General features: G+C 45.3%; 2 protein-coding genes across 4 annotated transcripts; one reads left to right on the top strand and one right to left on the bottom strand.

The window, feature by feature from the left end:
- Positions 1–8,461: 8,461 nt before the first annotated feature.
- Positions 8,462–9,655, bottom strand: GJA8 (gap junction protein alpha 8). The gene has a single exon (XM_050332596.1). It carries the CDS (start codon positions 9,653–9,655, stop codon positions 8,462–8,464), a length of 1,194 nt encoding a protein of 397 aa, XP_050188553.1.
- A 34,991-nt stretch (positions 9,656–44,646) lies between these two features.
- Positions 44,647–63,412, top strand: GJA5 (gap junction protein alpha 5). 3 transcript variants are annotated; one of them, XM_050333808.1, is made up of 2 exons: positions 44,647–44,877; positions 60,560–63,412. In XM_050333808.1, the coding sequence occupies exon 2, from the start codon at positions 60,608–60,610 to the stop codon at positions 61,715–61,717; it is 1,110 nt and encodes a 369-aa protein (XP_050189765.1). In that variant the 5' UTR covers positions 44,647–44,877; positions 60,560–60,607; the 3' UTR covers positions 61,718–63,412. The 3 variants fall into 3 exon arrangements, with proteins under 3 accessions (XP_050189765.1, XP_050189766.1, XP_050189767.1); XM_050333809.1 differs by having other exon boundaries at positions 44,679–44,779; XM_050333810.1 differs by lacking the exon at positions 44,647–44,877 and adding an exon at positions 49,917–50,005.
- The last annotated feature ends 8,677 nt before the right edge of the window (positions 63,413–72,089 follow it).

Genomic DNA, 72,089 nt, shown 5'->3' with positions numbered 1-72,089 from the left:
TTGGAACAGGTTGCCAGGGAAGCTGTGGATACCCCATCCCTGGAGGTGTTCACAGCTGGGCTGGATGGAGCTCTGGTTCAGTGGATGGAAGGTGTTGCTGCCCGTGGCAGGGGCGTTGGAACAGGATGATCTTTAAGGTTTCTTCCAACCCAGCCCATTCTGTGGTTCTGTGAGTTGTCCTTTTCCCACGCTGTGACTCCTGTGCAGGAGTGGGGCAGCAGTGAACCACGGCACTCCACGGCTGCTCCACACCCATCTTCCCACCTAAGGGGAGATGGGGGCCCTCTCCATCCTCCTTCCACCCCAAGAGCAGGGCTGCGGATGCCTTTCAGGATTTGCAATCATAATATATCAAGGAAGAAGGGAAGTAAAAGTTCAGACAGGGAATTTCCTGATGCCTATCGGTGTGAGATCTAATCCTTCATGTCACAATCATGTCCCTGCTTGAACTTAAGGGCATCTGAATCTTTTTTTTTATTTATTCTTAAAAACACATCTTGAGGAAATAGCCTCAAGTTGCATCAGGGGAGATTTATATTAGATATCAGGAAACATTTTTTCGAGGAAAAGGTTGTAAAAGATTAGAACAGACTGCACAGGGAAGTGGTGGAGTCACGATCCCTGGAAGTGTTCCAAAAAAACTTGGAATTGGTGCTTGAGGACATGATTTAATGGTGAACGTGGTGGTACTGGGTTGATGGTTGGACTTGATGAACTCAGAGGTCTTTTCCAACCTTAACAATTCTGTGATTCCATGATTCTCACCATTGCCACTCAAAACAATCTGTATCTGGAACAGAAAACCGTACGGGAAGGGAAGAATCAAGTTGGGAGTTTAACAAAGCAAGGAGTCCCTGCTGATTGAAAATCAGGAACCTTTATTCATTACAACTCATTCCACTAGGAAAACAAATCTGTTTGGTTGTGCCAAGTCACTGGATTAGTCCCACAGTCTCTTTGATTGTTTGGCTTTCTGTCTTGCTCTCAGTCATCTTGGTTTGAAATTTGCCTCCTTGTCTACAGCATTGCAAAGAGGGAAAAACATCCAGCTTTCATGGAGAAATGAACTGAGGGAGGAGATTATCAGGGTATCTGATCTGAGGCCTTTTACTTTACAGCTTGTGGTATTGCTGCCCATCAGTGCAGAGCCGAGATCAGGCCTTCCCTGTTCTTCCTTTCTCTATCCACTACTTAGAAACTGCTCTTTCCTAAAGTGATGAGATTCCTGAGTTTGAAGGGATCTCTGGTTGTTTTGTTCTGCATTGGTAGTTTGTGGGGCAATGTTAGCTGTTGGTTCCTGTTTAAAGACAGAAGTTACCAGGAAATCCTTTAAAAAATAAATCATACAAAGCCAAATTCTGCTCTTGTTTACACCTTGGCAACTCCACTCACTTCAACACAAGGTTAAAAAAACAAGGCAGAGTCTGGTCATAGGTCTTAAACTTTGTTCTTTGCATGTGAGGAGAGGCAGTGCATGAGGAAGGAGGGCTGACTGGTACATCGACGGATTTCCGCTCAGTTCCATATTTTATTCTTCCATATGTAAAGTGAATGAGGCTGTTTTATGTTCAGTTTGTAGAGAGAACTAAAATCAAGTCTTCTAAGTAAAACGGAAAGGTGCAGCGTATTGAATTAAGTCATGGGTTTTGGCCAAGAGTATATTTAGAAATAGCACAGGTTTCCAGAAGGTGCTACAGGGCATATTTATGACAAATAAGGCTCAGCTGGCAGCCAGCCAGCCATTTTCTTTTCTCTTCTGTCCAGAGGTTTTCATAAAGAAGAACTCTGAAGCTGGAAGTATTCCCACATTGTTCTGATTTCTGCATTTCTTTGGAATTTATTTGTGATGAGTTCAGATGATGTTCACTGGCAGTAGATGGACTCCTTTACAGAGTTGTCTATGACTCTTCTTTGAACTAACATATATGTATTGAGTAACCTATTACCTAGGCATTTTTGTCCCAATAAATCTTTATATAGTTAAGTAGAAGGATTGAGGAAAAAAAAAAAAAAAGAGCGTTGCCTGTGATAGTTCTGGTTCCCCGCTATACCAGGTAAATAGAGGAGCCAGCACACAGAAGTTCAGTTTAAATACTTTACAGTTGCTGACCTTCTTAAAACCCAGAAATACTAGATTTGGTGGCAGGCTGGGTTTAATTCATGTATCAAGCTGGCCTGCCTTGTCCTTACAGGGAGGCACCCAGCTGATGAGCTCACAGGTCTCCTCACTTCAGCCTCTGCCTGCAGCCTGCCTGTCAGCCAGCATGCTGTGCCAGGAGCTGGAATTCCCTGCTGCCCTCCTGCACAGCCCCTGCCCTGCAGCTGCCTGTAAGCCAGGATTTTCTGGTATGCTCATCTGTAACGGGGTTTCCTTACCCCAGTCATCCTTCAATCCAGCTGTCCCCTGAGCTTCAGGGAAACACCATGGGAGCCAATTTTGCTGTTTAAAGTTTCATCATAAATTCTTTTCTACCTTGTCTTAGAAGATTTTTGATAGGATATTCCATGATTTTCCAAGCAAGGTAGCCTTTCCACCTTGGAAACCAATAAATGGCTGGTTTGCTTTTACTTTGCCAGGCTGGACCCAGCAAGGTGAAGGCCAGCAGTCTTTGTTTTTTTCAAAATGTTCTGTCAGTAGCTCTGTAATCACCATTTCTATTCAGTGCTGCTTCATCCCAGATCAGCAAGCTTTAAAACACACAGGGTTTTGTTGACAGAACGTTAAAATGCAGTCCTCTGCACTTTCAGATGTATTTAAAGGCACACTTGACACTGAAATTAAAGGGAGCTGGAAAGACCTAAGCCACTTATATTTCCATGATTTTATCTGTTGACAAGCATACTCTTTTTTCTTTTTTTCTCTCTTTTTTCTTTTTTTTTTTTTTTATTTGTAATGCTTTTTCAAACCAGTTACACAACACCATTCTGGCCTCAAGCAGCTTCTGTAGCTACCAAACATCAGTTCATAGAATCACAGGAATGGTTTGGGTTGGAAGGGATCCTTAAGGATCATCTCATTCCAACCCCCCTGCCATGGGCAAGCACACACTCCACTAGACCAGGTTGCTCAAAGCCCCTTCCAACCTGGCCTTGAACACTTGCAGTTTATTGTGTATGTGCAGTGCCTGGTTAGTTGGTGTGGGACAGTCTAAACCAGGTCTACCAGAACACCCTGGAGAGGCAGGAAGTGCCCTACACGTCATCCCACCATGCAGTGGCTGCATTGAGCTTTCAACTTGGGATATCCCACGGGACAGATAGTTCAGGCTGGAAGGGACCAGCTGGCCCAACCTTCAACTCAATGCAAAGTCAGACTAGGGTGCACCAGGCTTTTCCCAGTCAAGCTTCATCCCCCAAGGATGAAGATCCCACCCCACCTCTGGGCACCTGCTTTAGTGCTGAACCACTCTCCATTTGAACAATTTTTTCCCTTGTCAGAATTTTTTAGTCAAAATTTTCCTTCGCTGCTTGTTGTGATTGTTGCCTCTGATCTTTCACTGTGCACCTCTGTTGAGAGTCTGCCTCCATCTTCCCTGGAACTCCCCATTAGGTACCTGAGGACAGCAGTTAGGGCTCCCTATACCCTGATTCCCCTCCTCTCTAGGCTGCACAAACCTTCAATGTCTCTTTGTACATCAAGTTGCTGAGAGAAAAGCTTGCATTGTTGACAGATGCATGAGTCTTGCCTCTTCTGCTGAGCTAGGTGCATGCCAAGCTGGTTGCCAGGAAAGGATTGTGTGCCAGGCTATGCCTTGGCAAATCGACACACATTCGTTTGCCATGGTTACTACTCAGCTGTATGAGCACATTTGGTGTTGGCAAAAAGCCTTTCCTGAGCCATGTTAAAAGGTGTAGCATACACAGAGCCTAAAAAGTGGTGGTGTCATTCTTTTGGGGAAAAAATTTATTCCAGTACTTAGACAAGTCCCCTGATTTTGGTACGTTTATCCAACCCTGGCCCTCAGGAAATCTGGCACCATATACTGTTTTATCACAACTGCCTTGGGCTTACAGGAAGGCTTTAGTCTAGTTCTCATGGATGTTCCTGTCTTTACTAAACAAAACTATGCCTAGGCTAGGATTACTTTCAGTTGTCAGCCTGAAAAGCCATTTTCTATACAAAACAGCAAACTGCCCCCTTTTTTCATCATTGTGTGACACAGCCGCTCTTTAAATGTAAAACTGCACAGTCAGTGAGCTACTGAGTGGCAGGAGAGATGGGACTTCCCCCCTCAGTAAGTAGATTTCATGCCCACACAGACCTAGAGAGCAGAGATCCCCCCCCAAATCTCTTCCCTCCTACAGGAGGAGGAATCTGTACCTCGTTTTGTTTCAGATTGTTGGTGTCTATGACACTGAGTGGTTTAAAACAGAAGCCCAGCAATATACTGTGTGATACAACCCTCTCCCTTGCAAGGACTTTAAAACTGTCAGAGCTCCCCCCAACCCAAACCCCACACTCCAGGAGCTGCCTTATTTAAGCATAAATTCTACCCCAGAATGGATGCTGGGGATGAAGAGGGGTCCATGTAACCACACTGTCACCACAGCTTCTTATATGCCAAGGCCAAGGCTAAGGTGGGAGAGAAGGGTGAGGTAATCAATAAAGTCTTTTTTACCCATGGCAAATCCACATCTGTGTTAATGTTGTCAGTGCAGTGCAGCGTTCACATTTCCAAACTACTGCCCTTCTGGTCGAGGAGTCATAAATTAACTGAGTTATCAGTTCTGCCAGGAAATAACAAGGATACCATGCATTTCAGCAGTGCTTTTCATCAGATCATTCCTACTTACTTTACAAACAGAATTAAGGAAGCCTCACAACATCCCTGTGAGGTAGGTGGAAATTCTTACACCCATTTTACAGGTGGAGAAAACAGGCACTGAGAGGTAAAGTGATTATCACAGCAAGTCAGAAGCAGAGCTGGAAATAAATCTATTATTATCCTAGGTCCACTGCTCTAGACACTAGAGAACACCAACCCCCACATGCTATTGTAAGCTAAGAGACTACCTTTCTCTTCTACTATCACCTCCTTTGGTGATTTTGACACTTGCATCTTACGCCCCTTGCAGCGAGCCATGTGATCAGTTAGTAATTTATCTGCACAGGGAGCCAAGGGGGTAAACACACCTTTAAATGACCCAGGCATGGCTCTAATTGTCCAGTTACTTCCCCCTTCCAAAGGAGATAATTTTCACTGTTCTTCATATATATATATATATGTATGTTTTGCATAATTATTTTTAAGTGGAATCATACAGTGAATCCACAGCTCTGAGGCTGTTATGCACCTTTGCTAGGAATTTCTTGAATAAACATTTAAATTTGCCTCATTGAGAGGGAATAAAACACATTTATATGTTATCACATCCAGAAACAGCAATAATCCTTTGCTCATCTGTAGGGCCTTCCATCCAAGGACCTCCCTTTCCATTACCAACACAATATACCAAGCCTCACATCATCATTGTAAGGTAGAAAATTATTGCCAATTGCACAAGAAGGAAGAATGACCTGCTGACAGTCCCACAGTGATTTCATTGCAGAGATGAGGCCGAATGCCAGAAGACCGGACTATCCGTTCCCTGCCCACGTCCTGATGCCGTGGCCCGTCCTTGGTGGCTACAGATTCACCAGCAGCCTGGCAGGGTACTTAAAACTGGTGCTTTTTTTTTAAAAAAAAAAAAGTCCAGCAGGTGACTGGATGCAGGAAGAAAATGCTGGCTTGTCTCACGGCACAGTGGTGACCCGGAGGAAGAATCAAGCGTTCCTGCAGCGGCTGTGGAAGAACTACAGTGTCCATCGAGTGCATATAGTGCATTTTACAGTGAGAAAGAATGGCATACCCAACATGTGGTGATTAAAGACTGACCTGCCTGACAGCCCTGTTGTGAACCATACACTCCTGATGAATAAACACTCATCTTTAAGTAGCCCTGTGGTCTAACGAAGGTTTGAATGTCCAAGGTTGAGAGCAGGAGTGGAATGGTCAATTAGAAGGCAACAAGGGTGGGCATGATTCATCTAGTCCAGTACACTGTTACCTGGAAGGGTCAGATGCTCTGAAGAAGGCAGAAGACACCTCATACTAAACCTTTACAGGGTTTTGGGTTTTACCTACAGGAAAGAACGTTTCCAAGCTCCTTCAGCAAGTGGGCTGGCTTTCTGTGGGAAAAACAGAAAAGTAATAGATCCCATCTAGCATAAATGTGGTGATTTTGTGGTTCATCTAAATCTTTGCCCTTTCTTGAATTCAAGTATCTTGAATTAGGCACAGTGGACTCTTTTCCTTCTGAAAAACATTCTCTTTCCTCAGTTGCCTTTCATCTGTGATAACTGTTCTCCTGTTTCTTGTATTAGGAGCGTGGATAAATGGTAACCTACAGACACTCTCTCTGCACGTCCTTTTGCTTTGTCATATTCCTTCCCAAAACTGAGGAGGTACCTTCCAGTCTTCCTTCGCAAGAAAGGACAACCTAACAACCTCTGCAAACCTTAGGGAAAATGCACAGGCCCAAGAGGAGCAAAAGGATTAACAGTGTAAAAATTAATAAAATACGTGCTGAAGAACCCCAGTGTACCCTACAAACTTTCTACATATGTACAGCTTAACGTCACTCAGCAGTGAAGTCTGCGCTCTCCAAGGGCAGCTGCGTGACTCGGGCAGGGGAACTCCACCACACTGGGTTAGAGCAGCGAGTGACAGGACCGACTGTACGGGTGGCTGCCCGGGCTGGGACGTGGGGCAGCGGGACTGGAGGTGTGAGCCCGAGCCTACCCAGAGCTCTCGCAGACGCCCATTTGACTTCAGACCTGCGACAATGGGAGGCCGCGGGGGTCTTTTCTAGCTGATGGCGGGATGAGTTTTATGCATTGTGCCAGAGACCTTTTTTCCCTGACCTGGATTAAAGCCTGCCCTGGGAACAATGGGATAGGCTGCAGCCCAGCAGAAAGAATTTGCTGAGATGGCAGGGTCCGAGGTTTGCAGAGCAGAGCAGATGAGAGTGCATACCTGCACTTTTTTGGCATGAGGCTCAATTTTGGGGGGGACACAGCCGCTAACCTGAAGCTTTTGAACACATTGCTGCACTGTCCCAGCCAAAAAGGTGCTGCTGTACTCCTAAACTTAGAAATCTATATTAGACATCTAAACATTGCAAGCACATGATTTTCTGCCTTTCGTAAAAAATATTTTTCTGAGTCTCAGAGTTCTGTACAGACCTGTTGGCACAAAAGGTCTAAATCATCTTTTGAAAGGCCTTGTCTTACTTGAGTGAGACTTCGGCATTTAGTAGAGAAGTAGCCCACCGAATGGCTCCTGTCTGTCAAATTAAAAACAAAAGATGTCAAAAGACTATTACCACATCAGTCTTTTCAAACTTGACCAACCAGTTTTATATTTAGAGGTTTAAAAAGTCACACAGCTACCCAGACCCCTGGTATAGGTCCACAGGTGCCTTCAGGACTCTGTACCTGAGATTTGCTGAGTGCCTGGAAGCTCCAGGAACTGAACACATGTCAGGATCATACCATGAAGGCTTGTATTTGGTTTCATGCTCTGGGGGCTGTAGCTGTTCCCTCCTTTCTCAGAAGCCTTCCCACGCTTGTTTGGCTAAATCAGGTTTCAGATCTTTAAGTCACAAGGCTCAAGTAAAAAATATCACTTGAATTTATTCTTTCCAGTATACTGAAATAGTTTCAGGGCTGGGTGACCCTCTTGGGAACAAATAATCCATCTCTGGGCATCTCCTAAATCCTAGTAGAGATTACTGTTAACCTTGCCCACTGTCAGTGTCACTTGAAGGGAGAGCAGAAATATTTTTGACAAAGGGCAAATATTTTTACCTAACTCAGATATGCATTCACAGAGAAATTGGGAACATTTTTTGGATTTTATTTTCTGGATAGAGAAGGGAAGTTGGGCTTACTATTTTAGTGTGTTGATGCTAAGCACAGAATTCACTTTGTGAATTAAATTTAACTGCAATTCCATGCCAACATCAAAAGGGAGATCTGCTCAGTGAGCCATAGGTGGAAACAGAAAAAGAAGGACTAGATACAGTTGTTGATCAGTCTTCCCCCTTCCTGGCTGAAAGACAGATCCTCCCCACATTCCTAGAGAAATGTGGAATACAAGGCTTTCAGTAAATATGTTCACAGTGGCAACATTTGAGTATCACTGCCATGTTAGGTTTTAAAATACATGAGTTATGTGTACAGTGTAGATATTACTGGAAGGAGTGAGCTGGCATGTGGAAACAGGGAAATACAGGGACACACAGGGCAAATAAGGCACAGTTACCATGGTAGTACCTTTCCAGTTGGGAATTCATAAATATTCATAATATTCAAATGGCCATTTTTGCGCTTTGCTTAAAAATATCTTTTGATTCTTTCTCTACCTCTCCTTTTCTCTTCAACTTTTTCCTTTTCATGTGCTCCCTGTATCCTGCACCTTCATACAGTCAAATCATCTGACCTGGCCCGGCTGCTGGCTTTGCTTAGCCTGCTGAGGGGTCTCATATCGGTGGTGAGTTCAGCAGGTGCTGAAGGCCCTTCCACTTCATCGCTCACCACCTCCTCTTCTGCTTTCTTCACCCCTGGCTCCTCCCGAGGGTGCTCTTCTTGCTCCTCCTCCTCCTCCGCTCTTTCTTTCTCCTCTTCTGGTTCCTTCGCTTGTGCATACGATGGCAACCTCTCATCAAATGCCCTGGAGAGATCTTCCAATGGTCCCATTCCAATCTTCTCCTCAAACTCATTGTAGGCTGATGGAAGTGGGCTGGGCTCAACCCCTACTTCCGTGAGAGGGAAATAGTGGGACACTGGCTTCTCTTCTTCCAGCAGCTTGTAGCCTTTGGCCTTTGGGATGGAGGGGACCGTGATGGCAGGGAGAGGCTTCTCTGGGACCTCTGCAAGCTGTTCCTCTGCTGGTCTTCTCAGAGCCCTCCGGATTCTTTTCAGGATCAAGTGACTGATCTCCACCAGGTTGAGGAAGAGGGATACGGCAGCCACCACCAGCATGAACATAATAAAGATGGTCTTCTCCGTGGGCCTGGAGACAAAACAGTCCACAAGATTGGGACAGGGCCACCGCCCGCAGCGGTAAAGGGGGAGAATCCGGAAGCCATACAGGAAGTACTGACCTACTATGAATCCCACCTCAAAGAGGGTTTTGAAAATGATGTGGAAGATGTACGTTCTAAGGAGAGTACCTTCCAGGCGAAACTTCTTGGTTCCATCAGGGTTGTTGCCTTTGTTTTGGTTTGGAGCCAGGGGCAGCTTCTCTTCGTCCACCTCAGCCTGCTGACGCCGCTCAGCTTCCTCCCTCTCTTTCCTCTTCTCCTCCATGCGGACGTGGTGCACAGCGTGCCCAAAGTACATCAGTGAAGGCGTGGATACAAAAATGATCTGCAGGACCCAGAGCCGGATGTGGGAGATGGGGAAGGCCTCATCGTAGCAGACGTTCTCACAACCAGGTTGCTGGGTGTTGCACACAAAGTCTGACTGTTCATCTCCCCACACCAGCTCGGCAGCCGTTCCCAGGATCAGGATGCGGAAAATGAAGAGCACCGTGAGCCAAACTCTCCCGATGACAGTGGATTGCTCGTTCACCTGCTCTAAAATGTTCCCCAAGAAACTCCAGTCACCCATTTCTTACTGTCTAAGGGAAGAAAAAAAGAAAGAGAAAGACCACAAATTACGCCAAATTTAAAAGATTTCAGGTTTTCCCACTGATGTCTTTTGCTGCTTTCAATCAGAATTTCCCTAACATGCTTTGAGAACAGAAAGACGGTCGTTTGCTTACTTGCTGATTTGCCTGATCACAATGATTTATTAGCAGGAGAAGGGCTGGGAAGCCAGAGCAAGCTGCTTGCTAAATTCTTTCTTTCATGGCACTAAATGGGCAATTACTTTTCAGCCAGGGAGTATATTTATCTCCTTTTCCAGGTGAGAGTCTTCTGTGGTGCCTTGTAGGCTTGGTTGTGTGAGCCTGCTTAGATTTCGTACATGTACAAACACTCCCCAGCAGTACAGTGGAGCAGATTTATCAGCATGCAGCTGCAGTGGTTAGAAAAGACAGTGAGGCTTTCAAGCACCCAAGCTCTCCTGCACCAGAACACCACAGAGGGGTCAAATAGATCTCACATTTGCTACCATCTTGCACCTACATAAACATGGATTCTCTCTAGACTGTGTATATTACTTCTACATTAGCAACCACTCTGTTAGGTAAGAACAGCAATTACTACACCGTTACTATGTTAGTAATACTGCATAAGTCTCATAACTACTACACAGACTAGTTTTGCTACATAGAATACATTATATATATATGCTAAGAAAGTAGTCCATTTTCAAGTGATGCAAGTCAAATATTACATCTGTCATTATTTTTGCATGCTAAGAAATTATTCCTAGGTCAGGACTTCATCCTGCATATCCTGAACTTCCCACTATAGCATTTCACGCAAGGGAAAATCTGTGTGTGAGAGAAACAAAAAGGAAAGTTGTTTTGGATGTGTTGTTTTAACACACCACAGCAGTTTGAAGCCTCTGAGGAATGCAGAATATTAAGGTGGTCTAGAAGGACCAACTGGTGGACCATGACAAGTGAAGCAGGGAACATTATTCATAAAATAGCTGTTCACAGGGATCTAGAAGTTCATCTCTTAGATACTACCTCCATCTATAGTTTCCTAAATGCAGACACACATACACAAGCACTGGGAAAAAGTGCCAGAGCCAAGAGCATGGAAATCTGAGTATCTAAACTTCCCTCCTCCTTCAGATACCACCGGGATATATTTGTAATGCCATATGTTATGACACACCAACGCATACTAGTCTGCCTCAACTACTGTGTGTACGTATTCACACACAGACAAACATGCACAATATTGAGAGCTCTACGGCTCTGGGGAGTTTCACCAATTTTCAATCCAAAAAAAATGCTTATGATGGCATTTTGCTCAAACAGGATAGACTCACATTCCTTGCCTTCGAACCTCGTAACATTCTTTTAACCCCAGACACCCGTGTTAGAAAAGGAAAAACAGAACGCAGCCCTTCAGCTTGCACAAACACCTCGCAGGAGGAAGCAGCAAACATATAATTTAATCACCGAAGAAAATTGCCACTTTCTCAGTCATTAAAGTTGTGTAAAGGAGTGTGTTAATGTCAGCGCTTACATTAACAAGTCTAGCAGAAGATTATGCTGTTTACATACATTATCTAAACTGATTTAAACATTCTCTTTCTGCAAATTCATGGAGCAAAGTACACCCAACAGTTACCAATCATGTGCAACTCTGTAAAGAACATGACTACACACAGTATAAACTTCACTGTCCCCAAGGCACCTCAGTCAACTCCATCCCTCTCTTTCTTTGTGAGTCACGCTGGTAGCCACACTACCTTTCGAACATTAGCACTGCAGCACACAAGATATGTGATAAACCTTATCAGACAGAAAACTCACTGTACAGGAGAAGGAAAAACGTTCCCTGGCTAACTCCACCAATTGTCTTGCTCACAGCTTGCTCACATTTGGCTAAACTCTTCCTTAGACAACTTCCAAACCAGCCATGTTTTTTTAAAACTCTGCCATGACCACCCTCTCCGTTTTCTGCACGTGAAGTGGTTCGAGGCTGCTCAGTCTGCTCAACCGCAAGCAACAATATTGGGCGGACTGATGATGAGTGGCACGACCCGTTCAAATGTTTAGGATTCCACCTGCGGAGCAGCCAGCCCCCTCGAGTCTCAGAGAAAGCTGTAAGCGATGTATTTATGCAGTTCATCTTCTCCCTTTAAACTGCCTGTCGTGAGGAGAAAGCAGGACACCGCCTAAGCCCACCCAGAGTCAACAGACTCGTGTTCTTGACTCCCATGGGCTCGCTTGCAGACCCCCACCCTGCGCTTCTGGACGTCGCACCCTGAGCACGCCACCGGCAAAAAAGACTGTACAGGTTAAGGATGTTGAGCAAGCAACTTGCCGCTGTGAAAGGCTCCACCGAAGAAACGTGTCCCCCTCCTCTCTTGGCACTCTGCAGGGAAGAGTGAACTTTTGTCTCTCTTCTTCCCTACCCTAAAAGCCCCAATCTTGTCGCACGACTGAGCAGATATGACTGAATTGGCTCTGATGGTGGGTTTTAGTTGCCCTGCAATATTTAAGCTCCGAGCCAGACGGCTTTATGAAGTGAGTGACAGTTGGTGACGTGGGGAACAATAGGGAGAAAAAAATAGAGAGAGAGGCAGAGACACAGAGAGGAGAGTCCACTGAACATGAAAAAGCAGAGGGGGGAGAGGAACAGGCGACAGGCAGTGAAAACCTAATACATGCATAAATGGGAGTTTGCTCAGTTAAGCAGGGACCAAAGCATCTCTGCAATTCTGCTATGGTTCAGCACAGCTCTCTGTGTGTCCACACTCACCAGTCTTTAGGTGTTGCAGTGCGACAGGTGAAAAGGGAATGCCAATATCTCTGACAGTGCCAGAATTAATTGAATTAAATTGTTACCCTACACCCAACTCTGACAGACAAATTGCACTGCTGATTTCCAACACAGGCATTTACTGAGGTACTGGGTCTGTATTTGGCATTGTCAGATACTTTGGGCTGCTCTTTAACATCTTCTCCCCAGAAAAAGCAGCGGCATGAGAAAACAAGATTAACAGTCAATATTAACCAAAGCTGAGAAACACCAATTTTACAACCTCACCTTTCAGTGCCTTAGTTCTGCTTAGTTTTTCCTCCAAATGCATCTTACATGTGGCACATGCATTAAAAATGTCTAAACCAAACTGTTTTGTTAAGGAGCGTAGCTGAATTCCAGCAGCCCAGCAAACAGGAATGTTACCCCAGGCGCACTCGCCTACCCTCAGCCACCTGCAAAAATGCTGGGGAGCCCACAGAAGAGAAGAATCACAGGCTCAGTAATGCCTCTGCAAGTACCACTAATTGCCCTGGGAGTTTTAATTATAAGCCAAAGGTGATAACTTGATTCTAAGGTGTTGGTTTTGTAGTCTCTCTGTAGGAATTGCTCGGAGTGTGCTCTTGGTGCTCAGCTCTGAAGAAATAAAGGATTACTGGAAGCAAAATTTGCTAAGCAATGGTACAGATACCAGGCTCATAAAGTGATGAAGCAGCAAGTAGCTCTCATCTCTCTTTATGCAAACTCAACACTGAATTTAATTTCCCAGAATGGCACTGGGAGACATTCTGTCTAGAAAAGTTGTCATTTGAATGAGATATTATATATAATGCAAGTGCCACAAAATTTTGTACCTTCAAATCTATGGTTTCAGGCCTCTCTTCAGTGTTTCTGGGTATTTGTGCCCATGTAAGTTCAGAGCCTCATCTTAGCAGTTGTCTTCCCAAACAGCTTTTTTTACACAGCCCCGAAGTTCAAAGCACAATTGGAGGCTGAGATGATGTTTTCCAAAAACGATTTCGAAAGAGCTAAAGGATAAGTCAGAGATGGGGAAAAAAATTCGTATTTTGCAAGAGGAACCAGTTTGGAGACACAAAAGAAAAAAAATCAGCCTCAGTGGATGCAGTTGAAATGAAAGTCATATTCTGAACACCTTAATAAATCACTCTCTTAATAGAGAAGCTGTAGCAGAACATTGTTCAGCCTGGTGTGTGGGAAGACACAAGCCCCAAGAACATGAAATGAATAAGAAAAGGCACAGTTTGATCAACAATAGGAACAAGAACAGTAAGGAAGAGTGAGGAATACCTTTGTTGTTTTGTTTTGCTCTGTGCTACTGAGATAAACAAGGACTAACACATGAGTAACTGGTCATCATTGCCACCCTCAACCCCTCTCTGGGAAGTACTAAGAGAGGGAGGACTAAATGGTACCACCAGCACCTAACAGCTTTAAAGAGTGCCCGGAAGGTGGTGCATCACAGAGAGCAGGTGGTTCGGATGTTAAACTGCCTGTTCCTTTTCAGACTGAAACTGTCTTTTTGGAAAACTCAGCTCTGGTTGAATGTGTGTATCCCTTTCTGGGCCTTATCTTTCTAATATAAAGAGCCAAACCCCAAATCTGGTATGCAACTACATGGCTGTAGTCCATCTCTAAATTACATCCAGCAACTGTCAGAGATATTTCCCATTAACCTTTTATCTGCCTTTCACAAACACTATCTAAATATCAAACACTGTCTGGCAAGTTGCAGAACAGCTTGCAAGATGCAGCTGATGCAGAAATTATATTCAAGTCTTTGATCTTTTTGGGTAAATGTTACTTTTATGTGAATGATCAGGGTGACTTTCTTTGCTGTCATTAGGGTGCAGAGCCATTAGCATAGGGCACACTGATTTTAACAGGACATTTCTGGTTTGTGGAAAACCACACAGTCCCTTCATCTGGATGTCTTTTTAAAAGGCACCACTGAGCTCTGGGTGAGATTCTCCAGCTCACTGTGGCCTCCTCCCTCTGAAGAAAAGGGCCTGAATTAAGATGAAGATGGGCAGTGGGGAATTCCTCTTATACTGGCTTATTCAGGGAAGTGGTTGGTTAAGATGGGGATGAAGAGGAGAAGGCAGAGTATGAGAAAAGCAAGAAGAACACTTGATTCTCTTAGGCACATTAAAGCAGTGGCTGTGAAAGAAAGGGGTGGAGACCATGAAACCAAAGGTCTAGAAGACTGGGCCTCACATGCAAGATGTGATGTTCACTGAGCCTGAGAAAGAACTGCGAAGAACTGACAGAACCAGACTGATAATGGCCAACACTTCCAACCTGTGTACCTGGCCCAGCATTTATGCTCTCATTAGGCAACCTGTAGGTGTTCTGAGTACTTTTCAAAAACTGGTGCTAAAAAGAGTAGCAGCTAGTGAGAGTAGCACCGTTACTCATAGGGACCTTTCCTAGCCTTTGGGACTTTTCTTGCCTTCAAAGAACCATGGACATCTCCTGCACTTTTAAAATGTTATTTTCTTTGGAAAGAATTTTGCTTCACGGCTGACTTCTCATCCTTTAGCTGCTTTGAGGCTGGTGACTGAGCTCCTGTCTCTGGCACCACTGAGTCTGTGAAGTCTCTACTGCAACTCAGCCTTTTGCTCAGAGCCTACGAGGTCACTTGGGGAATGTGGGATTTTTCATTCCAAACGGATTTCCAACACAGACATGATGTCAGGACAAGGCAGGGCCATGCTATTGAACAGCTCTGTTCATGCATGATAGCAGATTGTGCAATTATATAGCGCACAACCCTGGATAACGATACCCCTCCCTCAAACAAAGTTATCTTCTCCCGATCTGCTTAGCTAGAAAGTGGCACATGCTTCCTGTTCTTCTGCTGAACACACAGACCTTTCGCTCCTGGCTGAGGCTGAGCACTGGACACATCCAGCCTCCCTACAAGAAGCTGGGAGTGTCACCCAACACTCTTTTTTGCCAGGCACTACCCAACTTAGCACACACCTGCTGTCCAGCAACAGGTGTCCTTGTCCATCCTAGAGCCAGAGGGATCTGTCAGTCTGATCACCAGGACCAGAGTGTCCCAGATTTCATCATCTCTCTGCCACCTACCGGTCTCAGACATCATTTAAATGTGGCCAGCCCAGGACAAATCTTTAGGCAGGCGTTACCAGGTCCCTGCAAGACTGGCAAGGGTCACTGCCCATATTTTAAGGGCAAGGCTCTTTCCAGGACTCTCTTCAGAACCCTCCAGGTACTGGGGGATATAAATTGCTGGGGAATATATTTTGCTAGGGAACCACAAACAAACCATAAAGATGGGGAGGAAGATATAAATCATCGAGGAGGAAGGGAACTGGGGAAGTGTGTAACAGGAGGGTCTGGGCAGCAACACAGAAGAGGTGGAGATAGGGCCAGATTGTGCTGAGCCTCAAGTGAAGGATGAATACTTATGGGAAACATGTTTTTAATTTAAGGGATGGAACAAAACTAGACAGTGAATAAAGATAAGCAGGGCAAAAGTGGAATGTCTTTCTATCGCTGTTTAACTTAAATGCAGTTCTTCTCTGCAAATTACTGTTCTAAGAGGGCCTGGGGAATTACAGGCCAGTCAGCCTAACCGTGATACCTAGAGAGATACTGGAACCAATTATGAAACAATCAATTTATAAGTAGCTAAAGGACAATAAGCTGATAAGAAACAACCAGCAGGGAATTTTGAAGAACAAATCCTGTCAAACCAAGCTAATTTCCTTCTTTGACTAACAGGCCTGGTAGATGAGGAGGAAATGGTTAGGTATCAAATACCTTGACTTTTGTGAGCCTTTGGAAAATACCCAGATCATAGGCTCCCAGCACAGCAAGAAATGTCACCACATAGAGGCTACACAGGTTGAAGTACTATAATCAAGGGTAATTATCAGGGCTTCACTTTTCCAGCTGGGAGATTCACATCCCTGAAGTTTTCCCTCCAGTATTTCCTTGAGTGTTTCGGACAACAGCCTAGAGGACAAAACCAAGAGGATGACAGTTGGTCTGGTGCAGCAGCAGTCCCTCCTGAAGATGGGGCTGGAGAAGTCAGAATTTGAGAGGAACATGAGACACTGGAGAGCTGTGCTCTGCCCTCTGCAGAGGTGACTGCACCAGTTCAGGAAAGGCGACTGCACTGACACCAAATGCGCTGGTCCAAACTAAACCGTAACCATTTTGGCAGCAGCGCAGTAAAGAAGAGCTGGGGTTTGACCCAGTATGAGCCTGTTAAGTGAGATTCCCACAGAAGAAGACAAATCTCATTCTGAGATGCTTTAATGGGAATTTTGTGTATAAGGCGAAGGAAGCAATTATTTTGTGCATTTACTTGATCCTGCTGAGCTCTCAGCAGGAACAGTGTGTCCGGTTCCAGGCTCTACTTTTTACAGGAGACGTAAACACATTGGAGAGAGTCCAAAAAAGAACAACAAAATGATAAGAGATGTGAAAAAAAACATGACTTATAAGGAATGGATAAAATAACTGAGTTTGTTTTCTCTAGGAAAAGAACAACAGGAGGGAAGGCGTGATAACAGTCTTCCAGCACATAAACGTTTGTTATAATGGGTGGAGAGACTAAGCAGTTGTCCCCTACATTCACCAAAAGTAGAAGAGGAAATAATCAGCTTAATTTGCAATAAAAATGATAGAGCTAAACATTAGAAAAACACTTTGCAATGGCAAGAATAGCAAAGCACTGCAGCACACTGCTTGGGGAGGCTGTAGAATCACAGGAGGTTTTTATGAAGAGGTAAACAAACATCTGTTAAGGATGAGCTTACCTTGTATGAAGAAAAACAATTGGGAGTAGAGGGAGGCTGAGGTCTTTGGTCTCTACAGTTTTGTATAGGGCTAAAGACTTAGAGAAATCTAAGGAAAATATTTTCAGTCGGGGGAAAAAGAAAAAATAAAAACTATCTATCTTGTCACCAGTCCTGAAAACTGAGCCTGGACATCACAGACCGTCTACACCACCCAGTGCAATGCTGAACTGGGGAGATACTAGCTCAGGTCTGGGAGCAAGTTGGCTGTGTCATTGAAGAATTCCACTTGAGTTAATTATCTCCTCTGGAGTGGGGCTAATTAGCTGGGGCAGTGTGGAGCACGGTGGTGCTGTACTGCTTCCAGTGCTGGTCCTAGCTCACCCCAGGTATCTCCAAGCCCTGCCAGGAGGGCTGTCCTCAGGGAACCTTCAGGAGGGTCACAGCTTCCTTCTGTGGCTCTGAACGTTCTGCAGCTTTAGAGGTGTTTGCTCACCATAACCACGTTTCAATCAATTTGTTCTCTTACTGTAGTAACCATAAGAGTGGATGTCATGGCTTATCCAGAGTGTTTCTTCTGACACTAAACACGACAAACAGCCTGCAGGCGACTCACGGCGCTGTCATTAGGAACCTCTTGTCTCGCTCAGCTCAGAGACGTCTTTCTCCAGAGAGGCTGATTTTATCCGAGGGCAGGAGGAAGGAGAGCCACCCACCTTGTCCCAGTACAATTGCTGGAGTGGCTGGAGCAGCAGCAGCTGCTCTGCTCAGTGGCCCGAGCCACTAGCGGGCGATGTTTTCTCATTCATGAGCCGACAGCACCGGGACACCGAGGTTCGCTGTGAATGAGAAAGGAGAAGGCGCAGTGTATCCATTACGCTGTATCTAAATCTGCCCCTTGTCTTCCCTCATCCCTCCTGTCTTAAACTTTTTCTGCAAACACGAAAATAAGGCAAAGCAAACACAGGAAACTCACGGTGATGCAGTTATACCTATTGTGACTGTGATTTTCTTTTTATGGTGCTTTTGCAACGGTTGAATAGATTGGAGTTAAACTGATGTGAGGATCGTTTTGATGTCTATGATTTAACCCGTAGAATCACTGTAAACTTTGTTGACAAAGCACTCCATTTACTAGTATAATCTATATTTTCATCTGAACCTGCATCCCTTTTCCAGCAAGCACTTCTCAAGTATACCAGCTGACTTGCATGATTTTTCCTTCAATAACATGGTTAATAATAAAAACTTCACCAAAGGTACAAAGAACACATAAGTCAAAGGAGATGAACTCATATGTCAAAGGTAGGTGCTATGCATAACTAGGGTTAGGGAGAGAAGCAAGAAGAGTACTCTCTTAAACAGATTTCATGGTTGAGCATGATTTCACTTAAAACTTGACCAGGTTATTTCTTTCCAACAGTGTCCTGCTTAGAAATTCTAAGTTCTTGTGCCAATGCAGGCGCTCTTTCTGAGGAACAGCACTGGGACAGGGCACAGAGTTTGTAGGCAAGGTGCTAAACATGCATTTTGGAGCCATCACATATAAAATGCCCTTCCTAGGTCCCCATATACCCTGCTCTTACCTGTCCCTTTCTCTACCCCCTGCCTAGAACCTACCACCTGGTCAGTCACAGAGGTGGGCACATCAGCTGGAGGATATCACCGAAGACATGAAATTGTAGTCATGCTACATACTTAAGTGGCCCATGGACTCAAATTTACCTCAGCATATATTCTAGGTTATGGGCCTTCCACCACTATTGAGATCCTCCTCAGAGAAACAGATGAACTGCTATCAGGAGTTGTGAGGTATCAGGCCAGTCAGGGAACACGTTGCTTACAGCCAATCTGGACTATGTGAAGTGGATCCAGGGAAAGCAGTGACAAGCACCTGATAATACTTCTGGTAATAATTAATTGCTGCAGGCCTGCCAGTAAAAGAGGAGCTAATAATATCTTCCAGCCTCTTGAGGGGATCTCCGTATGTTTGTTTTATCAAGACTTCTTGTACAATCTCTTAACATCCCCAGGCAACAAGGAGCTGGAAAGGACAAAGCTCCTGAAAGATCCAAACAAGTGGGTAGGTGTGGAAGCATCCCATGTTACCTCACTGTCTATGAGGTTTGTTGCCTTTCCCGCTTCTGATGGGGACTCATTCCCTACTCCTTTCTCCCTTCTTCTGGGCTCTTCTCACTCCCCCAAGGCCTGCCTTGCTGAGTGGTAGGCTCAGGGCTCTCAGGAGCGTTGTCACCACCCACTCTCCACCTTTATCTCCTTCATTTCCACACCGTGGAATGACACAGTGCAGGTGTGCTGTGCACACAAGGTGAGAAGGTGGCCCAGGAGAGCTCACAGGCAGGACAGGGGAGGGATGGGGAGGCAAAGCAGGCCATTATCTGTTCTTCCAGTCCCGAGAGACGCACGTACCTGCCATGCACTTTGGCTGACCTCAGCTTCCCATTTCCCACAGCAAAGCCTGTTCCCAGCTTCTCTGGGGAGGACATCTGTGGGGACGGTTCCTGTTTCCCTGCCCTTTCAGCCACTCGTCTTCCTGAGCCCGATATGATTGTTTCTTTGGGCACAGTGTAAAAGATGCCAGCAAGGAACGGAAGCCTCTCATGCCTCAGCAATTTATTAAGAAGAAAAGGAGGTTATTGAACTTGGAAGCTGTTGAGCCAGTCGTTCTCTTTTCCTGACCAAGAAGATAACCCGTCCACAGATAAATCATCCATCCAAAGGTCTTCAGCATTCCCTGAGACAACCTGGCCTCAGACTAGTAAACAGCTAGGTGAAGAGAGTCAGGGACTGTTTATGTACAGCCCTGCCAGAAAATATAGGTGATAGGGTGGAAGGGCTTATCCGGTTTGGAGAGGCCTGAGTTGGTTTTTTGTTCATTATTTCCAGCAAACTTCAATTCCCTGCAGTCCTCTTACTGTTCAGTGAATATGATATTCTTAAGAGCAATGCAGTTTAAAACATTTCAAGATCCTTTTAAAAAAAGCATTAAGAGTCTTTGGGAGTCCCCTGTTCTCTGTCAGACCTGGCAGAACTTTCAGCAGCTACTTCTGTGGCAAGTTCCACCTTGGTGTAGCAACTCATGAATAGTCTTCCCCTTGCCCTGGGCTACAAGGCCCCATTCTTGTCTGATGGTTAAATGGCATCAAAATGAATGCAGCTATTATTATAGGTAGTTTCTCAGAAAAATACAGGCCTCTATTTTGAAGGCCTGCATCTCTCTAGTCCCTGAAGCTCTGAAGTGAGGACACGAGATCTAAAACTTCTGTCATCCCCTCCCCGCTTTGGCCCAGCGTGCAGCAGGTTTGGTGGGTTCCTACTCCCCTGCCCTATGCAATTGTGGCATTCCTTTCCATTTTATATTCAACAAGGCTTTGCCTGCCCAGGGGACAACAGCTATAAGACACTGGAAAAGATGCTGGGATGGTTTGTACCAACTGAACGTTCAAATCAGTGGCTATAGCCCCAAGGGAGACTGAGAGGGCAGAAGTGGCATAGAAATAAGAAGTCTTACCTGCTAGGTTGTTTGTGACTTTGAATCATAATTTCCTGGTTATCAATATTCAATATTTGTGAGCCAGTGTTCCAGCAACTGGATTGATGATTTGGGCATGCAATGGATAACAAAGCAACACTGGAACATGGCAGCAGTGGTTATTTGAACACTCACCAAGGAAAAAATAAACACAAGTTATTGCTTAATTGCACAAGTTATTGCACAGTGTTGTTGCTGTCTCAAAAGCAGCTTTGGAGATTTTCAAGTGTCCTAAACAGCTTCTGCATTTTTCAAATCTTAAATCCAAAATGAACAAAACCTGTATTTTACTTTCTCTGGATGGGTAAAATGATGGCAGAAATGAGAGCTGGTAGCAGATTTACTGCTCCCCACCCAACCCCACTGTTGTATGAAAGCAGAAGAAGGTACAAACTGATAATGGTTTGAAAGGCATGATGCTTTAAAAAGTCTTGTTTCCCAGCCCTGGGTAGAATTCTGGGCTAAATCGACAGAAATAAAGGATTTAAAAAAGAAAAAATATAAATAATCATTGAGAAGTGCTTGAAAATTGTTTACTAGAAACCAAAAATACACAACTCCCCAGTAAAGAAACAATAGTGCAATTGAAAAAACATAATCAGATTAAAAATGGAAATGGGGGTGGCCTAAAGTAATTAAAACACATTTAACAATTAGTAAGAGAGAAGCTGAATATAAATTTGGAGATAGGAACTATAAGAAAGATATGATGGAAGTGAAAAGGATAAAAAAAATGACAAAGGTATTTTTTAAAAAGTTAATTGAAGACAAAATTAGTCCTAATGATGGTATTGATCTGTTTATAAGATAGAAATCTTATGCAATAATAATACAGACAACAAAAAAATAAATCAATAAATACTTTTGTCCTACTGTCTGGGAAAACAGGTTGATGAAGACTTTGTTAGTGACATGCCTGTTCTTATAGCATCTCAGAGGAGTTAAATACCACCTACTAAAATCAGGCATTTTAAATCAGCAGGACTGGATACCTTGCACTAAAACTTGGTTTATTAAATAAGCTGCAGATGATATGTCTGCACTATTTATGTTGAACTTCTGTACTTCTCGGTGTAATGAGTAAGTCCTGGAGGAGAAGAAGAAAACCCATAGTCCGGCCTTTTTTATAAAGACTACGTAAAAGGGCATAATTACTTTATAATTAGCTCCTAACTGTAATTACTCACACGTAACTACAGACCTGTGATAGGATCTCAGACCTGAACTAAATAATTAAGTGGCTATCACAGAACACAGGGAATAAAAGGAGGGAAATATAACTAGGGGCAATCAATGTGGGTTTATAGAAAATTCACCCCATTGAACCGTGTTAATTTCTCAGGAAATTGCACATACCACTTCAATAAAACAAAGCTGGTACAATAAATATACTGGAGATCCTGGAAGGTGGTTTCCCTTCTATCACATGGCATTATGATTAAAGAAGTTGCTTGACATAAAAATAAGATAGCAGCCATTAAACAGACTATAAATTACCCATCAGTCTGGTTCCAAAACACAATCAAGAACTAGAAGTGATTGGGGTTTTTTATAGCATGTTTGTACCAAGATCCTGGAGGATGTTTGCCATCTTAGGGTTTGCCATCTCAGTCCTACCTAGTTTATTCTCCAACTTTCATGAAAGCCCTCCTCCACCGTCAAAAGCTCCCTATTATGTGTTCTCCATGACCCCTAAATCATCAAATGAGAAGAAGAGTGCTTATTTTCTGGTTCAAAAGCCAGCTTACTTTAATGACTACCTGCCAGTTCAAATGAAGAAGGTAAGAAAGTACCCTCTCAGGACTGCCTTCTTACCTTGCACATATCATATGAGATCTACACATGGACTGCTAGCATGCAATTTGAAGGACTTAAATCTGCCCATTTCTAGTCCAGCAGCCAAAAATAGTTTATGATCTGTGAGGTGGCACCAGAAAGCAGTATCACGAGTGGCAATGTACTGCATCATCCTGAGGATTCTTGCTCATGCATTTCAAAAGCTGGTCCCACCCATAAGTAGTGTCTCATCTCTCAAGTTCTGGAAAGATAGTGCCTATCTTTGCTGTCCATACAAGGGAAGAGATTTGAAGGACACAGGCAAGACCATAAGAGGAACAAATTTGAAGTGAGAAGACTAGAATGAGACTAGAACAGAACATTCAGGAGAAAACAAAGGAATAAAGAAACTGCCAGAGTACAATCGACATGCCAAAGGACAGCCCACAGACAACTTGAACATAAATCCTGCCTCTTTCAAGCTTAACACAGATGGTGAAACTACACAGATTCATGAACAACCATCCACCAACCACGTACTTGAAAGAGACACCCAAAAATACAGAGACTCCTGAAAATTCTCCAGATGCTATTTGTTGCATACATGGTCAAGCCTGTCAAAAGCCATGCCACTGTCCTACAAGTAGATTTTAATTTGGCTGGAAATAGACACTTGCATGAACAGGTCTCCTTGATGCCAAAGACTTTAGCCCCTGGTGAATCTCAGACATGAAAGGTTGGAACAATTCCATTTCCTCCAAACAAGTTCAGTGCTGTTGCTGTACCTTTGAATGTATTGCCTGTCCTGCCAAAGCATGGAAAACCTGGAACTGCCTTAGAAACATCTGTCCTGGAAAAATGAAAGGCTGCCTAGGAATGAAGGAAAGGTTCTTTATTTCTTCCTTTCAAGAAAGGATGCCTGGGCTTGCCTGGGCAGAAAGGTCTTATTCATGAACAACAGAACAAAACAAATAATGTAGGTTTTCTGATAGTGCACAGAAGAGGACAGGCTCAGGCTGAGACTTCCAGAGGCAGCACTTAATCTGGATTGTGTACCTTAGAAAGAAGATAAGACTACCACAGGAGGAGATCTGAGAAACTGTCAAGAGCTTCTTATGATCCAGGCCCAACTATTCCTTTTAGATAAGGTATTCAGCAGTGACAAAAGTAAAGATGGTTGTAGGCAGACTGTGCATCCCTGACCCATGGAAAACACTTCTTGGGAATGATTTTTATCCAGGCAGCAAGGCCTTAATGCAGCAGGAACTGAGAGTTCTTTTTGACTCATTAACTCAGCTGTTTTGCACAGCAATAAACCCTAGATAAGGAAGTAGCCAAGAGCAGCACAGGTTGCCAGAGAGGGGTGGGGTAGAGCAGAGGTCACTGCTTCGGTTCCTGACAAAACCTTTCCCTTACTCCTCACAACTGGATACCCATCTCAGTGGCACAGGTCATCCACGAGCACAGGCAGTGCTGGTACCAGCAGAAACAAACCCAGGAATACGGTCATGGCATATTTCTGGTGAGAGCCATCAAAGCCAAGAGCTGTAAGGACTGGAAAGTCTCCTGGGGCCCGAGTGTGCGAGCATGGCCATCCCAACCATGTGCTGGCTTGCAGTGATAACATTGTGTGCTGAGGTTGGCACACAACCCAGGTGAAGTCACAAGAGGAAAAGCTTCCCACCCGGCACAGCCTCAGCTGCCACATCCACAGATCCTCGCCCGCTTACCCCCGCTCACCACGCTCCACCCAGCCAGCCCTCCTGGCCACAGGGGACACGCTGCCCTGCCTGGCTTTCTTCCACTGTGTTGGGATAGGGCTGGCTCACAAGTGGCTATTGTGTTTCCTAGGAAGTGCTGTTACAGCAAGTACCTGGTCACGCTGGCTGTGTGTGCAAAGGCTCAGAGCCTCTGCTGGCACCTCCTGATGTTGTCCCAACCTCCATTTGCACCAGCACTCAGCCTGCCAGCGCTGTCCTCAGGAGTTTCTAATGGTACGTTGCGCCTCAGACTCTTCCACATGCACAGTCTTGGCCTCTGTCAAACTTTAAGTCTGTGGGGAATAAGGTAAGAAATTAAGCAAAACCCTGGCATCAAGGGAATACAGGTTTTCCACAAAAAAAAAAAAAAAAAAAAAGGTGAGGTAGCAGAAGGAAAAACTCTTTCTAGTTTGGTTCAGAAACATAGAAGAGTAACTGTTCAAGGTTTAAAGTTTGAAATAGATGACAAAGCCATAGGTGATGGTATGGATAATGAATGTCTTGCCTTGGTCAGAGGAGAATTAAAGCAACACTGATAAATTATGATTTACCATCTCTTATCACTGAGCACCTCAGTGGACAACTGATAAAGCCTCATTTACTTTCAGATATCACTGCAGTATAATTAAAAAAAAAAAAAAAGTGAACCAAACATTCTGAACTCAGGCATGTAGCCCACACCTTCTTCTCACAGCAAAGATTGTGCCTGGTTGGTCTTGCAGGGAATCCTGACTTCTCCCACCCTCTACAGTTCTCAGCCTCACAACTACCAACAGCTATGACTCAACATTTGACTGTAACACCAGAAAGAATTGGCCTGATCATCTAGACCCACATCTTTGGAAACCTGAGTCAGAAGACTTGGCAGAAATCCTTCCCATCTCTACAAGGGTCCACTTTCTGACAAAGAATCCAGCCACAACTTGAAAGCCTCCTGTGGAGGATCCTGCAAAACCCTCACTGAGTTTTTCTAGTGGTTAGTTACAGGTGATGTTAAAAAAATAATGCTTTTCTTCATATAATTTTTTTAGGTTTTTTACCCAGTTTCACATTCCAGTTTTTGGATCTTAGTGCCCTCCAGCTAGACCACAGAGAGTTTGTTCCCTGTGTAAGTATACCTAGACACAGAAAAAAGTTAGCCTTCAGTTTTCCCTTTTCACTCTAGCTCTTCAGCCTCTGTCACTGGAAGGCACATTTCCAATTCTTTAATACCCTCGGGTATTTTTCCTGGAACCTCTTCCATCCAGGAATCACCAACAAAAGCACTAAATAGAGTACATGGGAAGTGACTGTGTTAGTGCTAAGTGACACACACACTCAGCCCTTCCCAGAGCTATTCAGTTTAAAGTTATTTACTGAAAGCTGCGTGAGTTCCCTCAGCTACAGCATCATCCTGCAATTTTGTATAGTCAGCCAGTGAGCTGTACCAGCCCCCACTTTTTCCCTTCACTTCTTCCTGAGAAAAAAATTTGCCAGCTGATAAGCACAGCCTGTATTCCTTATTCTTTGACATGTGCCTTAGAGCAGCTAATGTTATACTTGGCCCCATCTGTCTGAGTGATCCGGACTATTGCAGTAATGTGGGGGGGGTTTTTTGTTTGCTTTGGGTCTTTTGGTTTTGTTTTGGTTTTTTGGTTGGTTGGGGTTTTTTTGCAGCCCACTGATCTTTGAGTCACTCCTACTGTTCAGTTACTATTTTGCTGCCTTTCAGACCATTGATAGTGCAGTTCAATACTACACAGCCACGCATGACCAACCTTACAATGTTTCTTCCCCCTTACAGCTACACATCTCCATCCATTTGGAGGGCAGACACATTCCCTATAAAGTTCTATTGTCTGCATTGCAAGAAGCAGCAACAACAAAAATCTCTATAAGCACTGTACCAGCACCATGTACTCCTGGCTCAGTCTGCCTTGAATAATTTGATTGTAAGAGCTTTAAGTAAAGGTAACATTTGATACATGTTTCTGTGGGCCTTACCACAAGCAGGCCCCTAATTAAAAAACAGGATTCTTCCTCTCTGGCTGGGGCAAAGCCAAGCTTAAGCACACACTTAGCTTCATCCTGTGTTAGAAAAGCCAGTATCAATGCACACTAAAATACAGGCTTGTTGTTTCTGCAGGACTGGGCACCAGGAAGGTGAAGCAGGAGGACAGGCAGTCACAGCTTTTCTTTACACTCTTGTAAACTCAGACCTCTCCCCACATCTTCTTTTCAGTTGTTAAGTACACAAATATGGGATTGCATTCCCATGCCTGGTTGCCTCTGGGGCAGTATACAAATTACAAATAAGCAAATATATGAATTCCTTGGCTTTCAAGGGATTTTTGAAGATTAACTACTTAACCCCTAATTACATCAACACTGGCTGGCTAATGAATGAGGTGAGGCAACACCCTTGGCTGGTAAGATTCATGATGGGAAAAGAGGTGGTTATTTCATCCCAGGGAGGAAGAGGGTTCATGCATCTGTCATCTTACTGTGCAGATTTCCCATTTGGGACACAGTTCCATCGTCTGTATCTGAACTTTCACATTTTATTGCAGGATCACTGTATGAGAAGGTGTGAAGTCTCTGCTCAGTGCAAACAATGGGTCCAGGTGAAACAGAACCTTCCTGGACAGGCACTTTCCCCCACTGTCACGGCTGATGAATGTGAGAACAACCTACCTCCTAGAAGATTTCACTTTAACTGTGAGGGTTCCCTGCATCATCCACGCAGTTTGCCCATCCTTAACAGACCACACGCCAGGGAGGAAGGAGGTGGCACACTCCAGGCTGCTCAGGTTTGGTGTTTCTGATTGGAGGCAGAGATGTGGTTATAGGGTGAAGCAGTAGTCACTGCTGTTGGGAAACACCAGCCTTTGCAATGTACTGCTGGATGTGAAATTTTAGTACCTTTCACTTCAATCCCCTGTCTAGGACAGAGAAGTGTCTTACAAATACTTGCAAAACATCAACACCCAGCATGCTCTGCACCCCAAGGAATGGCTGTGGCCTGTGGTAAGAGATCCATTCAGATTTTTAGTGCAAAGAGTCTACATGCCAAGAACAGCTTCAGAGACACAAGCTGCTGTACTGTTGTGTTCAAGCTAGCAAGAGAGGAGAGGATAAACACAGCATCCATGACTACTGCATGTGGCACTTGTCCTGTGATCCACAAAGTAAAATAGCAAATACATTCCTTTGGTCATATCAACCCTCACATTACTTTTGGGAATACAGAATTACTCAGAAATCTGATACAGAGGAGCCAGACCATGCTAGAGCCACAGCACCTCCCCTTAGAATTCAGAATAGTTATATGGGTGATAAATTCTGCTCTCATTGACTTTGGAGAAGCAGCAGGACTTGAGGACCCACTATTTGTGTACTTGCCCCCACAGAGGCCCTTAGCCTGGCTCACTGAAAAAACAGTGTTTACGGAGTGTATTCAATGGTTGAGCCACTTCTCCATTGTACAAAACAATGCCAATTGTTCTTCCTTTCTTCCTTTTTCCTGATTTCTTTTTGTTTTGACTCCTTCCCCTTTCTGTCTCCCTCTGCTTCAGCTTGACAAGGTTTTCATTTCTTCACCCCATGACTGTCTTCAATACCATCTTCCTGAATGATCTATACCAGTAGCACTGGACACTTCTGTCCCCCCTGACTGATGGGCTTCATCCTCCTCACAAAAGCATATCCCAATAGTATTAGGCCTGCACAGAAAAGCAGACATCTCCTGATTACCATTAGATCCTTATGGTTCCATACAGGAAGAGCCTGTTTATAGCCTGGAGCTTGCAAAGACTTATGGAATTCCAAATGCCTTCTTACATTTTTGAGAGCAAGCAGCTGGAGAGACCAAGAATCCTGCCTCCCCTCACAAATATCTTGGCATTCCAGATACCAACCTTACCTTCAGATCCTGCAGCTCAGCAAATGTGCTATCATATATCCCAGAGTTTATCCAGCCTATGCAACCCGAGAGGCCACCTATATAGGGGATGGTGTGGGTGATTAACGTCTAGGAACGGAGGGGAGGGGACCTTCCACACAGTCGTGATATATTTTTGGAAGGGCCAGCCAAAGTCAGAAAGGCTTACTAAACTCTTTGATCCTTTAAGCTTCTGGTTACCAAATAACCACCAGTATCCTTTCCATAAAATAAACCCATTTATTCTTAGCTACATGAATTCCCATCCCCACTTCTGCAACACTAGCATCTACTCCCAAGCTGCATCTTTCCTCTCAGCATCATCCCTCAACAGTTCCAGTAACCATTCCCCAAATGCTCTCCTTTTCCTGATTGGGAATATAGCATGCATCTTGCTTGCTGCACCCTTCCCTCACCCTCCACAGCATTACAATCACTTGACATGAACAACCAATAGGCCACACTTTGAAAACTGCCACTTCTAAGCCCTCCACAAAAAAAACAACAATAAATAAAAAAGGTAATAGAATCTACTTAGTTCATGGATTTCTCATAGCTTCTCTCATTCCCCTGACAGCTGTACAGTTGTTACATTCACATCTGCTGCTGCTAACTAGCCTCATTTTTAGCAAAGCACAGCAGGCTCTGAAGAAATCTAACTCTGGTAACATCATAACACCAGAAGTGTTCCCTCACTTTCATTATTAACTCCATGCTCTGGTTTGTTTTATTTTCTCTGTTCATTTTTCCTTCTCCTCCTTTCTGTTTTGCTGGCATGGTGAACTGTTCCACTGGGTCAGCAGCAAACAGGAGCTGCTGGAGCAGCTCAGCCAGTAATTCACATCCCCTCACTGCTGCCCACTGGACAGAGAGTGGAGGTGGCTGGCACTGGGTGCCTCAGAAGAGCACCAGCAGCTACCAGCACCCTAAAGGGATGCCACATAGGATTGTCCATGGGAAAACAGTGGCCAAGGGCATGATTCCATAAGGTAGTGGATACTTCACACCAATCTGTACTAAGTGTATCCATCTGAAAATGAGACTTACCACCTTGCTGTCTTTCCTGATCTAATTACTATAGTGTAGGGGAGGGTTGTCATAAAGTGCTCCAGGAAAAGGAAAACAAACAAACAAACAAACGTCAAGATGGTGATGATGTGGCCCAGCAGGTCACTAATTAGGATATTTCACTAGAATGTGGGAAAAAATAAGAAAAATTCAAGTTCAACACTTTCTCTGTTAGAGCTCAAGTGTCTGGGGCAAATAGCTCTGCCCTTCAGGCTGGAGCACATTCTAGAATGGAATTCACTCAAATCTGACAAGGAAGCCCTTTAAGATTTCAAAGAACAACAACCAGACTGCTAGATAAAGCACAAATGTAAAGTGTTGGTCTTCCATGTGCAGATTACCAAAAGGACACAATGGAAGCACAGTCCCACTGTCTACCACCCCGACAGCTTAGCCTACCATTGCATACATTTTATTTCATATGCTCTGTGGATCCACAGAGCAAACTTCAATAGCACAGCTGCTGCCATCTCTACAAACAGTGCAATTCAGAGATGAGGGGCCTAGGTGCCGCTTCCCATGTTCCAAGAAAAGGAGGAAGTCAAATCTGGTCATTTACCTGGGGACTGCAAGCAGCACTGCAGTAACTGAGGACTACTGAGCTTTCCAAATAGACAGTGTAAGCAAAAAGTCAGGTTTTAGACGAAAAAATGGTGAGATTTTAGGGGTCCATATGCAAGACAGAGCCTGGATACAGCAAAATGTGAGGTGATCTGGGCGTCAGTGTCAGGGAGGACTGCGGAGGTGCTGGGGGTGAGGAAGAGGGGTGGTCTTGGGAAAAGGCCTGGGTTTCCCACACAGAGTTCCAGATGTTGGTAGGGGATGATGGAAGACTGGAGAAATGGGGAGACACTAAAACAAAGAGATGGTAGTACAAGATGCTGGACAGAAACAAAAGAAAGCAGAAGAGGAGAACAGTTCAAAAGCACTGGAAAGACCAAAGCTGGGAATAAAAAATAAGAGAGTCCTAAAGGTGGCTGAGGCAGCACTAGATATTCCTGTGAGAACGGCTTTGGGATTATGATATTGAAAATAAACTTTGAGGTATCCCAGTAAGTATTGGAGAGTAAGAACTTGGCAAAGATAATGTGATTCAGGGAGTGCAGAAGGAGTTTATTCCATTCTGCAAGTTTGCAGCATGTGGAAGTGATTACAGGGGTGATTACAAGACTGGTGTTATATAAGAGATACAGGATAATAACATTCAGTAAATAATATAGTACTGACTAGAGCTGTAGCCTAGGAAAAAAGAATATGCTGAGAGCTGCATAAGCCTATTTTCTGATTAAGATGTAAAAGGAAAACAGCAAGTCAAATTGAAACTTTTCCTCGATTTCACTGCAAGTTGCTGTTGTTAATTATAATTCCTTCCTCTAAAGAAGTCCTTTGTTTCACTTTTAGGACCAGTGAAGTTTCCCTTTTGGGCCAGTGAAGTCAAATCTTCAAAAAAAGTGAAGGACTTTGACCCCAGGTTCTTTGATCAAAAAAATCTAGAAGTTTTTCTCAAGCAAGGAATTTTAGCATCATCAATTTTCTCTCTAATTCAGGAAGATGGACACTAAGTCTAAGATCTTAAAAAAAAAAAAAATTCTTAAACATCAAAATTTCTCACTCAGAAGGAAAATTCTTCTTTCCAACCAATTCCATGTCAGGTTTCCTCAATCTCCTGTAATGGCAAGATACTGTGCACCAGTTTGGCACCAGCTACAGTTTCCAAGAATTACATACCTGCTCAGTTGTTGCTTATGGTTTTATATTCAGGGATCCTTAGGACTCTTTCAAGTGCATCTCTGCAAGCTGCTTGCCTATTAAAAAAAATAAATAAATAAAAATTAAAAACAGCTTTAAAAATTGCCATGGGCCTACAGGTAGATAGCAGTTATATGTTGAAAAATAACACCCTTTTTTAAAGAGATAATTAAAGTATGTACCAGAACTAATTAGGTGCTTAATGCACAAAGAGAGAGACATAAGTTAATACTTATGGAAAGAAAAGAAAGGCTACAAAAAAACCTGTGGATTCCTTCCCATTATCTTACCTCTACTGCTTATGGCTCTGGGAACTTAACATCCTGCAAGCACTCCACATGGCTTACATTCCCAACTCCGCTGGGCGCTGAAAAGTAACAGCCAGCCCAGCTTTTTTTCTGCAGAACCCTATCCCAACACAAAACTGACCTGCTGCCGTGCCCGTCACACCAGCACACCTGGTGTTCCACGCACCTCGGAGGTTATCCCGGGCTGGGGCTGTTCCTCTGGAGCGGAGTCCCAGGCTGGTCTCTCTCCCGCGGGAGGCTCAGCCCCCCATGCTCCGCAGCACTTTTCCGCAGGGAGATTAGGGCGGCGATGGCATTTTATCGGCGCGGCCGCGGGGTGAGCGCGGACACGATAAGGAAGCGCTAAAAGTCAACGAGGTGCGGCTGACGGGGGCTGCGGCGTCCCCACGGCCCGCGTGTGCCGTGACACTGAGCAGCCCTCGCACCTTCCCAGCAGCTGCTGCCCCGGGACGCAGCGCCTCTCACCCTCGCTTCGCAGCGCACAGCCCCCTGTCCGTGCAGCCCAGCTCATCTCCGCTGGAAGCTGTCGCAGCTTCGGGCCTGCGGGGAACAAATTCTTTTCTCCTGACACCCCACCCCCCCCCCCCACCCCGGGTTCCCTAGCGAGCACTAAAGACGTTTTTTGCTGCTCAAACTTGCTGGTGGAGGTGTACGCTGGTTGTTTCGTTCCTCCCCACCATTGCCTCCCAGAGAGGAAAGATCTGCTGCCTGAAGTGATGGCTTTTCCAGGCAAGCATCTGCACATACTGCCCGGGGCACAGCAGAGCCCCCGGCAGCATGCCAGGCATACATCCCACGGAGATTGGCCTCCTGCACAGGCAAGCCCCAAGGCTTGGGAAACCTGCTGTGACTAACAGCTTGATCAGGACTTCAGTCTTCTTTACCTTCATCAAGTTTTCAGAGGAAGGTGCAAGAAGCTGATAAGAAATTTGTTTCTTTTGTGCAACCACAGAAGGAGTGCAGCCTTAGCCACATCACAGGGCAGTACATGCTGTTAAAGCCAAAACATCACAGCTCCATCCTTGTCATGGCTATCATTAACTCCACGTGGCAACAGCAGAGATAGCCAAAGTGGCCACAGGCTCATTAGAGTGTTTCAAAACAACATGAAACTCAGGAACCTCCTTCACAACCTACATAACAAGGATCCACACACATACCAAGGATGCTCCTGCTGCCTGGGCTTCCGCAGTTGAGGCCTAATGGCACAAACAATGCTGCTCTGGAGAGCAATCAGCTCACCAGAGCACTAATAAGAGGCTCTGACACACAACATACCCACACAACCACTGTAGCAAGCTGAGGGACTCCTTTATATTCCCATGGGGCAGGTGTGGTTGTCTCAGTTGTGCCCTTTCCCAGCTGATGCCAATGAAGTCCTTACCAGCAGCCTCAGCACAGAAGCCCAGGTCTGAAAGAAATGCTCAGTTCACCTCCAGAGAGTCCCTCTCTGTGTGAGGTTGAGATGCACTAAGTGTCTAACCAGGCAAGGTGCATCTTGCCAGTCCTCTGGCACCCTGAATTTACACTCATAGGGAGAGTAGAGTCACTTCTTCTTGGTGTGTGCTTGCTGAAAAACACCTCCTGAGATACCCATGACTTCTGTTTCTGAGTCTTCCTAAAGACACCAGGGGCAAAAGGAGTCTGTCCCAGCTCCTTGAGATTCGATACAAAAACACAGCCCACCAATGCACCTTGCAAGCAGCAGGCAGCACAGGCAGAGCCTCCTGCTCACCCCTGGGAGAGCAGGCACGTAGGATTTAGGAGTGAGATCTTGGTGTTGGGGCCAGGCCAGCCCTCCCCAGGCCATGCCATGCTTGCTTTGGCAGGCACCACTTCCTGTGCCATTGCAAAACACATCTGAGGCTCCCAGGAGACTCAAACACTCAGGGATATCGTTAAAGGGAGACATTTCTTTCCCAGAAGAAACAGATTTCCAATACGGGAACTCTGTGTAAGGCCACTCAGATGTGATTGTTGCACTGTTTACACTCACACAGTGGGAAGAGGCTTTGACAGCGTGTGCTATATGCATTGCCATAGGGGTGTCTGAAAGCAACAGTCAGAGGCAATGTGGTGTAAAGGCCCTGCTCAAATATCTTTTATTTCATCTGAAATGACTTCTCCATTGTCTGTAATTTCTATTTCTCTCTCCACCCTCACCCCTCAGGACAAAGGCCTTGTCCGAAGACAGGAATGTGCCTCTGCCAAGTACCACGCTGGGGACCTTGGGGGCATGTCCTGCTTTGGATTCTTTTCTGTTATATTACTCTGTAAACACAACCCTTCCCCCGGTCAGGGGAAAAAAATGCAATCCCTGAACCAAAAGGTGCTGGAGAACAATGGGCAGGAGGCGCCCACAGAGATATATCTGGATCTATATCTTGAGGGTCTTCATGCCAGCACCTCCTTGGTGGCTCTGAACAGCCACAGATGCTCTAACCTACAAGAGAGGGCAGTTCAGCTGCCAGGTTACCCTGGTGCCCTCTCTGCAGGGCACACAACAGCTGGGCACTCCACCCTCGCTGACTCCAGGCGTGAGCAGGCCTGTAGGGGTGAGGGGAGCATCCTCCACCTGTGATCCTGCCACCAGCTGGCCTTCCTCCCTTGCCTGATGGCGCTCTACAGCCTGTGAAATGGGAGCTGTTGGCTAAGCAAATTTCTCCTTCTCTTTGCCACTAGAAATGCAGAATTCTTCCAGAACTTCAGTACTTCTGGAAAGGTAAAGACAAAAAAATCTCCTCTGCCACCTGACAGGCACCCCTGATTGCTGATTGCGCTGTGACACCAGTCCTCCAGCATTCTAGTCGAGAACCTGGCAAGTTCCTCAGGGACCTAGCAAGTATTCCATGGACAGTTGTTCAGTGTGTGCTCCCAGCCCCAGGCAAGAGCAGCATGCTCACCAGTCTGGCAGGCTTCCCCCCCCACCCCCAGCATTTTCACAAGCACTTGCCTACCTTGTTTGAGCTTCAGAGAGTTCAGTTTGGGGTGAAGGGTAGGTCAGCTCTTATCTCGTATCTGCACTCGCAAATGTAACCCTTACCAGTTCCCTTCCCAGCTCCAAGAGTTCCTGCCCGGTGGCACAGCAGGGACCGTGCTTTCCCCCTCTGCTGAGGCCTTTCAGCAGGAGACAAGCAGTGCCAAAGAGCCATAAAGATCTCCTAGGGACCCTGCAGCCTTGATGAAAATCCTGGGGACATCTCTGACCTTTCTTCTCTGCAGCCTTTGGTGCAGGGCTTACGGTTATGTGAAGGAGCAGAGCCACAGTTCCCCCATGCCTTGGTCCAGGCTGTTGAGAGGTGATGCTCAGGGATGACAGGAGCTGGATGAAACCCCCAAACAGCATCCTGCAAGGATCTCACAATCCCTGTGAAATTCAGAGATTTCAGAAAGCCTCCCTCTTCAGAAAGCCCCATCCTCCTTCTGGAAAATTTTTTTAGTGCAGCTGAGGTGGATTCAAGATCTTGAGCTACAGGATCTTACAGTTTGTTTAAGCAAATATCACTTTTGCCAATTTTCCAAATGTCTGTTCACACAGAGACTGTCTCAGCATCCTGCCAGGGCTTCAAACGTTCAGCTATGGAGAAATTTTTGGGAAACCTGTGCCTGCATCCCTCCCTTGCCTTCGGACCATTTTAAGACCAATCACATAAATATCAGCCCATGTGGAAATCTCGCTGTGAAAAGTTGCATTCTCTAAAGCTTTGCAGATATATGTGACTTAGGGAGCCCTGCTCAGACCACAGTCACCTTGTCCTAACCCCAGCACCTCACACTGGCCTCCAGGTCCAAACCAGCACATCGTATCTATATCCCTCACTGCTGGAGGCTGCCACGGGACAAAGACACCAAAGCTGAGTGGGGGTGGGTGACAAGGGAATGGTGGAGCAGGCAGAGACAGTTGGTCCCATGTGTTTTCTTTCCTTAAAGATAAAAACTTACCCCAGTCAAATGAAAAATCAGGAAAACAATGCAGGAATTTTAAAGAGCCACCTGACTCAGCGTCTAGGCAGGATATCGATGAGAGAGGCCATTCTTTATTCCTCTGCTATTGTTTGAGACCGGTCTCCCTCATGACAGCAACTGGCGTGGGAACACAGCAGCTTCGGTGTTAAAAAGTGCTTTTATCGCCGAGTGAAGCAGAGGGGTCTCTGGGAACCAGAGATGGTTGTGTCTGATAGTCAAGGGAACGCATTCAAACTGAGAACCTTATTCTGAGGTCTCTGAGGTCCTGCTAGCAACTCTGAAGCACATGCAGCACATGCCCAGTCCAGCACTTCTACTGAGCTGTATTTAAGTGAGTTCAGAGAGGTGCAGAAAGAAAACATCTCTGCCTGTTAAAAATTCTTGAACTTCTTGAGCTCCAGTAGCTGCTGTGATGGCTGTTCCAACAGACATACCCACCTTGGTTTTAAACAAGCCAGACCATGTTCTGCAAACCATGTGCCACAGCCCAGAGAACAGACTCACCACCCACATCCTTATCTCTCCTCTCGAGCAGGCTTTTTAGCCAGGCTGGGCTCCAGCCTGCAGTAGCTACCACAATGATGTCAGCAGGTGAGGGCATCTCCTTCTTATTCAACAGGACCAAACAACTGCAGGGTGTTAAACTTCATTGCCACGTGCCTGCAGCCGATCAACAAGCCAACACAAGTCTCTACCGAGAGAACTGACAGACAATCACACAGTTACCTGGAAGCTTCAGGCAGGAATAAAGAAAACCTTTGGTTTCTCGGTCACTCTCAGTGTATTAAAAACCAACACTCTTCAGTACCTGAACACTTCTCATTTGACTGAGCAGAGGGCAAACAGTGACCAAGAACCAGGTTTTCAGCCAGCCAAAATATTTCTGGCTGCCCTCAGGGCTGTACAGCAGGCTCCTGATTTTATATTCTCTGTAGATTTGCAACAAAATCTCATATGTAACCACCTTATATATCCATATGGCGCTATTTGTTTTCACCTGCCCTTAAGATAAAATTAAAAAAAAAGAAGTCCTTCAGGTGCTGACTGGACAAACATCAACACATAAATTCACTTCAAAGACACCCCAAATAAAGGAGCACAGTGCACTGGAGAGTGGCTCTCCAGACATGGGGCAGGCTCTCTGTCAACGCTAGATATTTATTCCAGCATCTAAAAATGCTTTGCAACACTACTTCACGTGTCTGTGTAAGAATACATAGTTTGGTAACAGTGGGACTGCACCAACTTTTTCTGCGGGCTTTCATGCTTCAGTTTCATTCTTGCCATGAATTTTTCACCTTCCCAAAGTTGAGAAGCAGTGAAGACTCAGCCAAGATTCTCCTCCTCCAAATGGAAAAGGGATGTAGGGGAGAGGAGGGGAGGGGAGTGGAGCCATGCACAGACTGGGAAGCTGAGTCCCAGAGCTTGGCTCACTCTGCCCACAGAGGCACCATAAACACAAGTTGGACTCAAACAAGTTGGAGTCCCTTGGCTCTGTGAAAACAACCCCTACTCCATGCTACTCCAGAGCTACACAAAGTAGTTACTGCATGAGCTCACAAGTTTAACAAAGATGTTGATTATGTCCTTATCCATGTATTTGGGGAGTCAGGACTTGAGGAATCCGTCACTTTATCCATTACTCCACAGTCCAAAAAAGCAATGCAATAAATGCAGCAGGTTGAGATTTGTGGGACAGCTCCTCTCTCCCTGAGACCAGTGGTGTGGTCACTGCTTATTTTATGACCTTCTTCCTCTTACAAACCTTGCTTGCTCTCAGACAGTGAAGGTCCATCTGTAACTCACAAATGAACAGGGCCAAGACACAGGTTCCAGCACTGTTCAATGGTCAGCATGCTCCCTGACAACTTATTCACAGGCCAGTGATGCTTTCCCAGGATGGTTCAGATGGGGGCCTGATGAATAACAGCTCCCACGAGGCAGCATGGACAAAAACAACCCTGTTTGGAGTCTGGGAGAGGGAAGGAGGGAGAGGAAATCCAAATGGACATAAGCTGTGCCATATTATTTGCTCTCAAGACCAGCAGAGCAGTCCCTCATCAATATTAAGACCCTGTCTTTTCACCCCAGAACCTCTGCCTTCAGCAATAAGCCCCATGTTTGGGCAATCATGCCTCTCTTGTCATGGAACTGGTCACAAGAATGCTTCCTACACCTTTTTTTATGAGGAGTTAAGGTTACTCAGGAGCCTGGAGTACTTAAAGATCATTCCACTTCCTGTGCCAATGCGGCGGCTCACACTCCTACCAGGAATTTCAGCTGCTACCACATTACTTCATCTCCTGGCCTTTTTAGATTACTCCATCACATGAGTCCAGGCTATAACACCCACAGGACTTGTGGCATGGTGTCTCACAGAGCAGGAGAGATGGCTCTTCAGGACTGCCTTAGAAATCCCCTGGCACATGAAAAGACAGATAGTCTATAAAGCACTTCAACAATTGTTCCCTAAATGGAATGGGAACTCAGAATAGTCTCTGTGAAATCTGGGGACAAAAGCCTCCTCTGCCAAAGGAGTCTCAATCACCTGCACCATGTTCCAGAGGGAGCAAGCAAATCCAGAATTCATGTACCCACTTGTCAGGACACTTTCTTTTTGAGAAAAGTCAGCCATGAGAAAAGTTGATACACTTATTTCTAACCAGGAAAACTCAAAGAACCAAAGCAAAAAAAAAAAATCTCCTCTGACAGATCTGCACCTAGAAAAGTAAACAACATGTATGTTAAAACACAGAAGAGACTTCCTTGGTGAGCAATCTGACCCCCCAAATTAGGAATGCCATGGGGCATATGGACCGATGTGTATTATTTACCAGACACATACATAGGTAGGTAGAAACACTTGTGCTAGTTATGAATTTGGTCATGTTCTTGTCCCTATCCAGGTCATTACAATATTTTTAAACAGTATCTGTGCTACAGTGTGCTTTGGGATAAGTTCTTTTTTTTTTTTTCTCTTTTTCTGTCTTAGCCGGGCAAACTACTTCATTGATTTCCTTCTTTTTAGTTATCCATGACCTATAACTAAGCTTTCTCCCCAAACCAAGGCCACTGGGCCTCCTTCATAGCTTCATCTGGGGAATTTTTTAAAAAATAACATAAATAATTTCTCCTTTTACTACTTTTCCTGACATGCTGAAGAAGTTCTGTACACTTGTATGATTTACCTGTACAGAAGCTGCTGCACTGACCTCAACCTGCTGCAGACCATCTGCTCACAACAATTTATAATCAATTCAGGTGGGAAGGGATGTCAAGAGGCTTGAACTTCTTGTTCTTTAATTTCATCAGCTGAGACCAGCCTTGCTTTTTGACACCATTTTCCCCAGCAGTCTATCTTTATTACTAGTACTAGACAGACTGGGAGTCTAGCCTAGATGGTGATGAAGTTAAGGAGGGGTATAGCTCAGAGGAAAGCTTATTATTAGATAGAGCAGCTTGGAGGCTGCCCTTTGAGAAGCCTCAAACAGTCCCAGAAATCTGAGAGACTTTAGATGGTTTAAGGTACAGAAGTGGTGGGTCTTCTCTGCTGTGTCTCTATTCTCCTTCACTGCATCTTACAGCCCAGTCCAGAATTAATTTCTCCATATTAACCACACTGACTGTGTCACCACCTGTTCCCACGGCTGGAAATGCTGCAGGACATTTCTGACCATCACCAGTTGAGTCTGGCAACTTGGACAGGAGGTCACAGCAGGAGACTGAGGGAAGCAGAAAGTTTTCATCTTTGGAGATCTCTGGCAATCACAAAGCAGGTCAGAAACCACTCCACAGGTCACCACTGACCTCTGCATGGATTCATGTAATGCTGCTCTATTTGCTTACACAGCTGCAGGCAGCTATTTCACATCCCTTTGGTAGCTGAAAGACAATCTTATGTCATTCCTGTGCTGAAGTTTCCACATGGGTCCACTTTTTGGGGTGAAAATAATGATTTTTTTTTTACTATATGAAGTGATTTATCAAGGTGTCTCTTCTAATGCAAGGACAAACAAAGTTCTGATCAGAGCAGGAAAAATGAAAAGGTTTGGGCAGGTGGAAGGAAAGTTGCGTGACCTGGATTGGAAAGAGTTTGACTGGAAGACTGGCTTGGATTTGTTCAGAGTTACCACATGGGAACAGGAGAAGAACTTCTCTCAAAGGTATTTGGGATAGGGCTGTAGGGAGTGCAAAAGAAAACACCTCATGTCACCAGCATGGGCAGACACAGGAACTTAAGGAGGAATGTTTAAGCCAGGGTTAGATTTACCCTACGTTGTGGCACTTGGGGAATCTTATGACATTAAAGCACCAGCAAATACTCTCAAGGCAGCTTTTCCCATGTTTTCCAAACAATCTGGGAACTGCACATCAGTGCAGATTTCTCAGCTCAGTAATCGTGATGTTGCCTCAGCATTTTTTCTATCAGCATTCTTCAAAGCCCTTTAGATTCTCTCCCCAAATGCAGCCATCCATCCTCTTCCAACAAATTTCAGACCCTACTGATTATTACCAATAAAATTATTGATGTTAGAAAAGCTGATACAGGAAGATGAGGCTGTTAAAGAACGTTTTACCAGATGTTGACCGAGCGATACTGCATCATTTCATGCAGCACATCACAAAACCTCTTTCTTCCCTGCTGTGTTAAATTGTTACTTTCCCTGAGGGGGAAATGTGCTTCTTCACAAAGCTGGCCTGAGAGGAAAGTGGGGAAAGAGTGTGGGAAAAGCAGACAACATCAAGGATTCCCATTTCCCTGTCCTCTGCTTCTTGTGAGCAATCTTGCATGGCTTTCAACCACTGTGGTTCGTGTTCTGAAGTGCTCTTTCAGTGGGCACGTCCTGTAGTGTCTCTGGTTCGGTGACAACACTCCTAAATACTGAGTTCATTGTCAAAAAGTCAGTCTTGGGTTCTTCTGGGTCTGAAACAACCAATTTACTGTTCCCCTTCAACAGGCATAGGGTAATTATAGGAAGCCCCCAGATCATACCACATGGGTATCACATGCAAAAACCATCTATTCTACTGATGTGCATTGCTGAGGCATCTCTGTGTCTCACTCACACAGAAAGCTGAAACCCATCACCCCCAACCAGGAAAAAAATTGCTTATTATGTAAATAGCTATTTCTTCATATCCCAGTTGGGGCGAGAAGTAGTTTTTAAGGAAACTAAATTTCATTTTTCTCACCAAGAAGCCAAACTCTGTATTTTGAGCACAGAACTGCAAGGTTCAATCCAAAACCAACGAATGTATGGCTTCTAATTTATATTTCAGCTTGCTTCAATCAAGTTTAAATCTCTCTTCCTTTTCCACCATTTTAAGGAAAACCATAAACATCAGCAAACAAACACAATGCTGTCTGACACCACGAAATTATCAGATTTTACCACCAGACTCCTGCATGAGCTAATAGAGAGCTTAACACATTGCAGGCCCACTTGATATCATCTGCCAATCACAAACCCCCAACCAATCACCAACCATCTGTCAATCATCGAACCTCTGTCGATCACATCTCAAAGAGACATGACAAAAACAGCAACCCACGAACGAAACATCTCGGTACAGGTAGCAATTCTGTGTGCCTCTCCCTAACATGGTCATGCTTCATCTTTGCCTCCACTTAGCATTAAAAATAAGAAGCTACAGCATGCAAAGGATGCAGTGAGGATGGAGTGCCTGGATTTATATGGAGCAGTCAGCAATCAGGAGCAGAGCAGAGTGCATTGCACTACATGTGAGCACCAAGGGGAGAGAATTTAAATTAAATTAAATGGGATGCTCAGTGGGGAAAGCTCTACGTTAGGCAGGACTTCAGTGCTCAGGGAATTTCCTAACCTCCTCCCCACTCCCTGTAGCTTTAAACATGAGCATTGCTTGTGGCCACCTGGAGAGCCAGCCTGGCTCACTGCTTGGCTGCACGGAGGAGGCAGGGCCCTCATTTCCTTGCCTTGTGGCTGTAGGTGACTAACACTCACACCTGTTTCCTCTGCAGCCTGTCACCTCTTCTGGGCAGTGGGGGCTGTTGAAAGCCAAACAGTGTTTTACCAGGAAACCCAGGTGTCCATAAAAACAATTAAGGAGAATAGAATTGACCAAATCCTTCGCCCTTTCAGAAAACAAAACTGGATACATTCCTCTTCCAAGCTTTCCTCTAGTAAACCCTCAGGACACCAGGCTGACAAGGATGGGTGCCTGATGCATCCCTGTGAGGTGAGGTGGTTTCCCATCATGCAGCCACACAAAAGGTGCAGCACGAGGGAGCAGGGCTGCCTGCTTCCCTCACACTGGTCACCTCATGGCACACTCTGGAAAGGGAAGCCGCTTCCAAGGTACCTTCCCTGCATGCTGTGCACCACAGCATTGCTGGCAGTTAAGCTAGTTTGTGAGCTCTTGTACACACATGGATATTTGGTCTTCTAAAACAAAATGCACCCTTCTAATCTGCTTGGGCCAGCAGTGTCCTCCTGCCCCCCTCCCTTTGCTGTAATTTTCTTACAGAAGGCTTCAGAATCCAGCCAGCACACATCACAAAATTGGTGGGGAGAACCATTACTCATAGATTTTTGCAACTAATCAAGTTCTTAATTTTACGCAGGAGGTCATGCTTTGAAATTCTTTCAGGCTATCACAAAAGAGAACAGGCTGGCTGGGAGCAATAAGCACCATCTGAGAATCCTCCCATAACTCAGGCTGTTTCCTTTTCAGTTTCACTCACCACCGTTCAGGCACATGTCTCTCTTTCCTCAAATCCTTTTAACTGTTCCTTCCTTCGAAGCTGACTTCCAGGGAAAGCTCTAGAGACCTTGGCCTTCAGGGTAGATTCAGGTCCTGATTTCTCTTCACCCTGCAGAGAATGTATAGAGCAGGCTTAGGTCCTTCTGCTCCTCAGCTTGCTTTATGAAGAGACATATATGCCTGTGATTCTTTCCACCCTGGCAATATTGTTTAAGCAGCCCTTTCCTAAAGCCTCAAGATTTAGAGCTGGGAGATCTTGCAACAGCACAGCTTCTTAAACCCCACACCCCAGGAACTCAGTGCCAACACTGGCACCACACAGTTACACGTCACAGCCTTCTGGGGTGAGAAGTCCCCCAGCATCCATGTGTCCAGTGGGCTAGTACCCTCTGTCATTCCAGAAGTTTCTGAGAAATCATATTGGCTCCTGGTAAGAAAAAAAAAAAAAAAAAAAAACCACAACAGGAGTTTCAGCAATCTACAACATTTTCCAGTCTATGACACTTGTAGACAGAAGGACTGTACGTACACGAGTGGCCCGAAGCCGTAACTAAATCGAGTTACTCACATGGCCAAGTCTTTGCAGGATCTCAGCCTCAGGCACTGCTGAGAGTCCAACAGTCCTGAGTGACTGACAAAAAGACTCTCACAGCACACATTCGGGGTTCAAACACTACTAACTAGATCAAAGCACGAATTAAGTGATACCAGTCCGGACGACACAGACCCCAAATAAGTGAAAATAAATTATTTTCTGTTGCCAGAAATCACCATCATGTGATTTGCACATGCCATCTCTTACAGCAGAGGCCACTGAGAAGTATATTGACTAGCTGCTGTCTGCCTTGGAATTCCCCCAGCAAAGCCACCTGGCAATGGAGGGTGCTTAACTTGCAGGCTATTAAATCCCACTGAAATCAGTGCAACTCAAGGATGTACTTAAAATTAAGTAAACACCTACCAACTGTAATGAACTAGGGATGCTGCACTGCTCAGTGCACTTCTTTGGCTGATTTGTTTACCAAGGCAATATCTCACAGGGACAGAAATTACAAAAACCCTCTAAAAGATGCAAGAATGCCTTAAATGAGCGGAAGACTGTTGCATTAACATTAAAATTACCAAGTTTAAGACCCAGTTTCTTAGGCCCTTGCAGAGATCATGCACTCACTTTGACTCTTTTATAAACATCTAACCCAGGTAAATTAAAAGGAACACATAAACCAAGATCATCTGTCACTTGCCAATACAAGATGTATTATTGCCTCCAGGCCTCAGAGAAAATAGCAGCTTTGCCTTCCCACTTTTAATTAAGCTAATGAGGAGAAGAAGGAAGAGAATTTTTGAGGTGGGCTCTTCTTCCTTTCATCTGAAAAGCAGTTACTGAGCTTTCAAAGCTTGTGTGCATAGCTCTTCTGGCTCAGTACCTCTCAGCACCTGACTTCCTAGAGACTTACTACTGCACCCTTGAAAGTAGAGGTGAGTTCCTCCTCTGTCCTCCCTGAAAGCAGGTTAAACACTCAGTCAGCACAGAGCCCTCTGAAAAATGGATATGGCTTTGCATTAAGCAGAGTTTGTAAGTGCTTCTTGGTTACCTGTTTTATTCTCTTCTTGTTTCCTTGCAAACGATGAATCTCCTTAGAAGGGCTTGGGCAGCACACACACTTTCTGCTCGTGAGTCTGATGGTTTGGCTGTCCATTCTTCTCATCAGCCACATGCCAGCATGTATTCAATGACTTAATGGTGCTGCTACTTCGGGGTGGCTGGATGGGGAAGCAGACTGCAGCTGCTTCTGAAGGATATAAATATTTGTTGCAGTCGGGGGGCTCCAGCAGTCCAACAGGATCAGGGACACCTGGGCTCTATTCCTGGCTCTTTTGCAGACCTGCCACATTGTGTTGCTCCTTTCAGTAGCTCTAAACCCAAAACCTTTTCCTGCCAAATTTGTTTTCTTAGGTGTGAGGCTTCCATCTGAAAATTTGAGCCATAGTAAGGAATTTGGGGTGATGGGACTGGCCTATGAACGCAAGCCCGGGCATTCAGTCGATAATATAATCCCACAAAAGCCACTGGCACTGGTGAACACCACCAGTGTCTCACAGGCCAACCTTATTCGCACCATTTACCAGTTAGCCATCTGCTCCCTTCAGATATTATTTTATGCCTTTCCTTTGTTTTAACCAAGGCCTAAACCGGAATGAAATTGTGAGTCTTGTCGCTGGCCCTTTTAAATAAATAGTCCCGCCATCGCTCTAATAAGTTTGACAAGTTGGTCCCAGGCCCTGAGCAGGAAGCTAATAAACTTCAAGTTGCTTTTCTATTGTTTTCCTAAAACAATTTGACTTCCTTTCTGATAGCCTCAAAATTCCTTCAATAAAAATAGAGTAGCTGGGAGCCAGAGGAAGAGCTGAACCTGAGCCAAGTTGTGCTTACAATGCCGCCTGCGTAAGGTCACATTTTTATCCTGATCCACGAAGACCCTTTAAAAGAGTAGCAGGCAGACAGCTGCCAGTGCATGTCAGGAACAGCTCAGGAGCTGGTCTCACCCAGCATCAGTCCTCCAGGCTCGAGGGGATCTCCAGCCAGTGAGCCAGTGTCAGACCACAGTAGGAGGCTGAACTCCTGGGAGCTGACTGGGGTTTGCTTGCCCTGTCCAGAGTGTCCTCCCTCAGCCACGGATCTCTTCTGGGAGCCCAACACTGACACAGAGGTGGGCTCTAGCAAGACCAAAGCGCTGTGCTAAAGCTGACCCTTCAGTCAGCTTTACCTGTTCCTCTCTCTCAACCTGTGCAGACTCAGCAAAAGGAGGTAAAGGTCTTACCTTTCTTGTCTTCTTACTTTGGGAAACATATGTATGTATATTTGTATAGACACATCTATTTTTGTAAAGCAGCAACTCATCTAGATGGAAGTTCACAGGACAAGACGAATGTCTGGTGAATAGGTAGATGAGGACTCCTTGCTTTAGAATGACTTGCTGATCCTTCAGGCAAATCCTTTACACTCTGCATGGTTTGGTTCCTCCACCTGTAAAGCAAGGAGAGTGTTTATAGGAGCTGTAATTACATTATTGTTTGCAAAGTGGAAGCAGTAGCTGTGAGGGTACCATGCTTTTTTTCCGGTAACACAAAGTTGACAACTAAGCATTTACTTCAGGATAGATGGTAATGTCTCCTCAGTGAGATTAAAACCTCTTCCAGTTTTTCTTGCTGAAAACTTTACTGGCAAATGAGACCAATACATAATGACATTTCAAGCCTTGCTATTCTTCTTTTCTCATTCTATGCTGGTATGGTACTCTGGGGTGGGAAGGGTAAAACATCCATCTATACTGGAATAATCTGGTATTTTTTACTAAATAAGGAACTGTGATTATGAAACTGTTCTCCTCATTTGGGGACCCTCCATTACATGCTACTCCTGTTCCCTTGGGCCCAGCCTGTCCTTGGGAATTTGCCTCCTGCTGGAGGATGCCTTCAAACTGTCTCCAGAGGTCTAATGTATGACAGAGAGCTTCCCTCTCCTGCCTTCTCTTTCAATCATACCCATGCATGGGGATTTTAGATAAATGTTTCACCAGGAAGGCACCATCACCATCCACTGGTGCTTTACAGGAGGTATTAGAGGTGCCTGTCCAGCATGGAACACTATGAAGGATCACAGTAAGTGCAGTGCTGTGGCCAGAGACAAACTCAACCACTGTTGGGTGGTGTTTTTTTCTGAAATTTCCCAGTGCGGTAAATTTGATATCCTCCCCAAGCACAGAGTCCTTGGTAATGGCAGGAATATACGATGCATTTTCCCTTCAGACAATCTCTTAAAGTTCTCACATCTCAGGAGAGCACATACCTGCATTTGAAACGGCCTTCCAGCAAAGCCAGGTGCTCTGAGAACATCTGTTTTATATGAAGAAGCTCTTTCATATGTGAGCTCTCATCTGTACTACTGCATATTTGCAGACCTTCTCCATGCATTGTCTTGGCTTGCTTTTTGTTTGTTTAAGTCTCTGACACAGAATGAATCCTCCTTCAATATCCATGGGATCAATGCCGAAAAACTCATCACATAAGCTCTGTTCAGGATTTACCTGGCTTTTGCATGCAAGGGTGCAGCTCTGATAAGGCAATAAGGCAAGTACAGGAAATAGAGTGAAAAAGGGACCTCTTGGCTTATCAGGTTCAATCCCTTTGAATAACAGGCAAATACAAAACAAATGGCCTTTTCTAAACTTACTAAGCTCTGTCCTAAATCTCATTAGGTTTCCACCCTAACTTGTGCTACTAGAATGCTGTTCCAGCACCTCCTTCCCTGCTCTGTTGCTTAGAAACCTTCTGATTTCCAACCTAAATTCATTCATGGCCAATTTATATCTATTTATTCTTGTGCCACATTGTCCTTTAGCTTATGCAGCTCTCCTCTCTCCCTAGCACTTACTTTCCCAACCCCCAATTCCTAGAAGTATTTATAGGCAGCAAATCTCTCCTCTCTTAACCTTTGTTCTGCCAGACTAAGTAACTAAGCTCCCTTATAGTATTCACCCTGCAGGCACATCACACCGTGGTTTAATTACTTTGTGTAGCTGCAGTAGCATGAAGTTCAGTGCAAAATAATTAATGCTGAAAAACTCAAACTGGTGCCACATCTATTTTCAAATCAGCTCGAATGTCTCTCTGCAGTCACTTCTGTGACTGATAAGTAAACACACTCTCAGACAAGAGACACCCTCGGTCCCCCTGATCACCTCACTGCCTTTCTTTGCACCTGCTCCAGGCTGAACATCCCTCTTGAGTGTGGGTGAGCAGAGAAGTCTCACACTCTCTTGGATGTAAAGCCCCTGGCATTAATCTCACTCGCTCCAACTGGAAATACTGCCACGTCCTCAAAGCTCACTTGCCTTTTTCACCCCCACGTAGCATCTCTGGTTCCTCCTCCTTTGTTGACCTTCACCCGAGACTTTCCCCATCTTGGGGAAGATCTCTCTGCTAAGAAACACTCCTGTTACTCTTCAAGCAACAAGTTCCTGGTGTGTGACTTTGCAGTCTCTCATTTAACCTCATCTCGATCATTCCAGTCACAAAGAGCTCTCCTAGTGCTGGAATCCACCTCTGCCCTGATGATACCTCCCAGCTTTGTTTCATCAGCAGATTTCATTCGCATTTCTGCTTTCTGTGCCAAGGTAATTAACAGAAATATTAAAAAAAGATCAGTCCTAAGAGCAATCTTTAAGCAGCCTCACAGATAATTTCCCTTCAACCTATGAGGGAAGTGGTGTCTCAATTCTGTCAGTCTCTTACCCACCTGAGGCTTTCTCTATTAATCCCTGTCTTCTACAGCTGGAGCTTCTCTGCTAATTTGCTTCTTCTGGGACACCATATCATATGGCTCACCAAACTCCAGCTAGATAAGGTCTGCTATGTTTCTTCTACCGAGATCAGGAATCTTAATCCAAGAAACCTCTTTACCTTTGATCAAAAGATGGTACACATCGTCATTTTTTCCCTTTACCTCCTGCTTTTATTTCTCCTTTCCTTCAAAACCCATTCCACAGCACCACAAACTGCTGAGATCCACAAGCTGCACATGGCAAGCTGTCAGCTGTTCTCCTCATTCCCACTGTCTGGGGGAGCATTCTCTTCCACTTGCTCTCCTTACTCAAGTCATGCAAGTTTTGCATAGCAGGCTCTTGGGGAGGGGAGGAAAAATCCTTCTTCCTGTCTTAACAGTGGGAAAAACAGCTATTTCTTCAGCTGAGGAGCCGGACATGACACCTCTATTTTCACTTGAAGAGAGTGCAGTAGAGAAGGGATGACACACTGAGGTATCCGTACAACATCACCTTCCTGGTTTTTGCCTTCTTCTATGCTGCATCAAAACCCAAGCAGTTACCAGCAGCACCAAAACAAAAAGAGCTCGTAAGAGCTACATGTGCATGGTGCATGTGTTGGATAGAAACCTTCTCCCTCCCTCATTCACTCAGCAGAACTAGACTGTGCCTGCTGGCTTCAGAGATTACCTCTGTGTGCCATTCAGGAACAGTACTGGGACAGGAAACACAAAGGAGTGAGCAGGGAGAATCAGACCTGATCACCCCCAGTGTACAGCGAAGTGTCAGCCACACAGGGAGGGAATGCATTTCAGACAGCTCTCTCACAGGACTTGTCTCTCTATAGCATGTGAGAAACACTTGACAAGCCTTATCCCTAGCTTATCCCAAAGCCATCTGTGAGCTAGACCTGTATTATTAACACCTTTTTTTGGACAAATCTATGATGAAGTCCTTGACAATTTCACTGGCATAAAATCAACATGACTTTACATAATAATGTTTCATGGAAATTACTCCAGAAAGAAAAAAGAATAAAGTGATATTCTCCTTCCCATGAAATTCCATCACAGATATAATACTGCTAGGCAGGAGAGGGAGAAACAGCTCCAGAAACATTTCCAGTTTCACAGAAGGCCTTTCAATAAAATTAGATATGTACCAGGAGGTTACTGAGCTGCTGTGGATATTTGCTGTGCACTGTATGTCCTGCATCCTGCACTAACCATCAGTGAGGATTAAGCCCTCTTGGAAAAGAGTTGCCCTCTTAACTTCAGATTGAGTGTCCACATAGGACATGCCTCCAGAGATAGCCTCTGCACAGCACTGTCCCTGGGTAGACTGGCTTTCAATCTTGTGACTAAAGGGGGAACTAAATCATTGGAAGAAAAAGTATTAGATTAGAAAGAGTTGCCAGCACTGTGTTTTAGTCCCTGGACTGCTATTGTGTAATGATCTGCATTCTCTAAGGCATAGGGACCACTGGGCAGTTACGTTCTGGGTGGGAGATACCCAGCCCAGGAAGGATTCCTGGAGGGATACCTGCCAAAGCTTGTTTGCAGCAAGCCAGGTCTCAGATTAGCAGAGTTTCTGTGCAAACCTCACTCTCCTGCCACTAGTTCTTTGAGACCAGCCTTTATCAAAGCCACAAGGCATCTCTGATTCTCCCTCCTCGCTGGGGCATTCCCGATCTGCAGGAATCAGATGTTCAGCTTCACATATACATGAAATACAAGACCTTCAGACACTTGATATGTCAAAAGCAGTTTTAAGAAAGGCCCAAATGCTTGTGCATCTGACTGTGTGTGTGCAGGGAGATGGTGGTGGGGTGGTGTTGCCAAAACACTCCGCTCTTGACAGGCAGGTTATTCTCTATTTATCAGTAAGGGGACATGTAAAACCCCCCTGGGGAGCATTTGGTGCCCTTTGGGACATGGCTGCAGCTGTGCTTGGCCCCTGGTCCGAGCCAGAAGAGCAAGTTCTGTGTTCTTTGAAGAGGTGGAAGACCCTGCTCTACACGAACTCTGCTTTTTTTCCAGATTAAGCTTTAACGAGCCAGAAAAATGTCCTTCGTCAATATATTGCATGGAAAAAGCTTTTCAGGGTCTGGCTGGTGTAACTGTGGGGCAACCCTGTCTCTTTTTGTTTAGGGAAGGCTTAGACCATAGTATGTTATCTGTGGGAGGATGTGTGAAGGACCAGTAGTAGCAGCAACTGGAAGGGACTGTGCGAAGCCGGCAGCAAATGCATCCTGTCGGCATGGGGAGGGTGGCACGGGGAGAGGCTGAGAATGGAGAGGGAGGAATGAGATCCATGGTCTTTAAAGGAAAAACAACAGGAAAGCAGGTTTGAAAATAGAAAGATTAAGCTGGAGGGGGTGGGAGAGACGAGAAAAGTAGGTGAAGAAAGAAGAGGGGGAAAGGCAGAGAGGCAGTGGGGAAGACAGAAAGTGACACAGAAAGGGGGTGGAGAAAAAGAGAGGAAGAGAGAGAGAGAACCACATTAAAGGAATAAAACGAAGCAACTGAGAAGAACAAGGAGCCCAACTTAACTACAAAAAGGAAAAGTGCTAAAGCAAGGAGAGGAGGCTGAAGACAAGATACTGGGAATCAGGTAAGTGACCAGGAGGGGGAAATAATAGAACTGCAGAAGTGTCCGTAGCACATAAAGTTATTAAATTCAAGGGGAAAACAGAATAAGAAATGGATTTGGAGAGGCAGGAAAAGAAGGATGGCCAAAAATAACTTAAGAAACTTATTTTTTCTTTAATTTTCTCTTCAAAACATTCCCACTAGTAGCTGGATTTGGGATATTTTAAAAATTAAGTGGTTTTTGCCAGAGGAAGCTACAGAAATGATGAGTAACTTCCCTCTGATGAACATGGATACCAGTAGATTTCAATGTATAGGAAAACAGGATAAGAGCCCCAAATACCCTCAGGTAAATTGAAGTTTCTGTCAATCCCATTTCAGCATGCTGTCAAGCTGCTCGGGGGACAGTGGTGAAGGGAACTCTTACCTAAGAGAGGCTCTCAGGGTATAAACACTTTATCAAGTGTCTGCGTGAACCGCCTGTATTCTGGAGAGCGCAGGATGGTGGCAAAATATTGCCGTTTCTTTTGCTTGAGAATGCTGTGTCCTGGCTGGTCTGTGACATGGAGTCTGGGAATGTAACTCAAATACAGAGAAGTGGCTTGCTCGTATCTCCCAGCCACCCGTACTGCGCGCGCCGCGAGGGAATGCCTTTCTTCTCCATCCCGACACTGCCCATGGCAGCCTCAGCAAAGAGGCATGCAGACCTAAAGGGACAAATGTCCTCTCCCACACTAGCAGCTGCTGCTTCTTTTTATTTGCCTTCCTAACTTTTTTCCCCCTTTTTGTACTTGGAGTAATTATTCAGTGACCTTTCCATGATTTAACACTGCTGGCGTTGCCACCGAAGATTTCAAAGAATAAGCCCAGCTTGAAAATATGGTACCCCCATACACCCACCTGGAAAGAAGCAACCTCATTTAGTGTAAAGGTTGCCTGCTAATTGCCACTTCTGGTTGTGGTGGCTCCTTTGATTTCCTAAAGGGTCGTTTGACTGCCCGTTTGTCATGTATAATGAGCTTTGTGGCACTCTGGTTTTAACACCTCAGGTAAACTGAGGCAGTGCCTCTGTCCCTGAAGTACTGTAAAAAATCTTTAGAGGACTATATAAGTAGCTTTTCTGGACAAACCCCAGCTAAAAAAGTCACAGGCTGCATGAGCCTTAAGCGTTGAACTCTTTTTCTGTGCTAATAAACCCATCAAAATTCCTTGGTGAAGCAGTGTGTGAGAGTTTTTCCCTGCTGCTGCCTATGTGATCCTCTGTTTAAAGAACTTAATGCATGTAACATATGTGTGCATATGTGTGTGCAGCTAGGAGTGGGTTAAACAGTTATTCAGAAGCCTCACAAGCTAAAAAATTCTGCGTTTCCTGGTATTTTTCAAAATCTACACTGAGAAGAGCACACATTTCTAACTTTGTTCCCCCTTTCCTTGGGAGTAGAACAGTAGTTTAGGAGAATTCTTGAGGCTTCAGGGTTTAAAATACTCATCAGGCTGCCGGTCGCTTGGGAACTATGTTAAGTATTCCTGTTACTATAACTATTTGGGGTTGTTGGTTTTTTTCCACTCAACAGCATATGGTATCAAAATATTTTAGTATCATGGGCATTAAAAATGTAAACCCTGACAGAAAATACAGGACTTCATACCTTAGCCCTTCTTCTCTTTTTGACCTTCAGACACATTTCACGCATTCCGAACATTTGCCCGTTTTCTGACTTATCTTTCAGCATTGAAAATAGACGAGAAGGAATGAGTAATTCAGCACTAGAGCTGGTCATTAGGGAGCACATTTCGGAGGCTGCTCCACACATCGGGTGCTGTCGCAGGAGGCACGAGCACAGAGGCTTAAAATTAGAAATAGTTCCCAGGAGGCATCAGAGGTTCTTCAGTCTTTGGGCTAAGAATTCATGAAGGGCGGGGGGGGATCAATTTTACAGCTATCGATAAGAAACTCAGAGATCTCCATGGACAATACTCAACTCTTCCCTGAAACAAAGAAATATTCATGCCACACAGCACATAATGAGCAGAGAGATCCATGCTTTTATGTCTCTCTAGTGTGTCTTCAAAGGGCGGTCAGGGGGTTTTAACGTAAGAACTAAGGGTTTTACACTTACATTTCCATCCTTCTTCATTTTCTATGTTACTATGGACATGCCCTGAGAATGGCTGAGAATTTCCACATGAAACTCCTCTCCCTTAGAAGCAGAAAAGCTGAGGGATGCTTTGGTCAAGGCAGAGGGGAGCTCAGAAAGCGAAGCAGGCTGGCAAGGGTGATTGCTGCAGAGTCCAGGGTCTCCAGATGCATTCAGATGTCTGCTGAAGAAGGGAGGGAATAGTGGGATGGGAGAAAAACTGTCTCCAGTTTATAATCAGATAAAGTTAACTCTGATAAATCAGATAAAGCTCCAAGAGGACTGGGGTTAATTCTTGTTTCTTACTCCAATTTCCTCTGTCACGATGGGTCAAATCACTTAAACTACACAAATGTGCCCTCAGTGGTTTCTCTTGTCTTCTGGATATCTGACTTCTAGATGTAGTGCAACTGGTGGAAGTGATAAACTCTCCCACTGCAGCATAAACCAGACAGAGCTCTGCTTTGAATACACATTATATAGTGCCAAGTACATTGGAAAGAAAAAACAGATTAGCAATATCACCAAACAGCTTCCAAAACTAATGAACAGTTTTTATCTTAATCTCTCACTGCCTTAGTTCCTCAGCTGTAAAGTAGATCTAATACCATCTCCTCACCTCTGGGTGGTAATGAAAATAAGTAGATTTATATTTGTGAAGCAATCAGATACTGTTGTGCTGAAAGCCATAGGAAAACCCATGAGGAAACTAATAATTCTGTCTTTAGAACTGGACTTGAATAATGTACAGTAAATGAGGCACAGGCCACCCACTGAACAATGAGGAGAAAACAAAACATTGAATAGCTGCTGTTCAAGAAAGCCCCAGTCAGGCTGGCACAGAACAAGACAAGCATCCTGTGCAAAGAATGAGGTGACAATGTGAGGATGTGGTTAAAGACTCGTAGCTAAGAGGCACAGGCACAAAGAGATTGAATTTAGATTACTGAGAACAGTAACCCTGCATTTCCTAACTCCCTACTGCTGGGCTTTGCCAATTTAATAGTAGTTAGTTTCAAAGGTTGTGTGTATTTGTGTGTGCATATATATATATGTGTATACACTGAGTACAAAAAATAATCCACTCTCAAGAGCGAGACTTCACCCTGAACGTGAAATTAAATACAGTAGTGAGGCCGGAGTGTGAAAAGAATCCTACAGATTTTTGGAAAGAAGGAAGAAATGAGATTTGACAAGGTAGTAATAAGTGGAAGATGGATAGTCACTGAAAATTTCCCCTTTCTAGGACTGAAAGGTTTGGCAACTTGGGTGCTGTAGAGAGTTAACTGGTCAAAACTGCCAAAAAGCTGGGGCAAGGCTCTCCGGGGGGGGAAGGAAGCTTGACTGTAGGAGAGCAATGGAGAACTGATAGACAGAGTCTCTCACTGGAGTGAGAGGAAGAAAGAAAGGATGGGAAAAGTCTGAATGAGAGCTCTCTCCTTCTCCCACTCCCTCTCCAGTCTGTTTTATTTCAACACTATAACAAGTTGTGTCTCACGCAGTCTCTGAACCAGCCTAAATTCACATGGGCAGGTTTCACTGCATGTCTCCTTGCATCCACTGACTAAACAGTGCTTGAGATCAGCTCCTCTCAGCAGAGCTCAGGAACAGCTTTACTACAGCAGCCCCCGAATTTCTGAGCATGTTTCTGTTCTCCAGAGCTCCCTATGCCCTGTTTGGCTGTCCCCTCACCTATATTTAGCCTGGTTTAGCCTGCCCAATTTAGCATGATCTGCAAATTCATATAGGTTTGCTTCTCTCTGCAAAGATAAAGACACTGGAAAGAGCACCAAGTTTGCAGCATTTACATCAGAGACAGAATTTATGAGGTATTTTTCTAGCAAAAAGCACATTCAGCTTGTCCCAAGTCCAGTTTTGTCATATTTGTTGGGGTCTCTAAGGACCCACATTTCTCTAAGGCAAAGAGAGAGAATCCCAAGAGAATCAGAAGGTGCTCTCTGCATGCTCAGTGTAAGCCTGGATACCACTATCATGTAACTGTTTGATGCAGGCTTTTCAAAGACAGTGGGATAGATTCATTTCTCAGCTTGACTCAACTGAGTTCAAGGTCTTTTCTGTTCTTGGTCTCCTGTGATTACATCAGGCAGAGCTTGGCCCTAATATTTGGATATATGAAAGCACAGGAGGGGAATAGCATTAGATGTCCTGGATAGACAACCAATAAAAATTCAACTGATTGCGAGCCTGCAGCTTCCACCACCACTTGAGATGAAAATATTCTACATATTATTACCATCTGTGTGTGTAACACATCCCTGATGTACACACGTGAAGGTGCTGAGTGACTTCCCTGTGTCTGTGCCCCTGTGTGCGTCAGGGTTGTGTGTGTGGAGGAGGTGACAGGTCATTCAACTCCCTTATCTTCTCACCCACTCTCTTTTTTGTGAACTCTGAGATTTTCCACATTTGGAGAGGAGGGGCAAAGCACACCTCGTCAGGGAGTAACAAGCTGTCTGCATGCAGCTACAAGTAGGGCCAGTGGTCTGGATACCAGTGTGACCCTCCCAGAAATTACAGCGAACTTGGGAGGAGCAGAAAGATAAGCAACACTGGATGTCTGTCTTCTAGGACAGGAGCTGTTAACATAGAGCTGTTCCTCTCCAGTGAGATTCAAACACTGGGGTCAAAGTCACTCTCCCTGATACTGGTTGAGCACAGGACTTTGAACCCAAGGAACTAGAAAGGAACCTATCCAGACGTGTTTGGGTTTCTTTTTCTTTAAAAAAAGCATAAATAGGTACAGAACTACTTAGTCCAGATTCATGTGCAGATCAAATTTGGCCAAAGAACTGGCCTATTTCAGGCAGACACTTGTGATAAGCACATGCATGAATATATGAAGCCAGAGGGATGGTACTTGGACAAAAATGCCTAATAAGTCATTGCTTGCCTACTGTACACCCGTATGAAGGAGCCAATGTCAGTAAACAGTGAACAAAAAGATACCTGTTCATGTGGGCTTTAGCATCAATTTGTGTTACAAAACTATGAAAAGCCTCTGGAATTCAAAGCATCACACCATACTGGACAGTGCATTTCTAACTTTATTCATATTTTAATGCTGTAAGCCACTTTGTCCCCCAAATGCTTCCTGACCAGGTCCTGGTAACGAAGGAACACTGTATACGTACATTGAAAAGGCTGCTACTTTGTTTTTGGGCACTGACCACGGCTGTGGGCTCTGCCAGTAATAACAAGATATTTGCCTATTCAAAAAGTACCAAAACCAACCCCCACAAAACCAGCAAACCAGAACAAAAAGCCCCTGGTTCTGCCTGGGGTGCCTGCTATAGAGGAGCAGCATGAGAGGGTTTTCTTTCAGGTAACCAAGACAGTGTTGTCCTGGGGCACAGGACAGGAGAGAAGGGCTGTGGTCTGTAGAAGCAGATGTGCTGTAGAAGCAGCATTGTGTTGTTGTCACGAGGTTTAAGAGGCAGTGCTGCACAGAAAAAAAGGTCACAATTTTGTAAGTGACAACTCCTGAGCTCTGTCCCCAGACTGTCTCTAACACAGTGACCTCAAAAAAGCAGTTTGTCTTTCTGTTGCAGTGATCACCATCTGCAAGATAGAGAGGACACCATCTTCACTGCATGGGGTGCTGTGAGGCTGGACTATTGCTGACAGGGGGCTGGAGATCCTTAACTGAAGTAGCATTAACCAACCTCCAGTTCAGAGCTGAAAGGGTCCTTCCTAAGTGCCTACAGGTGTGAGAGGACAGTTTTGTAGTGAGGGCTCCACTCATGTATGGCTTCAGCCTGACAGGTGAAGCGGATGTCCTCAGGGTGGACATCCATTGTGCCATGTGCTGGCCTGGACCTGCTAGGAGACAACATAGCTGGAGGAGGGAAAGCCACAAGCAGTTGGTAGGCACTGAGCATGCCACAGCTGGCCTGGATGCTCCACTGCAAAGGGCTGTCACTGCTCACATGCCCAGTACCCAAAGGGGACGGCTGCCTCCCCATTTGGCATCTTGGAGGGGATGCACTTGCTGCAGGGTCTCCACACACAGCTGCGTGTCCGGAGTGTGAGCCTCTTAAAATACCCAGGGCCCCAGCCCTCCAGAGTGTTGGGAAATCTCAGTACCCATCAGAGACATGCATTTGTATCCGACTGAGCAAATCACACAGAGAGATTGGGCAGAAATACAATGGCTTTGAATTCGATACTTGCCCCCTCCCTGGGAACTGTGCTTGCCTCACACAAAGGAGCCTTCCTCAGAGAGCCTCTCCACGTGCCCCTGGGACCTGCCAAGGGGAAGAGGTGAGCCCAGCGAGGCAGAGCAGAAATAGTGTTATAATCAGACTCTCCACTTTATTTTAGAAACATCCTGCAGAGATGGCGACCTCCTGTCACCTTCCTTGTGGGAAAAGCTAGCATGAAGTGTCAAGCTCAGCTATTTATATCACCACTGATAGTCTTGCCTGTCTTCTAAAGAGGAGGAAACTTTCTTCCTAACAACCCTTGGGGAAATAAACTCGTATAAAGATGATTGCACAGGGACAGCCCTCCTGGCTCTCTGGTGTGAATCTCCTAGCTTTTCATCCAGCCCTGGCTAGTTCCAACCAGAATAAGTGTGCTGGTTGGAGCAAGCAGCAGCGATGTGAAGTGCTTGCCTGTCCTTCAGAGCATGTGGCATCACCAAGAGAATGGGAAAAACTGCTTAGGGGGCAACGGACACTTCTCTTCCCACAGATAAACGTGGTGCAAAAAAGGAATGGCAGAGAGCAGCCAGTGGCTGGTGAGCCAGCCTGGCGTACCAGCAGGTGCTGTCCCCACTGGGGTATTTTTATCATGGAATTTGGCAATCACAAGGCAGCCCGGAGCTGAACAGACTTCAGGCTTGGCCTGTGGTGTGATACTCAGTTTTCCCCAGCTTTAATAGCATTCCAGGTGATGATTAAGCTGGCTTTGTGCCAAGCTGCACTGGTCTCTGTCACACACGCGTTTCCCATGCCAAGATCCCATGACTGAGACAGCTCCTGTGTTGATCCAGCAGGACGCTGTCAGCCAGAAGCATGGCAGGGCAGTGGCACAGCCCACAACTGTACATGAATATGCATGACCCTGCTGTCAAGACTCTCTTCTATTAGGTGCTGAGACCCCACAAAGATACCCAGAGGTATTTTTTGCCAAGTCACACCAGAGTGAGACCAGATTTGCCCAAACGAGCCCAAACTAGGAATATAAAAGGCTGCAGATGCTCAGACACCGAGAGGTCAAAGCATGTGAGGGCAACAGTAGTCTGGGAATGAGGAAAGAGAGCTATATGGAAAATTCCCAAGAATAGTAAAGCCCTGAGGAGAAAGGCTGGGTCAGGGGCAGCTCTGCACAGCCAGGAAAAGCTGTCAGGAGGGTGACAACAATCCTTCTTTTCTTGCTGGCAACAGAGAGATAGATGCTCTAGAATCCCCTTGGTCTGGCACTCCAAGAATAGCTCAGCAATAACTATCAAATATCTAAGCCAAAAACACAGCTCTAGGAAGAAACCTCCTTCTCTTGGTTTCCAAAACCCATTCTCCTGTGGCCACCTACCCCCTCGCAGCAGCCTCCTCAGCTCTCTGTGGGGCTGTAGCAGGATGATCAGGAGGCATCTTTGGGCAGCCCCTCCTTTAGACAGTCTGTGCAGGGGAGGACAGAGGAAATGTCCCTGTTGTCTAGCCTAAGCCTCATGACTGTCAGCCTTGGATCCTTCTGATTTACAGCCTCCTAAAAAATTCTGTGCATGCATGAGACAGGTGAACTACTGTTCTTCTGGCATTCATTAACAGTTTTTGTTTCTGGACTCCTCCTGCGCTTGCGTTTGCTTTACTTTGTGTTCTGCACATACTGATTTTTACAATTTGCAAGTGCCTAGGTATAGTGGCCTTCCCTGAGAAAAACAAGCCAGAGTAAAACCCCAAACAACCTGCACTCAGTAGAACTGATGGGAAGAGGGGCTTAGTTTGTGACTGTACATCCCTGTGGCAGGAAGGAAAACTCAGCCTTTGCAAAGCTGTTTTTTATTCATTTTTGTGCTAAAAACTGGGTTCGTTTCTGTGCAAAACAGCAAGGTGAAACAAGAAAAGGCAACTGTCAGCTAACAGCAGCAGGAGCAACAGGGGCACCTGCAAACAACATGAATTCACCTGGATAAATGAGGGCACTCACTGCTGTCCATGATGTCTTCTTAAGGAATATCTCACACATACAATTGTGTTACAGCATAAAGACATTGATTGGGCACACCTATATATTGAACTGTAGGTAGCTGGTTGTTGCCTTTTCTGCACTCTGGGGGAGGCGGAAACCAAACATACTGATTTCAGCACCACAGGCTGTAAATATTTCCCATCACTGATTTATCTGCCTGTATTGAATCCCCTGGTGCTCCTGGAATGGAGCCATATGCTAATTTCTCCAGAATGCAGTAACTGCACTAAAGCTATTTCAGAAGGTAAGACAGACCCACTCATTCACCAGTTTTCACCAGTGCAGACAAGAGGAGCCAGAAAGACCAGCTGATTTTCTGTGTTACTGCTCCTCCAGCTCTGGGCTGGCAGCTGATGAAACATTCTTCATATGCCAAGGAGCCACCAGGATCTGCATCAGCATGATTGCAGTGTGCCTGCCAGAGCAGGAAAGAGCCAAAGCCCATCCTTTGCTTTCTGGTATGTCCCTTCTCTCTCCTCACACAGCCTCTGCCAGGCGGTGGACCAGCAAGTGGCCACCTCCCTGTCTCCTTACCTGGGCAATCCTCCCCTTTCCACAGGGCAGCCCTGAGAAGCACCAGGAATTTAAGGATTCAGCTTTTGATCTTTGCCCCACCCGTCCTTGCAGATGGACACAGAACATGAACAAGCGGGGCATAAATCATCGTGTGCGCTGCTACATTAAATGATATCACGCACACAACCAGAGGAAGGGATGTTGCTCACCCAAGTCTATTCCTCTGTTCTTCAGCTTTTGCTCACAGGAAAATCTACACAATATTGCTGCAGTAAATTTTCAGCTTTTAACAGTGTCTACTCTCCACAGACATTCTTTGCACCATAAAAATAATTGGCTCTTAAAAACAGGACAAGGGACAATAAAGAAGGAGAGTTAACAATTTGGTCCCTATGGCTTTGGGTTTTACCTTGACTAGTGCTTTTAATATTTCATTATGATGATTATTTTTACATTTACTTATTAAAATTCTATTTTCCAAAAGAGTGACTGTGAGAGAACATTATCTCCAAGGTAGTACTGAACACTTTATAGCACCTAGCCCTTAATTCACACACAAGGGAGAGCTTTGCAGTGCCCTGGGAAGGTAAGTATGGGGAGTATAACTGGATCAAATGATTGCTCAAGCACTCCCACAGAGCCCCACAAAAGACGGATTAAACCCATTGCTACCTTTTTATGCATGAGGTTAAGTAACTTGTCCAGAAACAGTCTGTCAGTCAGAAACAAACCTGAAGCAGGCTCTCCTGCATCTTCACTTTGCAGTCTTACTGCCAGTCCACCAAACCTTTCCTCCCACCTACCAACAGCACTTCTCAGGACCTGCTGGTCCTCAGCAGGCACTTCAAAGGAGGCTTTTTTTCTTCTTCTGCATCAATTGAACTGTGAATTTTGTCTGAGAACTTCAGAAGAGAGGAAGGAGCAAGACCAACCATATAGGTTTTGCAGCAGTTCCCTCTCAGAGAGGCATAACAGGGTGGCAGATGATTATGTTTATGGGACTCACACAGCTCATCAAGGTCTTTACGCTCCCCAAAACATTTGCAAATTGTAAATTAAACACTTGCAGCTGGTGACACTGCAAAACCAAAGCAAAACCTATGGACGAGGGAGGGTGGGCAACAGAAAGGTTTTCTCTGCATTTCCCTCAGTGGTGACATCGAACTCATAGATGAAGCCCAGAGCTGTGAGCACTTCACGTTCCAGCTGTTGGTGCAGGCATTACACAAAGGCAACACATGAGAGTGCCAAGGCACTGCTCAGCCCAGGCTGTAGACCCCAGTCCCAACTCCCAGGGGATCAGCCCAGTAAGAGTTCCCCAGAGCACAGTTTGCAGGCAAATGAATGCTGCTTTAACTGCACAGTCCACAGAGGATGCAACGTGCAGACCACAGTGAAAGGACTTTCTGAACTGAGAATACACCTGGCTCACCCTCAAGGTTTCGGCAGCCCGTTTATCGGGTTGCAGTTGTGCTATGCAAAAAAAAAAGATCACTTTTTGTCTCAGTAGCTGAATTAAAAAACAAACAAACCCCACACCACATTGTATTCAGTGGATATGAAACAGAGTTTTCAGCAAACCAGACCTCATTCATTTCAGGTCAAATGAAAACATTTCTAATGACACAAAACAAAGCATTTCACTCCACTCATTATCAGCTGGGTAGTCCCTAACCCTCCTTAGAACCACTCTCTTCTGTTTGCTCCCACAGAGGCTGTGTCCAATTCTCAGGACTTCTCACCCCTCCTGGTGAGCAGAAATGGGGGACTGGAGTTTCCTGGGAGAGTTCCTCGAAGAGGTCCACAAACACTCCACAGTGGTGGGGAAAGTCTGGTTGACTGTGCTCTTCATCTTCCGGATGCTGGTGCTGGGTACGGCAGCCGAGTCCTCCTGGGGGGATGAGCAGTCTGACTTCATGTGTGACACCCAGCAGCCTGGCTGCGAGAACGTCTGCTACGACAAGGCTTTCCCCATCTCCCACGTCCGGTTTTGGGTCCTCCAGATCATCTTTGTCTCCACCCCAAGCCTGGTGTACATGGGCCACGCGATGCACACGGTGCGCATGGAGGAGAAGAGGAAGATGAAGGAGGCAGAAATAGAGGCCCAAGAGATGAAGAACGGTGGTGACACATACTACCAGCAGAAGTGCTCCGTGCCAGAGAAGGCTGAGCTGTCTTGCTGGGATGAATCAGGAGGCAAAATCATACTCAGGGGCAGCCTGCTGAACACCTACGTCTACAGCATCTTGATCCGGACTGCCATGGAAGTGGCCTTCATTGTGGGGCAGTACGTCCTGTATGGGATCTTCCTGGAGACCCTGTACGTCTGCCAGCGGGCACCCTGCCCCCACCCCGTCAACTGCTACGTGTCCCGTCCCACGGAGAAGAACGTGTTCATCGTCTTCATGCTGGCTGTGGCCGTGCTCTCCCTGTTCCTCAGCCTGGCCGAGCTGTACCACTTGGGCTGGAAGAAAGCCAAGGAGAGGTGCTCCCGCTCCTACAAACCCAGCCCCAGCACGGCCCCCGCCAGACTGGAGTCTGCCCCACAGGTAGAAAGGGCCCAGATGTACACTCCCCCACCGGATTTTAACCAGTGCTTGTCAAGTCCCAACGGGAAGTTCATCAGCCCCTTCAGCAACAAGGTGGCCTCCCAGCAGAACACCGCCAACTTCGCCACCGAGAGGGTCCACAGCCAGGAGGATGCTGCTGGTGAAGGGCCTTTCATTAAGTCCAGCTACGTGGAAAGCCCAGAGGTGGCCAGTGAAAGCGCAGCACCTGCCTTCCCCGAGAACTACTTCAATGAGAAGCGCCGGTTCAGCAAGGCCAGCCGTGCCAGCAGCAAGGCAAGGTCGGATGATTTGTCTGTGTGACCTGACTCCAGCAGGGATGAAGAGAAGGGACAGCCTCAGTTCTCAGTAAAACTTATGCAAAGTGGGCGCCAAACTCTTGCCACTAACCTCTCTGTGTTAACACCCTCTTGCTCCTTTCCAGCGAACACCATCGTTACACTGCAGAAAGCACCTCTCACACCTTGAGGCAGGGACAGTCACTGGGATACAGGCACTGAAGAGAGGCACCAGTTTTGGGATGGGAAGCCCTCAGCCGTATTTTCATCATGGGACCCACAGGGATTAGAGGCTCCCCATCCCTAGCCTGGTAGAGCACAGGCCAGCAGCCTCCTGAGCTGCCCAGTGGGCATCCACTGCAACACTGTATTCAACAGACTGAATGGACCTCAACCATCATACAACTTCTTTGGTGTCTATTCAGCATTTGCAACATCAGCTTGGCAATTACACTGAGCTGAAGCTTCTCTCACCTGCAGGGAGCAGAAACACACCAGTAGGCTTTCTGAAAGAAAGACTTTCTCATCTGCTTTGTTCTGGCTCTTTCTAACCTTCCCTTTCTCTACCTGAGGCCAGATATTTTACACCAGTTTACCTTACACAATAAATCCTACTTGAATTTTTTGACACTGTGTATAGAACAACTCTTCACCATAAATAAGGACATCTGTGGTCCCCCCGGCACAGCTGCCTCATGTCTAACATTGGAATCCCTTCCTCATTCCCAAGTCAGGGCAGCAGACTGGCCCTAGGGAAATCACTTAGATGACCAGTTGTTGAAAACTAGAGAATTTTCCCAAGATACTTGAGTCATCCATCCTAAGCAAGACATCCATTAACAGAAAGAGAGACTCTCCTGTGAGAACAGATATCTTCCTAGCAAAAAAAAGAGGAATTATCATGTGGAAACAAAGTGGGTTCCCCCTTTTTAAACTCATCTTTCAAGCAACCTGAATGCTGCTGAAAGGGTGCTGCCAGCTGTCCATTTGAGAGAAAAGCATCCTCTGTTTATCTGGTACGGCCTGTGTCTTCTCACCAACCTACCAAAACACTTCAGCATCTTTTGCAAGGAGCAAGAGGCTTCTCCAGGTCCTGCACATCACACGCATCGTCATCTTGGCTGCTCTCTCAAACCAGTCAGCACAAAAGTCATTTTTCCTCACAGCAAGTCCCTGCTCTGTTATCAAGTCATCACTCCATCCCTAGAACACCTGGCATGAGAAGTCACCCAGGGGCTGGGTCTTTCCACCGCTGTAACCTCTCAGAGCAACCCCTGGGGCCCAGCACTGTACAGTGAGGCTGGTGTGGGAGGTCTGGAGGCAGCTCCCGTTCAAGATACCTTTTACCAGAGCTGACAACCCTCTGTTAAAGTTATCTGCTAAACAGAGCTAAGCTGCTCCCTGCTGTTTACCCTGTGCTGCCTTTTCAGGCACGGGCCACAACAGGCTCCCCAACACTGGACTGCAGGAGCGAATGGCCAGGGACCAGCTTAGGAGGGGACTGAGCCATTCCCTCTCTTAGGGCCACTGAAAGGCATCGTGAGTCCTTGCTCCTGATACACAGTTAGCTTTGGTACAGTTCCCTGTATATATACATACATGCTTACACTCTCAGAGGGGGGGACACCATTTTTTTTTCCGTTTGTAAGTTTTTATATATTTGTATTTTTTAATCCTGAAAAGACCCGCGTGTTCTCCTTAACATGTGATTTTAGTCAATCGTGTCTAGGTTTCTCCTAATAAAGTTCTGACTCGATCTCTCCTTGTGATGCTTCTCCTCTCACATGGCTGAGAACGAGCTCCAGCATCAATCAGGCTGCCCGCCAGCCTCTGCTGCTCAGAGATCACAAAAATTCCCAGCGCCCAGAGTGGCAGGAATGAGGGGAGGGTTTGGCCAGGGGGATAAATAATAAACATTGGGAAATGATTGATTGACTGGCTAACAGAAACCTCCTCCAGCTCCTCTGCCTGTCTTTGCATTACCAAGGAAGATGGAGAAGAGCTGGTCAGAGGGCAGAGCTTCCATCCTCTCGCAGTGGAAGCACTCAACCCTTGCATCTCCTGGCACACCTCTGCACCCAGAGAGGCTGCCTGTGATGGGAGGCCTACACAGCAGGGAGAGGGCAGCAAAACCTGTGCCCCAAGCATCTGATTGCTTTTCCATGCAGTAACAGGTCCCTGGTGTCTTTTTAAGAGACAAGGTCACAAGAGACATTGAGAATCCACTGCTAACCATCTCTGCAGCGTTCCTCTGGGTGCTCAAATCTCTTAAGATACAGTTGCCCAGCCCAAAGAAAATCCCTTTCTTCCCCCAGCTATGCCTCTTCTTTGAACTTCATTCTTTGCTCCCACTTTGCAACTTTCATAGGCTCTCTCCTTCTGACCTTGCATTCCCCTGTCCACCCTAAGGAAGTGCCCTTCCTCCCCTTCTCCACACAACCTCCCACCCCTTGGGACTGCAGGCTGGGAAGATGGAGAACAGTAAAGTACTGGATCCCAGGAAAGAGCGTGAGAGGGGGAGTAAAGAATGAATCCAGAATTCAATGAAGACACTAGGACAAGGATCTTTAACTGTGTTAGAAACTACAAGGGGCCCTTTGAGATTAAAGAAGCCTTGGTTTGGGCATTTTCAGCCCGGAAGTGAGGATACCACCTGAGCTCCCACAGCCACCCTATGCCACAAGAAGGCAGGATTAGGCCTGCAGGCCTTGGGTGTTTAACTGGCATTTGCACAGCCCTGAGTATGCCTATCCCACAGGGTGCCACTTTTTTGGAGAGATACACAGTGAGGAAGTCAGGAGCACTCCCCTTGGAAAACTTGGCTATTGAGCAATATTGCTGATTAGTAGAGCCCACTCAAGCATGAACACAGGCCTTGTTTAATAAACTGTTCTTCATTTAAAACAAGCAATAGCCCAAACTTTAAAAACTCTGAGCTACAGTCTCTGCTGGAGAGCAAGAGGGAAAAAGAGGATAAGGATGTCCTCTGTGCCACGTCAGACCTCTACGATCCAAGCGTGTTCACAGGTGGCACTTTGGTGATCTTTGTGACCACAGGAGTACAACCGTCCCAGCTCTCTGTCTCCCACACTAGAGATGGCATGTATCCAAGCAGGTAATTTCCCTTGACACTCATTTCTTAATGCCATTTCTTCCCATGGTTCTGTCTTCTAGGTATAACAAGTGGGGAATATTTGATGGATTGATGTTTTCACTGGCTGACAGACCACAAAATTGTGATTCTTGGAATCCACTGTCAAGGCTGGCCAGGCTATCACACCACAACAGGAGCACATTTACCTCAGGCTGGCCTATCCTTTCAGACAGTATGAATTGCTTTGTACCAGAAGGATGGGTGGACAGCCTTATAGTTGTTACCTGAATCAACAATATATATTAAATTCAGTCTTTGGATAGGCACTCAATCTTTAAATAGCAGCATTACAAAGACAATGTCTGGGAGAGAGAAAAGAGAAAGCATGAGAGCTTTTCATTCTGCTCTTGTCCCTCTTTTCTCCAGAGTCTTACCTGCTGGGGTCTGCTCAAACTGTCAGAACTCTGAATTCTCCAACAACAGCTGGAACCAACATTTGACAGAAACACCATCCCCAGTCATCTCCTTGGTCAGCACACCTCAAATCATTTTTTTTCTAACTGGTGTTTGAAGGAGTCAGAAGTCGTTCCTGATCTACAGCTTGTGCTGATCAGCTGCTGAGTCTAAGATAGCAGGATAGGGAAACATGCATTTCAACAAGCCCTTAAAACAGAAATACTTAATGCTATAAAAGGAAAATCTATATTTAAAAATACATAGAATGCCAAAACTAATAAAGTAATGAATTGAGACAAGGCCATGCCTCTGAGTTCCTCTCCATGAACAGCCCAGTGGGACAGCTGAGCAGGCCAAGAGACAAACGAGGGAGAAATTGAGAGAGAGACTTAAAAGTAATGGCTGATCTAGAGCACATGGGTCAAGGAAGTTGTTTCCTATTTCAGAATATGTGAGCAAGGCAAAACTCAAACAAACTCAATGGTGGTAACACTTCAGACTGTTAAAAGGGAATAGGTAAAAAGACAATAGGTAAAAAGACTCCCCTCAAACACTGCTCCATGAAATATTGCCGAGGCCAAGGAATTAGGAAGACCTAAAAGCCAAAGAATAAAAGCACTGTATGTTAATAGGAATGAGAACACACTTGACTGGACTGCAAATGGCCAAAGAACGCAAAAATTGACAATTCAAAAAGTCAGCACAGCACAGGCAATGCTGCTGCCTCCTGGGAAGCCCAGGACTAACACAGGCACGAGGGGAACTGCTGTTCCTGGGGCAGCTCCCCTTGCCTCTGCTCCTTTGGGAGGCTCTCAGCAACCATGCAGTCTGACCAGAAGGATGCACAGCTGTAACTACCCCCCAGGGGATTCCAATACCTCCTCCCAGCAGGGGATCCTGCACAGGGCTGATGCCAGTTTTTGCACACATTTGTGACCAAAGTGCAACATTTCGGTGATTTAGGTTAGAAGCTGCAGCACAAGTGTGGATGGACTGAGAATGAGGATGGAGAGTGGCAGCTTTAGAAGATACACTTTGCAGGGGGAAAAACTGTGACTTTGAAGTGCAAAATTATTGGCTTTGCTTTTGCCTGAAGTGTTCATTGCTTACATGGTCTAGATGATTAAAGATCTTTCTGGTGAGCACGGGAATTGCAATACCATACATATATAACATTGTCATGAAAATATGATGACAGAAAAAGAAAGAGGATCAAATGAGCTTGTAACACTCACTCCAGCCAAATAATGCAGAAATGTTTCATTTTTCCTCCAGTGAACATTGGTTCACGTTTTGAGAAATGAATTTACTGAGACCACATTCACATACCACCACTGGTTTCCCACAGACATTTGAGCAATTGAGTTTGACGGGCAACAGAGTTCTCAGAAAGTAAATGTCAGTCAAGGACATTAAATTTTAGATTTTTATGGGCGAATATCCACCCTAGAGGCAGCTCTGTGCTCCTCCAGCCGTTGGGAAGCACAAACAATATTGTGTAACTAATCCTACCAACCACAAACCAAACCAAACACCTCCACTGCAGACTACAAGCAATAAATACTCACCAAAAGACATTTTAAAGACAGTTATGCATTTAGATTGCTAATAGCAAACACCTAAGAGAACCATGACTGGTGGAACGGTGGTTACTTCAAATGCACTTTTAGGTCCCTTCCACTAGTCCCTAGGCATTACCCAACACATGGCTGGGAATGCTCGATGTCCATGCAGGAATCCCACAGAAGGACAGAGATGGCCAGAGGACCCTGCCTGCTCTGCTGCTCACGAAGTTCCCATGGGAAGGTTCAGCAGCCTCTCCATGTGAATGCTTTTCACCCTTTTGTGCTCCTGCACAGAGAGTTTCATGGCTCCCTTGCCAGGCCCTAAACTTGCCAAGTACAAAGCATCCAAAGGAAGGCCATGAAGATGGAATCCTTCTGAGGAGTGGCTGAGGCCACTTGGTGTGTTCAGCTGGAGAAGAGGAGACTGAGTAGAGACCTCACTGCAATTACAGCTTCCTCATGAGGGACAGAGGAGGGGCAGGCACTGAGGTCTGCTCTGTGGGGACCAGTGACAGGACTGGTCAGTGCATGGAAAGGACAGGAAAGCGCATGAAGCTGAGCTAGGGGAGGTTCAGGGAGGTTCAGGAACAAGTTCTTCACACAGACAGTGGTTGGGCACTGAAACGCTCTCTAGGGCAATGGTCACAGCACCAAGCCTGTCTGAGTTCAAGAAGCATTTGGACAACACTCTCAGGCCCACGGTGTGACTCTTGGGGAGTCGTGTGCAGGATCAGGAATTGGACTGGATGATCCTTGTGGGTCCTTTCCCACTCAGCATTTTCTGTGATTCCATGAATATACTGGGGAGCCAGCATAAAACACATTCCCCATCCCCTAATGTAGTTTGCCATGCCAGGCTTCACAGCCAACCTATTAACACAAATCCAACAGTCTCTGGATGAATAAAAGCAATTATTCCACATTTGCTGGAAAAAAAACTATTTCCAAGAGCAAGTCAGGAAAGCAAAACTCAAAGGAACTGCACTATTTACATGTTCCTTTGGAATTATTTCTGGACCGAGGCCTGTAGGACTGCAAAACCAAGTCCCCTGCAGACCACTGTTATTTTCTGAGAGGACATGTCCATCTCTTGGAGCTGGATCACAGCGGGGAGTAGCTCAGGGATTGCTCAGAGCTGTGGTTTGTGACTCACAATTCATACGCAAAAGCTCCTCTTTATCATAAAGTTATTTTAGACAGGAAGGGGTAAAACAGATGGGGCCAAGCTAGAGATCAAAATCTCACCAGAGAGTTAAATTTCATGCTTGTGTCAGACATGAACCTAATCTTAAGAAGGCATGTGGATGATAGTCAGCTATATGACAAATACGAAGAACGCAAAAGGTACATTGAAAGATTTTCCTAGAAATTGGATATGGGTGGGTAGGCCATGACATTTTTAACAACAGCCCCAGCAAAACCCAACACTCTCATATTCAGCTGCATGCAGGGTTTCACTAGAAATCATGTTAACCACCAGCTCTTACCCTTAAAAGGAATCAGATTAGCAGCAAGAGGCAAGCCTGAGGTCAGAAACTTGCTGCTATTTGTTTGGGTTTGTTTTTTAAGTAAATGCTGTGCCAGCTCTTCAGCCTGGGAACAAAGTTTGAGGTTGAAAAGTGCTTCTGACAGAACAAGTTTGATGGGTGCCAGGCTACAGGCAAGACTTCAGAAACAAGTGCCTAAAATTAGCCATTGCTAAGTCATGTAGTCCAATGAAACCATGTTTTCTTCCCACCTTTCTTTTGTTCCACTTCAGCCCAGATTCAAAAAAGCAGTTAGGTACACATGCATAGCAGAAATTACCATCATCTTTGCTACATAACAGGAACTGTTGACCCAAAAGTAGAGGTGGCAGCTGCTATTCACAGAAAAATGTGGGGGTTTTTTCAATTCATATTCATTTTTCAGTCTTTACAGATCATAAGAACTCTTTTCTCACCTGTTTTCCCCCATGAAACTAGGCTTTGGATTTTTTTTCCCCTCTGTGGTCTTGTGTTTTCCTAGGATATAGTTACAGTTTGCTCTCCAAATTTCTAGCTTCTCCAGATTCCTTTCATCTCTGACATTTCCAGAGAAACACCAAATTCGAGGACTTTCTGAGAAGTTCATTACAGTACCCAGTCCTACATCAACAATAAAGACATTCATTAAATGAAAGAGAACTCAGAATAATCCTCACTGATTTCTGATGGAGATCTCTGACCAGTCAAGCACATCACAGCTCCCAGCACAGTGAGGTACCTGAGAGCTCGAGATCATCAAAGCAAAATACACTGAGACACTTTAGCCCTTTCCCTCTCCTAGTTCATGCCTAGGGTAAGGTGAACAGGCTGCTTTCTATGGTGCAAATAGGTTATGGGGTTTATGAAGGTGTGCACTGGTACCAATACAAGTTACTGACCCCACTGGAAATTATTGGTTAAGGTCCTCTCCCTACACTAAACAGACAGTCAGACCAGCCACCCCAGCATTAAAACCTACAGATCTGTGAAAAATTCACTGTGGTTGATACATTGCAGTTCATAAACACTATTTTTTGTCCACAGTGCTGTATTTTGTTTCAATCCATTTAGCAATATTCATTAGCTCCCCACTTCAAATTAGGGTAATTGAGAGTAAGAGCACATGCAATAAAGTTTTTTACTAAGGGAGACGTGCCCCATTCCTTTCTCCAATTCATGTGTTGACCATGTTGACTTGCAGTCATGCTTTACCAGGAATCTTTCTCCAAAAATGTCAAATTCATCGTGAAAAATGTTGTGCTTTCCCTTTCTTACAGGCTTACTGTCATGGAAGATTTTAAATCACATGTTTCTCTTCCTATTTATTCTATTATCTTACAAGGGAAGGATACTAAAGTCCAATTCCAAGACTGTTTTGCCTCTGAACCTTTTTCATGGCTGAAACCACAGATACTAAAGCCCTAGAAAAACCTCTGTGTGTCAACCATCCTTAAAATAAATACTAAAACACAGACTTATGACAAAACTAACTTTAACCATACCATTGTCTGGGATGCTTCAAATTCTTCCTCTCGAGGAATCTCAGTCACCCGCATTAAATGACTCCCAATTGAGACATGAGAACTGGCAGCAGTGTGAATACCCACGGAGCACTGGCTGGTACAGCTGACAGCCAGATGGGATCAGAACAGCAGCAAAAGATAACACTGAGCCTGTGGACAAGCAGTTCTGGCACCAGTCTGAAAATTTGGAGAGTGCCCTCAAGTTCCTACTCCGGCAAGTTTTGCACCTGACAATAGGCGAGTCACCTTTGCTTGCCTGAAATTCCCACCTGGAAAATTAATACAGCGGCCCTTGCCTCCCACTGGGGAGGTGCTGAGATCCTAGAGGAAGGCAATGCCCTGAGATAGACAATAGGTGCACAGGGGAACCAGAACAAAAAAACCCTTTGTGTCCTAAGAAAAATTGATTGCAGAGGGAGACAAATCAGGATAAAGGAGTTTAAACTCTGTATCTTGAGCTTCCAGTGAAACAGATACAGCACTGGCTGTGTACCCATGTAACATGCACAAAAGCAACAGGACTATTTCCATTTTGTAATAGTTGTGTTTTGATAATCATAAGGGTCCTGAGCCATCAGGAAAGACCTGAAGGAAAGGTCATATCTGTCATTCAAACAGCTACTAATATAGTTTGAGAAACAGCTGAGCTCTTGCATATACAAAGCCTTCTGCATGTACTTTGTTACCTCACAGCCTTCCTGAAGAGACAGGGAATAAGTGTTATTCCCATCTGCCAAAAGATAATCTGAGTTTGGATGGCCTACAGAACGCTGTGTGAGAAATTACACTGACTTTGATTCAGCTCAAGTTCCCAGTGCTCCCTCCACGATTCTCATTGTGGATCAGGACCCAGTTTCGAGTTCGTTACCTTCACGTTTTGAATTAGCACCTCCAGTCCGCATACAAATGTACTGTTTGCAGCTAAAATTTCAGCAGTTTTCAAAACCTGTGGAAACTCTTAGAAGAGATGCAGCTCAGTCCCCCCAGCACCGTTGCATGACTTGGGCTCCTGTGTGCTCTTCCCTGCTTTGCCATGGATGCACAGCACCACCAGGGCACACTGTTAAATCTCCTCCCAGCACAGTTTCTTCTGGGTGGGCACTGGGAATCAGAATGATGTGGCTGTGACCTGCTTTGCTCTGCATGGATGGAAGAGCATCGTGGAAATATAAGCCATAAAGTTAATAAGGGATAACTATGTGTTTCTTGATTAAAATTATCAGCTGCTGCTTTGCACTGGATTTTTCTCACCGACTGCACATGCAATATGCATGCCCTTTGTTTATGTATGTAAAAAACCATGGTATGTCTCATCTCTCTGTTAGTTCTTGACACAAAGAGCGTTCACCCTACAACTCTGCAACTGGTATCACCCCAGATGTGGAGACTGCCCAGCCTCTGCCATAATCCAGCTTGCTTTGTGCTTCCTCATAGCTGGTGGTGGGGAGCTGACTGCTGTGGGCTCCCTGACATTTTACACCATCCAGTGTCTGTATCAGTCTGATAAGCAAAACAGTTTTTCCATTTGCCCATGTGAAACATATCAAAGAGACCTGACATACATTTGCAAATAGGCACTGTGAAAATAAGGTGACAAGACTCAACGTCTGCTTTGAAAAAGCTCTGTTTTAGGCCAAGTCTGATTTTCACAAACCTGTAAGAAAACTGAGCAGTTTTTAAAAAGTTGTTTGGGTTTTTAGTTTTTTTTTTTCCAGGATACAAGAGCTGCGGGACCAAGAATAGAAGGATGAGTTATAAGCCTTTCCAAAGCAGAGATTTAGCATGGAAATTCTGACAGCCATCAATGTGAGCAATGCCGCCAGGCACCACTCACAATCCACAGCATCTTTCAAACCTGTCAGGGGTTTTTAGGAAGGGCTAAAAATAAATGCAGAAATGCAGCAATACACACACACAAACACACACACACACACATATTGTTGTTCAAAAGAAGAACAGGTGGTCCTGCCAGCAGTGTAAACACAGATGACTCCTGAAAACAGCTCACAAACACCCAGCTGAGCAGCCTTTCCTCACCATGCAAGCAGCACTTTCAGAGCTCTACTGGGGTTCTCCCAGTCTGCAAGCCATAATCATCTGGGATCGTGACTCTCTGTCATGACAAGGCCTGAGGGCTTCCAAGCATCTTGATCTCCTTCACCCGATGTATTCACACAATTCCACCCTCCTGACCTCTCGTGGATTATTGCCCTTCTGAAAATAACACACATGGAACAACTGGTGGGGCCAGAAA

The sequence above is a fragment of the Myiozetetes cayanensis genome, unplaced genomic scaffold (assembly GCF_022539395.1).
Source record: "Myiozetetes cayanensis isolate MyiCay16 unplaced genomic scaffold, myiCay2020 scf5-8, whole genome shotgun sequence".
NCBI lineage: Eukaryota > Metazoa > Chordata > Aves > Passeriformes > Tyrannidae > Myiozetetes > Myiozetetes cayanensis.
This window is presented reverse-complemented; position numbering and strand designations above follow the sequence as displayed.

Coding starts and splice junctions, on each gene's coding strand:
- GJA5 (XM_050333808.1), top strand. CDS start 60,608: ATGGGGGACTGGAGTTTCCTGGGAGAGTTCCTCGAAGAGGTCCACAAA.
- GJA8 (XM_050332596.1), bottom strand. CDS start 9,655: ATGGGTGACTGGAGTTTCTTGGGGAACATTTTAGAGCAGGTGAACGAG.